Raw genomic sequence first — 72089 nt, 5'->3', positions numbered from 1 at the left:
GTTTCACTCACCAACTGAAAAACACGTTTATATCAAATGCACATAAACATTCACGGAACATTGAGGAGGGTGGCTAGGGCAGCAGGAGCAGCTTATTCAGGGAAGTGGTTTCACCTGAACCCTAATCCCAGCCTGATCCCACAGGGGCTCTGAAGTGTGAATGGCACCAGTTTTCCCACATCAAAGAAAAAGGCATGGACTATAGCCACCGCCACCCCCCCCCTTATCTCTCTGCCATTTCCTACAGGCCAGGGGGTAGAGAGAGTGGACCCTTCCAGCATTTCCCTGTGAGCCAGCTGCTGTCAGCCCAGGGCAGTTCTTTAGAGACCGGTGAGTCTGTCACTGCAGGTGGGCTGAGTGTGTCATCCAAGTAGATGGGATCTGAGCAGAGATCTACCCCTTTCCAATCCAGGACCTCTTTTTAATATTTCTGTTTTGTTCACACGCTCAACTAATCATTATTTTCTTTTATAATATTCAGTCAGAATTTTTGTTATTTTATTGAGGTCTATTGGTTGATAACATTTCAGGTATACGTTATTATATTTCAGCTTCTCTATAGACAGCATTGTATTCACCACCAGTAGTTTAGTTTTTGTCTATCACCATACGCATGTGCTTCTTTACCCCTATCCTCCTCCCCTGACTTCATTCCCATCTGGTGACCACCAATGTTTTCTCTTTACCTATGTGTTTGTTTGTTTATCTTCCACATATGAGTGGAATCATATGGTGTTTCTCTTTCTCTGTCTGGCTTATTTTGCTTAGCATACTACTCTTAAGGTCCACACATGTTGTCTTTTCCATGGCTGAGTAGTATTCCATTGTACATATATACAATATCTTCTTTCCATATCCGTTCACCCTTTGATGGACACTGGGGTTCCCAGTCTTGACTATTGTGAATAATGCTGCAATGAACATAGGGGTGCATATATATATTTGAGTTAGTGATCATGTTCTTTGGACAAGTACCCAGAAGTGGAAAAGCTGAATCCTATGGTATTTCTATTTTTAATTTTTTATTGCTTTTACTCCATACTGTTTTCCACAGTGGCTGCACCAGTTTTCATTCCAGCCAGCAGTATATGAGAGTTCCATTTTCTCCACATCTGCTCCAACATTTCTTATTTCCTGTCATTAATTACACCCATTCCAAAGGATGTGAGATGATATCTCAGTGTAATTTTGATTTGCATTTCCCTCATCATTAGTGATGTTGAACATCTTTTCATGTGTCTGTTGGCCATCTGCATATTCTCTTTGGAAAAACCTCTGTTCATATCTTCTGCCCATTTTTTGATTGGATTGTCCATTTTATTGTAGTTGAAGTCAGAGCTCTTTATATATTTTGGAAATTAACCCCTTGTTAGATATATGATTTGCAAATATTTTCTCGCAGTTGGTGGGTTGTCTTTTCATTTTGTTCATGGTTTCTTTTGCCATGCAGAATTTATCCAGTGTGAGACCTTCTTTATTATCTCTGCCTTTTGTAAAAATTTGATAAGTAAAAATGAAATCCATAAGATTGGGCTCACCTCTCCTCCACTAGGTTCTCCTCTGGCCTCCAGATGCTAGTCCTGACGCCTCAGTTCTGGAGTGAGATCCACATATAAGTGCCTTTTATTAGACAGGTTTCCTGTTCCCACATCACTCACATCCCGCCTCTCCTCTTTAATCCAATCAGATTTTTATCTACTTCTGGCATTAGTGAGATTTTCTCCCATCACAGAGAGCTTTGATGGGGAGGACTCATGTTGGGGGTGGGGAGCAGGAGAGCCTGATGCAGCAGCAGCCAATTGAGGGCCTGGTGCTCACACCATAGGAGGGTCAGGAGCTGGCTAGACACTCAGGTTTCAGGGGGCCCACTGGAGAGCTCATTAGGTTCTCAGGTTTTGGGTCTTCAGGCAGTTGCTCATGGCCAGGGAACACCATGTTGAGTTCAGGGAGGTGGTCCAGGGTTCACTGAGACTTCCAAGAGTTACTGCTGAGAGATGGCACCTACTCAACTAAGTGGTACCACTGTCATCACCTGTGCCCACTGCGGGGGCCCTGTTCTACCCACATCCACTGTAGGCACCACTGGCCCACCCAGCACTCCTTGGAATCTTCAGCCAGCCTCTGCTGGTGGAGCTGAGGGGACCACCAGGTGCCACCTGTTTGCCGTCTGTGTCCCTCCTCTGTGCTGAACCCCGATGAATCCACAGACCACCCAGAAAGGCAGGTGCCACTGTCTTCCTCACGACTGGATGGATGTCAGCTTCTTCCAGGCTCTTTAGCCCAGGGGCCTCAGTGATAGGGACCCCTCTGTGTGGGGCCTCCTTCCCACCCACCTGGGATCAGGTCCCAGCTGCAGGATTCATTCCATCCTTGAATCCTTTCAGCCAAGTGCAAAAGAATGAAAGTAGTTCATTATCGTACACCATACACAAAAATTAACTCAAAATGGATTAAAGACTTGAACGTAAGACCTGAAACCATAAAACTCTTGGAAGAAAACACAGGGAGTACACTCTGTTACATCAATCTTAGAAGTATCTTTTTGAATCCCATGTCTCCTTAGGCAAGGGAAACAAAAGAAATGAATTACACTAAGTTCTCACATAGGAATGATCATTATAAGAATGTCAGTATTGACCAAATTGAGCTCTATATTCAGTAAATTCCCAATAAAATCCCAATAGAGATGTTTATGTCAAAACATAATTCTAAAATGTATGTGGGAGACAGAAAGGGTTAATATAAAACAAAATACTCCTGCAGCACGACAGAGTAGGGGCAGAAGATACTGATGGAATTGGACCTACCTTATAAAGATTTAATTAAAAATCTGCAGTAATGATGACCTATCAGCACATGGATGGATGAATGAATCAGCAGAACAAAACACAGGACCCAGAAGCAGAGGCAATCAATAGGAAAATTTGCTTTATAACAGATTACTGGGCAGTGAGGAGGCCGAAGTATTCATTAATGAGCGAGTATTATTTTTATTCAAAGTGAAAAAGATAGAAAAAGATAGATCCCTTCTTCCTATCCTAGAGAAAAGCAATTACAAGTGGATTGATACTTCTGTGTGAAAAGCAAAACTCCACCATATTTTAAAAGACAACATAAGACATCTGTATGACTCGGGGCTGGGAATGATTTTGTTAAAGACCCCAAATTTACCCATCATAAAGTAAACCTTGTTAAATTCGATGTCATTACAAATAAAACCTGTTCAGCAAGTGACCCTTATGAGACAGAAAGGAAAATACAAACCACAAACTGGGAGAAGATACAGACATCATATATCACTGACCAGGCGTCAACATCAGAAGATGTAAGCCTCTTCTACATGCAAGTAAGAACACAAAATAACCAACAGAGAGATAAGCAAAGCAATCAAAAGGCATTCCACAAAAGAGGCAACAAAGAGTGAGGGACATGAGAAAATGGCTCAACTTTACTAATAACCATATAAAGGCAAAGAGAAGCAACAATGAAACCGTTTTCCCATCCAATCTTTAGCAAATATTTTAAAACTCTGACCTCATCGGGGTGAGCAGTGATGTGTAGCCGTGGGGGGACGCTCACCTATGCCTGATGGTGATGTAATTTGATCAAAACACTTGGAAATAGGCATAAGGAGGAACCTGTGCGCCCTCTATGTCCTAGCAATTCCACTCTTAAGTAATTCAACATTCTGGCGGATGTGAACTAGGGCACATGTTCCAGAATGTTCCAAACAGCATTGCTCCTCTTAGCAAAAACTGAGAAACAAAAGCCGTCCCTGATGGAATGGATCAACTGTGACATATTCAAGCACGCAAATACCATAAGGCAGTAAAAACTAAAGGAACTGCTGCTGAAACAAGTTCCACACTAAGCCTCAAGAATATGATGGTGAGTGAAAGCAGCAAGTCATGGGAGCATATATTTACTAGAACTCAAAACCAGGGAAAACTAAACATATCACTTAGGGGAACATCTGTTAGTGGGAAAAATAAGAAAGTTGAGGGGAATAATTAACACAAAATTCACTTCAGTCGGCAACTATTGAGGGTAGACAGGGCATGGAACTGGGGCTGGGCAGGCAGAGCCTGCGACGGTCCTTATGATGTCTATTTCTTCACCAAGGTCTGGACCAGAGATATTTGTGTTCTGATTATGGTTATTCCTGAAGTTTTCCATTATGTTGTCTGCACTCCTTTATATGAATAATATATTTCATGCACACCCCCCCAAATTACAGTCCTTAATTCATAGGATTCTTCTAAGGAGGAAGCAAAATTATAATTAAAAAAGATAGTTCCTGGCACATTGAAGTTTGCAAAGAACTTCAGAGATGATTGTGATGAGTACAAGGAACTCAGGGCAAAGAGAAAACCACGCTCAGCAATGAAATATTGACCTCACGCCTGAAAAACTTAACACCTGTTGTACATACTCGTAATCATCTGTCAATAGTCTTTGGGTTCCTCTTATGCAAGATACAGTGGTGACAAAAAAAATGATCATGACTCCTAACATCCTCAAGGAGCTTAGGATGTAGGAAGGAATCAATCATTTAGATTATGAAGAGAGTCATCCCGCTCCCTAAATTAGCCAGTTTGGAGAGGCTGGAAGAGCTTCCTCGCAGCCAGAAGCTCTGGGAATCCTAAATCAGCATCTCACCCTGAAATATCTACCACTCTGCAGGACACCAGGGGCAAAAAGCTAGATCAACACCAAAGGTGCGAAAAAATTTTTGTTTTGTTTTGTTTCACGTGTTTTCTGGTTCTGGTCATCAAAAGCCCTCTTGAGCCAATGGGAATGGAGCAATTCATTGGCCAATCGTATGGCTCCATTGCCTTTTTCTTCCCAGTTCCAGCCGCCATTCATTAAGAGCCAAGCAGGAAGACCTGGAGGGGTGAGTCAGCAGGTCTTGTCACTGTGTCTCCCTTTTTTGTTTCGTTTAAGTCTTCGTTTGCTTCCCTCTGTCCTGCCTTCTTTCTTGACCGAACCTTGTGTCCTTACTCCATGGCCCTGGCTTTGGACTCTTTAACACGTTAGATATCAGTTAAGACTTTTGCAACGATGATGTTCAATGTCCCTGTTCCTAGGAAGGCTCAGTTCAAGTACCAAGTGTGCTAATGCTTGCTTCCGCTAGATCCACAGCCAGGCTGCTTCTACTCTATTTACCCGGCTTTTTTCTGATCTAAAGCTGGTGGAGCAGATGCGCTGCACATGCTTGTAAATTCCTTATTAACTGAGTCTGAAACCTGTGAGAAGGATGGGGAGGGGGTGTCTCAAATACAAGGAGACACAGTAACACGCGTAAGGAATCATTAGATGGGAGAACTTGGAGCTTAGGGGGTGAATATGTTTTTATTAGATTCATAATAGCTGTTGGGATAATCATGAAGCAGAAACTGGAGAACACAGAGAGACACAGATGTGGTCCAGAGCCAACATCCCATGGACGGTTATGTCTGAACCTGTTTGGCTACCATGAGCTTGCTATCTGACTTCAGGCGGAAATATTTTTGGTACTCAATCAAGAGCACGATCCATCAAAAATTCACTTACTTTTTATAGAGAGAGAATATCTCTCCATATCAGTGAGTTGATCTTTATAACTTGTTATGGGTTGAATTGTGTCCCCCTAAGAAACACATGTGAAAGTCCTAACCCTCAGGATCTCAGAATGTGCCCTTATTTGGAAATAAGGTATTTGTGGACGTAGTTAGGTACAAGATCATGTTGGCGGAGGGTGAGCCCCTAATCCAAAGGACCAGCATCCTTATAAGAAGATGGCCATGTGAAGACAGAGACAGAGGGAGAGTGTCATGTGATGATGAAGGTAGGAAAAAAAATTTTTTTGACTCAATTTTAGACTTAGAGAACAGTATCTAGAATATTGCAAAAGTTATTATATATCTTTCACCCACATTTTCCAAAGGTTAAAATTTTACCTTACTTTGTCTCTCTACAGTTATTTAAGTATTTCTTTCCTGATCTGTTTCAAGATCATTTGTATCCATTGTACAAATTTAACAGTAATACTTTACCCTAAATACTTCAGAGTTTATTCTAAAAACAAAGTTCTTTGCATAATCACACCATATCAAAATCAGGAAATTAATAGTCACACAAGATCATTATCTAGAGTAAGGCTTTATGCTTACGTTTTATTAGGAGGGTTTTTTTTTTTTTTTTTGCATTTGTTTTCACAAGCGGATTGGGACACTTGAATTCTTATACAGAACTTGTTAGTTTCCAGCATCCTAGCTATGCCTCAAATATTTGGGGAGTTCCTTCACCCCTGGCCCCTCCCTTTTTCTTTCTGAAAGAGCTTCTGGAATAATAAACTAATTTTTATTTAAATTTTGACATGATTTGCTGATGAAGCTGTTTGAGCCTGAAGTCGTCTTTGGGGGAAGAATTTCTTTGACCTGTACAGATTAGCTTTCAACTCTTCACACAAAAAGAAATCGAAGATGAAAGTTGTCATTTTCTAAGAATTCGCATATTCAAACAAAATCCTCAATTTGTTTGGGATAGGATTTGTCACAGTCTATTTTTAATGTCTGAAGGATATTCAGGGATATCCTCTTTCATCCTTGAGATTTGTTGTTCATACCTTCTTTTTCCTCATCAGATTTGTTTGGAGGGATATCAAATTTCTCTGAGTCTTTTCAAACAATATACCTTGAGCCTCATATTTATTTCATTGATTATTCTCTGATTTCAGTCTGTTTTCTTTGGGTGTTGGCTATTCTTTAACTTAAAGTGTACCTAGCTCATGAATTTCAACCCTCCTTTTTTATATCTATAGAGTTGTACGTTTTCCTAAATCCTGCTTTAGCTGCATTCTGCTCGCTTTGATATGTAACATTAAATATTCAGTTAAAAAATTCTGTTTCCAATATTTTCTCTTTGTTCAAAGGTCACTAATTATCTATGTCTAATCTGATATTAGCACATGTTAATAGTTTTCTAGGGCTCCCATAACAAAGCACCATAAACTGGGCAGTTTAACAACAGAAATTTATTGTCTCACACTTCTGGAGGCTGGAAGTCGGAGGTTAAAGTTCCGGCAGGGTCAGTTGCTTCTGAGGGCTGTGAGGGAGAACCATTTCTCTCTCCTAACTTCTGCTAGCTTTCGGTGTTCTTTGGCTTATAAATGACGCTCTTCCTGTGTCTTCATATCGTCTTCCCCCTGTGCATGTCTGTGTCCAAATTTCTCCTTTTAATAAGAATGCCAAACACATCGGATTAGGGGCTCACCCGACTCCAGTATGATCTCATCTTAACTAATTACATTTGCAACAACCCTACTTCCAAATTAGTCCACATTCTGAGGCACTGGGCTTAGGACTTCAACATGTGAATTTTGAGGGGGACACCATTCAACCCATAACATACCTAATATTATTGCATTGGAGGCAGAAAAGGTTATTTCTGTGGATTTTTGTGATGGTGGTAGAGGAGTGTGCATGTGTGTTTATGGGGACATTTAAAATTTGACTTGTAGCAAATCTGAATGCAGTCAATCCTCTCACTTCGAGAGGGTCTCTGCCCAGGGCAGGAAGTATCATGTTAAGGTTTCAGCTTTTGGCAAGAGGCTGACCTCTGATCTTGGTAACACTGTCTCCACATCAAGAAAAGTGCAGCTAGCTGCTTGCTGCTTGTGGAAGAAATGCCAACGAGGTTCTTGCCCAGTGAAAGCCATTCTTGAGGTCAGTGGTTCTCAAACTTGGGCGGACAGTCTAAACCAGCTGGACGCTTTCACAGCTGGCTCTGCCCTGCCTTCAGAATTTAGTTGGTCTGAGGAGGGTGCTGAGAGTTTTCGTTTGTCACAAGTTGTCTTCTGGTGTTGATGTTGCTTAGAGGGCCTGTTCCTCTGGTGGCCTCAGCACTCAGATGTTCTTGTGACTCAAGATTTTACGAAAAGCAGGCTTTTGAACACTACGGGCAACAGCCCTCAGGGAAGAAGCCGTTGAAAGTCCTTGAGTGTCATCTCTTTGTAATTGTATTCTCATTCTGTGTACCACTTAACAATTTTTCCTCATTTTTAGATCTCTAATGCTATTAAGATTTATTTTAAATTTTTATACAAATCACCTGGTCTACTACTATGGGGGCAAATCTTGCCTTGTGGTCACCCGTGAATAAAGTGGTTTCGTTTGTTGTAATATTCTGTTGTATAATTTGAGCTTGTTGATTTTTATTACCAACACCTAATTGTGTTGCATTGGGCACAGAGAAGATGGTCTCTCTGCTGCTAGCTCTTTCTTTTTCTATTAAGATTTGCTTTACAGCCCAGGGCATAGTCAATTATTGTGAATGTTTTGTGAGTGCTTAAAAAGAATGATCCCTCATGGTTGTGTATAGGATTCTATAAATATCTATTAGATAATGTGCTAATTTTTATGTATCTAAATCAGCGATAACTACTTGCTTTATTTATGTTTTTAATATTTTAAGCTTGAGGATAGTTTTTGACTTACAGAAAAGTTGCAAGGACAGTACAGAGAGTTTGTGCATATCCTGTGTCTGGGTTTCCCTCTTGTTAACATCTTCCATTAATATGGTACATTTCTCACAATATTGATGGATTATTATTAACTAAACACCGTACTTACTTCTGACTTCCTTACTCTTCACCTAATGTTATTTTTCTGTGCCAGGATCTCAGCTAGGACACCACATTATGCTTAGTTGTCATGTCTCCTTAGTCACCTCTGCTCTGTGACACTTTTTTAGAATTTCCTTGTTGATGACCTCGACAGTTTTAAGAAGTACTAGTCAGGTGTGTTGTAGAAGGTCCTTCATGTTGGGTTTGTACAACACATTCAACTCACAGTTAAACTAGGGTTTGAGGGAGGAAAACCACAGAGGTAACGTTGCATGCTCATCATGTCACGCACTATTATGATAACTCACCACTGATGTTAACATTGATCACCTAGCTTGGGCGTTTGGCAGGCTTCTTGTCTGTAAAGTTACTCTCCCCTCCTCTTTTTTTTTTTTTTAAATATTTTATTTTTTTCCTTTTTCTCCCAAAGCCCCTGGGTACATAGTCGTGTATTTTTAGTTGTGGGTCCTTCCAGCTGTGGCATGTGGGACGCTGCCTCAGCATGGCTCAATGGGTGGTGCCATGTCCGCACCCAGGATTTGAACCGGCGAAACCCTGGGCTGCCAAAGCAGAGCGCGCAAACTTTAACCACTCGCCCACGGGGCTGGCCCCCTACATTGCATTGTTTAAAACAAAGTCCCTCTATGCAGTTCACACTCAGAGGGTGGGGTTTTATATTCCATCTCCTCAAAGGGGGAAAATTCATGTAAATGATTTGGAATTCTTCTCTCTGGGACATTTGTCTATTTTCCCCATTTGTTTACTCAGTTATTTACTTATATTGGTATCGACTCATGAACACTTACTTTTTACCTTGGTTATCATCTAGTACTAACGCAATTTATCTTCTTGCTCAGTTGTTCCGGCTTTAGCTATTAGGAGCTCTTTCAGTTGCCTCCTAGTGACCTATACCATCATTTTGTTTTTTGCGTTGCTTACTCTCAGGCACTACAAACATGCAGGCTCATCCTATACATTCCATGCCCCAGCCGCAGAATCAGTCATTTCCCCCAGAGACCCTTTCCTTTTATTAGACAATGGCCTTAGAAATCCAGCCTGGCCTCTGGGTTCGCCGATATCTACTGGGATGTCTGCTGTTGCTTCCAGGCCCTTGTATTAGTCAGCTCGGGCTGCCATGAGGAAATGCGGTAGACTGGGTGGCGTAAACAACAGAAATTTATTTTGTCACGCTTCTGGAGGTTAGAAGTTCCAGATCAAGGTCCAGCAGGGTGGGTTTCTGGTGAGAGATCTCTTCCAAGCTTGTGGACGGCAGTTGGACTTCTCACTGCATGTTCACGTGGCAGCGGGGGTGGGCTCTCTGGTGTCTCTTCTTATAAGGACACTAATCCTATTGCATGAGATCCCCACCCTTATGATTTTGTTTAACTTTAATTACCTCCAGGAAGGCCCTATCGTCAAATACAGTCACATTGGGGTTTGGGCTTAAACATATGATTTCTGGGTGGATACACACATTCAGTTCATAACAGCCATTTCAGTGGATAGAGAAAGCAAATGCATGTGTGTGTACTAACCCGTGTATGTGTGTAGAATTATTTCTATAAATATTGATCTGCATTATACTAAGTAAACTAAGTTCACACCAATGCCTCCAGCTCTAACCCAGTGTCACCTGGCTCGTTAGAGCCTCCCCTTTGCTTATCTATAACTTCCCACCCCAACAGTAGGAACCCAGGACCCACCCTCTGCCACCCATTCTCTTACTTGTTCAGTCCCAGCCGGCGTGGATGGCAGTTTCAGATTGTAAACTGTGCCTCCACGGCACAACTGGACCACGAGAGTCCAGTGCTTGTGTGCGCTTCCTTTTATCGTTGTCTTACAGTCTCCGCTCATGTCCAAACTTACTTAGACCAACGCTGTCTCCCTCCTATCCTTTCAGCGAGGTTATGTCACACACTTGTAACACGGTTAAATTTTGTCACAGTCTGCATTCCATACTGGGGGGGGGTCCCTGAAAATCCTATTTTTCTTTTTAGTTTGAATACATTAAGGTTCCCTCTATGCTGTAGTATTCTATAGGTTTTCACAGATGCCAGTGCCATGTGTCCACAACTCTAGTTTTATACGAAATAGTTTCACTGCCCTAAAAGAAACTCCCTGTGCTTCACCTATTCACCCCCACTCCTGAATCTGTGGCAACCACTGATGTGTTTACAGTCTCTGTGGTTTTGTCTTTTCCAGGATGTCATATAAATGGAATCAGACCCTGTACAACCTTCTCAGCCTAGTTCCTTTCACTTAGCAACACGCATTTAAGACTTATCCATGTTGTTGCGTAGATTTATAGTTTATTTCTTTTTATTGCAGATTAGTGTTTCATTGTATGGGTGTACTGTGGTTTTGGGTTTTTTCGTTTTGGCTTTTTTTATGCTTTTTGGTGAGGAAGATTGGCCCTGAGCTAACATCTGTTGCCAATCTTCCTTTTTTTTTTTTGCTCTCCAAAGCCCTCCCGCACATAGTTGTATATCCTGGTTGAAGGTCATTCTAATTATTCTACGTGGGACGCCGCCACAGTATGGCTCAATGAGTGGGGTGGAGGTCCTCGTGTACTGCAGTTTATTTATCCATCTATTGAAGGACATTTTGGTTTGGTGATTATGAATGAAGCTGCTACAAATATTCACGTGTAGTTTTGGTACAGATAAAAGTTTTTCAAATCAGCTGCTAAATACCTAGGGACATTGCTGGCTTGTATGTAAGACTATTAGCCAAACTATCTTCCAAAGTGGCTGTAACATTTTGCATTTCCACCAGCAGTGAAGGAGAGTTCTGTTACTTCATATTCTCAACATGAATTGATCACTCTTTTTAATTTTAGCCCTTGGCATCTCATCATGGTTTTAATTTTATTTTCCTAATGACAAATGTTAAGCATCCTTTCATATTCTTATTTACCACATGTATATCCTCTTTGGTGAGCTATCTGTTCAGATGTTTTACTCATTTTTTATTAGGTTATTTTCTTGTTGAATTTCAAGGGTTCTTTGTATATTCTAGATCCAGATCTTTTATCAGACACGTAATTTACAAGTATCTTTTCCCTAGTCTATAGTGGATCTTTTCATTCTCTTAACAAGCGTCCTTCTCCGAGCAGACGTCTTTCATTTTGATAAAGTCTGGTTTATCTTTTTTTAATGGATCATGCATTTTACATTGTACCTGAAAACTCTTCACCAAATCCAAGATCATGTAGATTTTCTCCTATGTTTTCTTCTAGAAGTTTTACAGTTTTGAATTTTCTGTTTAAGTTTATAATCCATTTGGACTTGATTACTGTGTAAGCTGTGATACCTGTGTCTAGGTTTTTTTTTTTCCTTGCCTATAGACTTCGAGTTGTCTCAGTGCCATTTGTTAAAAAAAAAAATATCCTTTCTGCACTGTGCTTTTGTCAAAAGTCAATTGACTATATTGATGTGGGCCTGCCTTCTCTGTTATTTACTGAGAGATGCAACGTCCCAATGCTTGTGAGTCTATATTTGCTTCTCTATTGAGGATATGTCAGGTGGACACAGATTAGGATTCTCATATCTTCTGAATAACTGTTCCAACTAGTATTAGGTAAAGATCCTCCTTACCTGTCATCGTGATTTTGCCTTAAAGTTGAACCCATCAGATACTGTAAATGTGTAAGCCTTCATTTGGACAAATTTGGCTTATCTGACAATTTTTTCAGCTGGTTTATATCGAGTATTTATCTGTAGATCTTCAGGAGTGCTTTCCTAGACACTCACTTAGGATACATTTTATTATATGTCTCTACTGGGCATCATTAGAGTTGGGTTCGAAGTAATTCTTTTGGGACTGATTTATTACTTATGCTGAATTTTACTTCAGGTATCATTGTTCTCATGACCATTTCAATGAGAAGATGAGAAAAGATGAGTCTGGTCTAAAGGACTTCCTGCCCTCACCCCGACCCCCAAAACTAGCAAGGTACTTATAAGAACTTAGTTACCTCAACTGATTGATTTTTGAATAACTTGATACCACCTTGAATTTTCCACAGGTTCCATTTATTCTTGTTGCTGCTAATTCTGTCTCTGACGATTGATTTCTCTGCCCTGGACAAATGGCGTCATCTTTCTTTTCTGATTTTGGCCTTCTGTGGTACCTGGGGGAGCTCAAAAAGGATGAGTTCAGAAAATTTAAGGATTTCCTCAAACAAGAGCCTCTGCAACTCGGACTCAAGCCAATTCCCTGGGCTGAAGTAAGGAAGGCAACCCGGGAAGGACTTGCTAACCTATTGGTCAAACATTATAAGGAACAAGAAGCATGGAATGTGACCTTCAGCATCTTCCACAAGATCCATAGAAACGATCTCTGTGAGAAGGCCAAGAAAGAGATTACAGGTGAGGGGGTCTGGGATTGTGGGATGGGACAAGGTTTCTTATAACGAGCATCATGTCCTAATTTTGATAAATGATCTCGATGCTTGTCTACAACAGGGCCAGAAGGTACTATGGGACAATGTTCATTTCTTCATCTCCGTATTCTTCCATGATCTTTGATTTTCAGGATCACATGGAAATTGTGTTAGGTTAATCTTGGCAGTGGTTAATCTTGGTAGTGATTCTCAGGAGTGATTTTTGCCCTCTAGGGGACGTTTGGCCATGTTTGTAGATATTTTTTGTTGTCTCCATTGGGCATGATGCAGGAGAGTACTACTTGCACCGAGTGCTTAGAGGCCAGGGATGCTAAACATCCTGGATGCCCAAGAGAGTCCCTCACCGCAAAGAATTATCCAGCCTACAATGTCAGTAGTGCTAAAATTGAGCAACCCTGTACTAGAAGAATATAGATAATGCTCCATCCAATATGGTAGCCACTAGCCACATGCAGCTATTAACATTTAAATTATTTTAAATCAAATAAAAAATTTAGTTCCTCAGTCACACTAGCCACTTTGCTGAATAGTTCCATGTAGCTAGTGGCTACCATATTGGATAGCACAGAACTTACCATTCCCTTCTCACAGAAAAGGACACTTGAAATTTACCACATTTTTCAGCAGGGGACAAAGGTATTAAAAATATACATTCAGTATGCTTCAATTCAGGATCTAAAAAATGTTTAAACAAGTGTGTTTAGTAGCCAGAGCCATATACACTAGACTCAAGTTTTTGGTGGTGGTTTTGTTGTTTGTAGTTAATGAAATTGTAAATAGCCTTTCTCTTCTAACAATTTTCAAGCTTGCTTCTTCCATGATGCCCTCCTAAAGTACCTCAGTTTGGAGCATTTAACCCGTTTTTTTTTCTTTTCTTCTTAGAAGTATTTCAGGGGATTTTTCATGTCCTCTTCCTTCTCTATTACAAATTTTTTCTACATTGAGGGTTGAGCATCAAACCACACCAGAAATGTGATCTTTTCTAATCCAAGTCACCAAACATTGTTGTTGGACATAGGACATGTTGAAAGAATCATTCAAATATATTTTGCAGGATTGGCTTTTAAATAGGACTTGGCTGGGTATTGCAGATGGGGTTGATAGATTTTGAAAGCTGGTAATGATCGGAATCCTAATGAAGCTTATTCATATGGCACTGATGAAATATGTCAGCCTCTCAGAAACCTGTTTAACAAAAGGCAAATCCACTACCTTGTTGCATCATTTGGGGCATTCTTAATGCTATATCAGAGCCTAATAGAGAATTAGGTTCATAAGACATGATGGTGCTCATAGGTAGGTGGGGATGATTTAGTTGATGGTAGCATCATTTTCAACTATAGGAGATATCATCGTCCCTTTCCAAATTGAACTGTAAACCCCACAACTTCCTCACATTCTAGATCCCTTCACAATGCATGTTTTGCTCCCTCATGCATGATTCTTACAGCCTGTGACCTTCACAATATCCCTATAGTACTAGGAAGCTCAGCCTTACCTTCATTTACAACTGAGACACCTGAAGCTCAGGGAGACTCTTTCCTTCCCCAGATCGCGTAACTAGGAGGAGTTGGTACCAGGCTTCAACACAGGTCATTGAACTTGAAGTTGAGGGTTCTTTTTATAAAATCTCTCAAGTGCTCTAATATACTGAGTTTTGTCACTGTTTTTTGCTTCTCAAAAGCAGTCTATATGGAGGAGAACGTTCCTTTCATGTGGCAACTCAATATAACAAAGGGTGTTGCTAAAGTAAGCTGTAAACAGGTCTGAAAATGGATCGTCCTTTGGAGATGTATGCCTTTATCTTCTTTCACTAAAGAGGGAGAAGGGGTTGTATGCCCATTTAATTCCCATTAGTGAACCATCAAACATGTAACCCAAATTTCCAGAACAGGTGAGAAGACCAAGAAACTAGAAAACACTGAGGGGTGGGCAAAGAGCTTTCTAAGCTTAAGAAGCTAATGGGATCCTAACCAACATCAGGTGGCATCGTTAGCAGCTGAGAACTTCAGGAGACTGAGAGATTGGGAGAATCCACTGTTCTCCCCGTGGGTTAATGTAGTGTTACCTACTGTTACACGTAGTGCTAGGTTATAGCCCTTACCTATGTTCTATCAAACCCAATGACAGTTATGCAGGGGTAGAGTGAAAACTTCCCTCCTACAACAGCCCCCAGATCCCTGTCCATCAGCCACTATTTACTTGCAGAAAACAAAGATCATAGCAGTTATTTAAAGAAAACATAATTTTATAAGGGGGTTTGGTGTTTCCAGAACTTCTAGAAGAGCTGAAGAATGGGGTCCAAGCTGGTGCTCTAGAAATGACTCCAGGAACTACACCACCTGGGACCTGCTACCCTTATTGCAATTAGGAAGGTGAATGATAGGAAGGCCACCAATGTAGCCATGATTCAGAGGTTGGGAAGCTCACTAGTGCAGCTGCTCCTTGAAAACCATGATGATAGCAATTGGAGATGGGAATGGAATTACAGAAAAGCCTCGCGTCTCCATGTTCACAGCAACCGGCAGCAAAACTGTTGGAGCAGCAGAACATGGACTCCATTCCTCTTCCACCTTCCAGTGTCAGGAGCACATGTAAATTGCAGGACTTAACCTGTACCTGCAATCTTAGCAGCAAGGGATTCTGAGAAGGGTGGTAGTTTTTATGTTTGTTTGTTTTTAGCATTCTGCTCTTAAGCATACTCTCTAGATCAAAGTTGGAACAAATACTGAGCACCATTCTAGCACGTCTATTGCATCCAGTTTCCCTTCTAGAGGTAACTGCCTGTGTCAGGTCTTTCAGATCAATTTCATACACAGAAAATCCCTTGAATGGATAAATGGGTACATACTAGAGACACTGTCTTGTTCTTTTTCCACATAAAGATGATTCCATACTTTCAATATCTGCATAATGTTCCATGGTTCCATAAATTATTTACCTGGCCTTCTGTTGACGGTCATACAGTTCTTTTCTAGTGTTGCTATAATAGCAGCAATGAATACCCATGTGTGCATGCGCATGTGTGCGTATCTAGAGCAGGGTTTGGCTGCGTTTTTCTGTAGAGGGCTGTAGAGTATACATTTTAGACTTTGTGGGCCATACAGTCTCTGTTACAACTACTCATCTCACCACTGTGGCAGGAAAGCAGCTGTAGACAACACTACATGAACAGTATGACTGTATTCCAATGAAATTTTATTTACAAAATAGGCTGTTGCCCAGCTTTGGTCTGTGGGCCACAGTTTGCAGATCCCTGAGAAGATACATTCTGAGAAGAACAATTGCAGGGTCAAAAAGTATATATATATGAGTGTTTAACTTGGATGTGTTGTATGTGTGTTTTTCTCCTCCTGTTCTCACTGACTCAGGACACACCAAGACATATCAAGCTCATATACAGGAGAAGTTCAACAATATGTGGTTCAGAGAATCTGTCACTAGGATTCATGACTACTTTGACCAGAAAACCACCCAGAAAGAACGTGAGTCTTTGGAACGTCTTTTTGCCCCTAAGGAAACTGGAAAACAGCCACGAACAGTGGTCTTTAAAGGAATACAAGGGATAGGGAAAACGACGTTTCTGATCAAGTTGATGTTGGCCTGGGCAGAGGGCAGCCTCTATCAGGAGAGATTCTTTTATGTTTTCTACTTCTGCTGCCGGGAAATGAAGCAGTTGACACAGACAAGCTTGGCAGCGCTGATTTCTAGAGACTGGCCCAACTCCCATGTTCCACTAACGGAGATCATGTCCCAGCCAGAGAGACTCTTGTTCGTCATTGATAGCTTTGAAGAACTGAAACACAACCTGGATGAACCTGAGTCAGATCTGTGCAGCGACTGGATGGAGCAGCGACCAGTACGGGTGCTCCTGAGTAGCTTGTTGAGGAAGAAAATGCTCCCCGAGTGCTCACTGCTCATTGCAGCTGCACCTGTGTACCCAGGGGAAATTGAGGATAGGTTGGTATGCCCAGAAATTAAAACATTCCTGGGATTCAGTGAGAGTGAGAGGAAGCAGTACTTCTGCTGTATATTTCAAGACAGAAATAGAGCCATGGAAGCCTTCAGTTTTGTAAGAGAAAATGAACAACTGTTTTGCATGTGCCAAATCCCCACCCTTTGCTGGATTGTGTGCACTTGTCTGAAGCACGAGATGGAAAGGGGGAAAGATCTGGCACTGACCTGCCGACGTACCACCTCTCTTTATACTTCTTTCATCTTTAACTTGTTCACAGCCAAGGGCACTAGTTGTCCAGATCAGCAAAGCCAAAGCCAGTTGAAGGGCTTGTGTTCCCTGGCTGCAGAGGGCATGTGGACCGACACGTTTGTATTTAGTGAAGAGGATCTTAGGAGAAATGGGTTAGTGGATTCTGACATTCCTACATTGCTGGACATGAAGGCTCTTCAGAAGTACAGAGAATGTGAGAACTCGTACCTGTTCATCCATGTGTGTGTCCAGGAGTTCTGTGCCGCCATGTTCTATTTTCTGAAGAGCCACATCGACCATCCAAACCCAGCTGTTGGATGTACAGAGACACTACTATTTACCTATTTAAAGAAAGTAAAAGTACATTGGATTTATTTGGGGTGTTTCATGTTTGGCCTTTTAAATGAAAAGGAGCAACAAAAGCTGGATGCGTTTTTTGGCTTCCACCTGTCCCAAGAGATACAGCAGAAATTTCGCCAGTGTGTGCAGCGCATAGGTGAGAGTGAACATCTTCAAGGAGAGGTAGATTTCTTGGCATTGTGTTACTGTTTGTTTGAGATGCAGAACGAAGCCTTTGTAAAGTGGGCAATGGCCCTCTTCCAAGACGTTACGTTTTCTATTGTTGACAATGCAGATTTGGTGACTTCTGCCTACTGCTTAAAACACTGTTCTCGCTTGAGGAAACTTTGGCTTTCCATCCAAAATGTCTTTAAAGAAGAGAATGCAAACAACCCCACGTGAGTCCATCCAATGACTTTCTTTCTATCACCATTTCGACATCTGTCTATATTCCCAAGTGGGTTTTGCTGATGGAGTTTTTAATATAGGATCATGGTTAGGATCTCACCTTTTCTGTCAAACAGACCTCAGCTCAAGTCCTGGCTTGACTCTGTATGAACTATTTGACCTTGTCCACGGGGTTTTCCCTTCCTTTGTTGAAGTTCCTTCATTGTAAAAGGGCAATAATGTTAACTACCACATTGTGAGGTATTGTGAAGATTGAATGTTGAGAGCTCATGTGAAGTTTTTCCTACACTTCACAAATATTAGCTGATAGGTACTTATAATTAATATTTGTATCATTTCCATAGGACCACATTCAGATTCTTTCTTGACTTCTCAGCTAAAAATTAACTTTTAAAATTAATTCTTACAAGTTTTAACTCACTTAATACTCATAAATATCAGATGAGGTAGATTCTATTATCATGTTGCAGGTGAGATGACTGAAGCAAAGAGAGCACATAAGCTGCCCAGGTTAAGAAGTGGTGAAGGCTCGGTTTGAGCCAAGGCAATCTTCCTCGAGAATGACAGCTATACTGTGCTGCCTCATCTTTTACCATAAAACTGCCTGCATATAAGGCAAGGTTTTGCAACCTTGGCACTATTGACAGTTTGGGTTGGATCATTCTTTGTCGTGTGGGGCTGTCGTTTGCATTGTAGGATGTTTAGTAGCATCCCTTGTCTCACCCACTAGATGCCAGGAGCACCCCTCCCCCAAGATATAGCAACCAAAAATTTCTCCAGATACTGCCCAATGTCGCCTGGGAGAAGGAGACAACATTGCCCCGGTTGAGCACTATGAATATAAGATAGCTCCCCTGACTGACCTCATTCTGTCTGACTAAACGTGAGTCTGAGTCAGCTGTTTCATGTTCAGGTAGATAATCTGTTATGCTTATGATATGAATGGCTTGGGTTGACTATTTACCCATGGAAAGCGTTTCCTTTCTCCTTACAGGTCAAATTACAGTTTCATCTGTTGGCATCATGTCTGCTCTGTGCTCACTACAAATGAGAACCTCACAGAACTCCAAGTGAGTGACAGCAGCCTCAACGAGTCAGCCTTTGTGACTTTGTGTAATCAGCTGAGGCATCCCAGCAGTCACCTTCAAAAGCTTTGGTAAATTGGAGATCCACCTGGATTGAGTCTGTCATGGTGATAAATTCATCTCACCTCTAGATTTCCGGCGAGGCCAACTGCACAGGCAAAGAATTGCAATCTAGGGGCCAGCCCAGTGGCACACCGGTTAGGTTCGCACATTGCACTTCAGTAACCTGTGGTTTGCCGGTTCGCATCCCGGTGTGGACCTACACACTGCTTGTCAAGCCATGCTGTGGCAGGCGTCCCACATATAAAGTAGAGGAAAATGGGCACGGATGTTAGCTCAGGGCCAGTCTTCCTCAAAAAAAAAAAGAATTGCAATCTAGAGCAGAGTTTCACATGCCATTTCTCTTGCTGTGTCACATTTTCCCATATTCATTGAAGTGAGTGTCTTAAGGTCACAGGGCTGTTAAAGGGCAAAGCTGGGTTCTGACCTCAGAGCTGATCAATTGCAGAGCTTCTGCTGGTGGCTATTGCACCTGCTGCTTCCTTAAATGTTTGAGGAGCATTCTGTCAACCAATAGTTGAGGGCCAATTTGGTGTCAGACTTTGTACTAAATCCCAAGAATAAAATTAGGTTGAGAGTTATGGTCCTGACCTCTAGGAACAGACGGTCGTGTGGCTTGGTTGGTTTCTGTTTCCCTGCCGTAAAATGTACAGATAGGGGCTGGCCCCGTGGCCGAGTGGTTAAGTCAGCGCGCTCCGCTGCAGGCGGCCCAGTGTTTCGTTGGTTCGAATCCTGGGTGCGGACATGGCACTGCTCATCAAACCACGCTGAGGCAGCGTCCCACATGCCACAACTAGAAGGACCCACAACGAAGAATGTACAACTGTGTACTGGGGGGCTTTAGGAAGAAAAAGGAAAAAAAATAAAATCTTAAAAAAAAATGATTCCTTTAAAAAAAAAAAATGTACAGATATTTCCCTGTGAGAGGTGAATATGAAAGAAATGAGAGAACATGAGATTCTGGTTATCTGGAAAGTCATCCTAGTCAAGGATTTTAGAATATCGTCTCACATGTTGTGGAGCTTAAGGATTCCAGAGAAAGGGAGGAATACACAAGAGCGATATTCATCTGGGAATTTTTGTGGCAGAGATAGCTAGGTGCCCTTACCACCACTAAAGTGTGTTCCCCCATTGTAGTGTGGTGTTGTCTCCAGCCAAGTGCTTCACATCCAAGGGTCCTTGGCATCTGAATATGGCTATGTGACTCCTTCTTAGCAATAAAATATCAGGAGAAGTGTAGCTTCTATACCAAAGCCCTTAAGGAAGAGACTGGGGTCTCTATGTGTGCATTCCTCATTTACTAGTTGAATGGTGAAGTCACAAGACAGACAGAACCTGTGTCTGTGGTTCCATAGAGGAGTGCTTCTCACACTTTAATGTCATTAAAATGGAAATACTGCTTCAGTGGGTCTGGGGTAGAACATAAGATTCTGCATTTCTAACAAGTTCTCAGGTGATGCTGATGTGGCTTGTCCAGGAACCACACTTTGAGAAGCAAGGGTGTAAAGCAGTAATTTCTTAATATTGTCTGCACACTAAAATTGCCCAAGGACCTTTAAAAAAGCTCTTCATGGGCCGGCTCCATGCCTAGTGGTTAAATTTGGCGTGCTCTGCTGCAACAGCCTGGGTTCACAGGTTCGGATCCCAGGCACAGACCTACACCACTTGTCAGCCATGCTGTGGTGGCAAGCCACATACAAAATAGAGGAAGATTGGCAAAGATGTTAGCTCAGGGACAATCTTCCTCACCCAAAACAAAAACGAAGTTCTTCAATCCCAGGTCAAGCCCTTAAATCAACTTATTAGAATATCTCCATGTTATTTCAATGTGCAGCTGAGATGAAGAACCACTGTCTAAAAGGAAACCCACTCCACCCCCAATACTTGCACTGAACCATTACATGAGAAAAAAATAAATTGTGTTAATCCACTTAAATTTGAAAGTTTGTAACGCTGGATAGTGTTACACCAGAGTGTCTCAGCCTTCACTATTGACATCCTGGGTCGGGTAATTCTTCATGGTGGGCACTGTCCTGTCCACTGTATTTAGTAGCATCCTGACCTCCACCCACTAGATGCCGGTAGCACATCCCCCAGTGTGACAACCAAAAATATTTCCAGACCTTGGGTGATTTTGCCCCCACGGTACAAATTGGAAGATTGAGAACCACTGAGCTACATAATTGGATCGTGAAATTAGGTTATCAGTTAATTGCAGGTCACAGGAGACATTCGAGACAGGCGCTCAGGCAGTGTTCTCAGGTTTTGTTGGATGAAACCTATCCAAACTTTTCATTATTTTTTCAGGATAAATAACGTTTCCTTCTCTGCTGAGAGTTGGTTTTTCTTTGAGGTGCTCACGCTTAGCCCGGATTTGAAATACCTGAACCTCAATGGCACAGCCCTCTCCCGTAAGGATGTGAAGTTGCTCTGTAACGCCTTGAGCAATCCAAAGTGCAACGTAGAGGAACTGCTGTAAGTGTCTGTGTTCACGAGGCTCACTGATCTGATTCCAGAGAGCACTGTACCATTTTTATCTGTCCACTTTAGTCCTCTCTTCTATTAGTCATATGCAAACTTAACCTCCTGTAAACTTGGGATTAGAATATGGGAGTTAAAGTTTCTAAATTGGTACAACCACTATGGAAAACGACTAGCCTATATTCAGCTTTCGTAGGTTCTGGCATTCTGTATAACCTAGGAATTCCACTTTTAGGTGTACATTTGACAGAGTTGCATGCATAATTTTGCTGAAATATAAGTATTAAGACATTCATGACAAATATCCATAATACCTGAAAAAATGGAAGTACTAAGAGAAACTTAGATAAGAGAACCGTGGTTATATTTTCAGTCCCTGAGAATGAATATTTACAATCATATGCAACAATTTGGATGAATCTCACAGACATTGTTGATGGAAATGAGCCGAGCTTAAGAATATAGCATGTGATTTTATTTATATAAGATGCAAAGGTGGGCAAGACTACAGTATCGGAGGTTAGGATAGCGGCAGGAGGTGATGGATATGTTCTGCTTCTTGACCTGGATACTGTAACACAGGGCATTCAATTCATAGCAGTTCATTGGCCAACACTTAGCATCTGCTCACTTTTCTGTAAGTATGTTACACTTCAAGAATTTTTCTTCAATCAGGTAAGGATTCCCTCTAATACTGATCCTCTATTTACTTTCTTTAATACCCACATATTCAGATTTCTCCACTCAACTCTTTATCTGCCCTTATCTGGGCTCCCATTAACCAAACACACAATCACCCAAACCCATTTCTTAATAATAGCTTCACCAAGATATAATCCACATACTAAACACACCCTTTTAGAGCATACAATTTAGTGGTCTTGGTACATATTCACCAGGATGTGCAACCATCATGACTATCGAACTTCAGAGCATTTTCGTCACCTCAAAAAGAAACTCCAGACCCTTTAGCACTCGCTACCCATTCATTTGTCACCCTGGCAACCACTAATATACTTTTAGTCTCAATGGGTTTACCTATACTGGACATCTCATATAAATTGAATCATACAATATGTGGTCTTTTGTTAGTGGCTTCTTTCACTAGTAAAATGTTTTCAGGGTTCATCCAAATTGTACCATGTATCAGTGCTTCATTTCTTTTTATGGTTGAGTAATATTCTAGTGTGCTGATATACTTATTTTGTTTATCCATTTGTCTGTTGATGAACACTTGGGCTGCTTCCATCTTTTGGCTATTGTGACTAGTGCTGCTATGAATGTTATTGTTTTAAACACCTGTTTTTCAATTCTTTGGGGTGTATACGTAGGAGTGGCATTGCTGAGTCATATAGTAATTCTATGTTTAACTTTTGGAGGAACCAACAAACTGTTTTCCACAGTGGCTGAACCACTTTACATTCCCCCCAGCCATGCGTGAGGGTTCTAATTTCTCCATGTCCTTGCCAATAGTTATTTTCCATTTTTTGGTTACAGTCATCCTAATGGGTTTAACGTGGCATCTCATTGTGGTTTTGATTTGCATTTGCTAAATGACTAATGATGTTCTGCATCTTTTCATGTGCTTGTTGGCCATTTTTATATCTTCTTTGGAAAAATGTGTATTCAACTCCTTTGCACATTTTTAATTGGTTTGTTGGTCCTTTTGTTGAATTGTAAATATATGTTGAGTTATAACACTCTGGGTACAAGTTATGATATACAAGATACATGATTAGAAAATATTTTCTCCCAGTCTGTGAATTGTATTTTCACTTTCTTAATGATGTCCTTTGAGACACAAAAGCTTTTAATTTTGATGAAGTGCAATTTATTTTTTTCTTGCCTCTAGTGTTTTTAGTGTAAAATCTAAGAAACCATTGTCTAACCCAAGGTCATGAAAATTTACACTTGTGTTTTCTTCTAAGAGTTTTAAATGTTTTAGCACTTATATTTAGGTCTATGATCCATTTTGAGTTAATTTTTATATGTGGTATGAAGTAAGCAAATCCTATTTTTTACTCTTTGAAAATATCTTTAAGCTAGAAACCACTTTAAAACCATGCATTGCCACAGAATCATCCTTAGAGAAATGTCAGGAGCCATGGACTAGGTGACTTCCAATTACATTTTCATTTCTTGACAACTATCATAATTGTTTCCATCTTTATTCTATTGTCTTTGGGCCTAGTTTATACTTCTTGTGGCAACCAGAGGGAAGGAGAGTGGCTAAAGTAATGGAAAACCATAATTACTGATAGCGCCAACCAACTCAAGCAAGCCATCAAATCATGAGCACTGTGGGACTCCAGTTGAAGGGTCCTCTGAGGAGGTGCTGCTTGAGCAGAGACCTGAATGATGAGGATCCATCTAACCAAAGGCCAGGCAAAGAGCATTCCACTCAGGGTGAACAAATGCAAAAACCCTAAGTAGGGTAAAGGAGTTCGGGGGAAGGAGTTTAGGGGAGCAGCAAATATGGATACATATCTTGAAGAATAACAGCCAATGTGGGTCAAGCAACTGAAAACAGCCAGTGTGGCTGGGACATAAGCGTTGAGGAAGAGGCCTTGTAGATCACATGATATATTTTGGGCTTTTCCTTAAGTGCAGTGAGAAGTCCTGGGGAAGTTTAAGGCACATACGGATAATAACTGAGTCTGTATGTGTCTCAAGTTTAAAGGATGGGTCATGGGGATCAATACAGAGGCAGGGGATCAATGAGGTTCTCAAGCAGAGCAAACAAGTGCTTCCTCACTATTATAGGATTAGCAAGAAGAATGAGTCAGGGAAATAGAAACCAATGGAATGTACCATTTTCTCTTTCCTACAGGCTGACAAATTGTTGCCTCTCAGCTGATGATTGTGAAGCCTTCACCTGGGTCTTAAACAGCAACAACAAGCTGAAGCTTCTTAACGTATCATACAACTACTTGGACAAAGGCGTGCCCCTGTTGTGTAAGGCCCTGCGCCACCCAGACTGCGCTCTGGAGGTCTTGGTGTAAGTGAACATTGGGAGCGTCCACCATGGAGGACCATGGCAGCAGTTTGAACTTCGGCCAAATCCATCCATTGATGGAAGCAACATAGCACAGATCTTAACGCGTAGGCTTCAGCATCAGAAGGACTTGAGTTCCACTTGTGGATTTACCACTTACACACTGTTATCTTGAAAAAGTTATTTAATGTCTCTCAGCTTCAGTTGGCTTCTCTGTAGACGGAGGTGGAAAATTCTGTCCTAGAAGTCTCATGAAAATTAAGTAAGATTATACAGAGCACATAATCAAGTTTCTAAAGATGTTAGACTGGATTAAAGTACCTACAACACACACAGATACTTCCTTACTACCTACTAACTTTTACTTGTTACTAGTTTGTAAAGTGAACTCCCAGCTGTCAGACAATAGCAGAGCAAGATGTCCTTGGGCGTGTTGACCTCATTTAATTCAGAGTGTGCTTCTCCTGCAGTAATAGGATGAATGAACAGACTAACCTAGAAGCAAAGTTTAGGTACATAGAAAAAGGACAGAGGAGTTAATGTGTTAGAGAGTCAACTGATTACCTATTAATACAGTTCTAATATCTTCAGTTCATAGTAGGACTTGTATAAAAAGGAGGTGGTGGGGGGCCGGCCCCATTGCCAAGTGGTTAAGTTTGCGCGCTCCACTTCGGCGGCCCAGGGTTTCACCGGTTCGGATCCTGGGTGCAGACGTGGCACTCCTCATCAGGCCATACTGAGGCGGCGTCCCACATGCCACAACTAGATGGACCCACAACTGAAATATGTCCTGGGGGTATTTGAGGAGAAAAAGCAGAAGAAAAAAAAAAAGAAGATTGGCAACAGTTGTTAGCTCAGGTGCCAATCTTTAAAAAAAAAAAAGGAGGTGGTGGGAAATATGCACTTATGTATATTTGGGGCTTTTTTATACACAAATATCCTTGGTTGGAGGAGATATAAAATTATAGGTTACCTATAATATAGGTTACCTTTGGGAAATAGAACTGGGAGATTGGGAGAAGCGAGTGGGAGGGAAACATTTCTCTGTTTATACTTCTGGATTTTTTGAGATTACAACTACATGAAAGTAAGGATATTCTGAGAATAAGTCAAGAAAATTAGAGGAAGTACACTTGCAGCCAAAATGGAGGAACAGGAACTGAATTTAACCTGCCACCTAAAACAACCAAAAATAACCAAGTAAATAAAACAATAGTTTAAGACAAATTAATTTTTACTTGTCAATGTTTGCCAGGGTCTTGTAAAATAAAAAATTATTTTAAAATAGCTAAATATCTAAATCATATGAAATATTATAGAGTAATTTTTCATTAAAGCATGTTTTTCATTATAATTTAATATCATACAGCCTCTAAGGTATGAAATAGCATTTTAAATTGAGGTTCACTTTACTATTGGAAAAAATTGCCAAATATATATATGGCTTAGTTGCTAAATATAATTTTTAACAATGAAAAAATAGGCTCGTAAGATGTCAGAATATAAAATTGTGAGATCCTCACTGGCTTGAGTTTTATACTAGGTATCAAAAACACAAATGCCTAGAGGTGGCATAGAATGGAGATCAACGGAAGATGCAAGCCGGGTGGGGTCTGTGTGAGAATGGAGATCAATGTGGCCCATCTACAGGAAGCAGTTCCTCCTTCCATCCTAGCACATCACATTACAGCATGGTGACATGGATCCAGTGTTGCCAGATATCCAAATTTTCAGCAGAAGTTAAAAATCTGGATTTTATATAAAACTTTATTGGTGTTTAAATGTTGGCAACTAACTTTTAAAAATATAAAGGTGATGGCAAATTTTAATGTCTGTAGACCATATGTAGTTCACCTTGGGACTCCTGCTTTGTATTTTGCTGTACCTTAGAGTTTTTCCCAAGTGCACATGCATCCCTTTAAAGCCATGACTTTTTTACTATTTTAAGGAATAGAACTTAAAAAGTTGAAGAGGATTTACACATAACGTAATCCAATACACTTCACCAATCCAGGAGGGAGCATTATCAGATGTAGAATTAGAACCAAAATTTTCTAAGTCCTTTTAGAGAATTAGCTGTGCCATTGTGTGCCGTCTTTTTCCTCCATTACTTTGTCGGTTTTATTTTCTAATCCCTCTATCGTGTGAGTAAGAAGAAATGGAGGGAGGTATTTTCAGATAAGCTGGAAATGGATGGCCTCAGCTGAGGATTTTGTGTATATAAGATTGTATGAATACGACCTTTAATGTGGAGCCAAAGCTCCCAGACACATCAGTTCCCTCTTCCCCCGTTTCTCCCATATATTTGTCCCCACAGCTTGGGTTACTGCTACCTCAGTGGACACTGCTGGAAAAGCCTCTCTGATGCTCTTCTGTGTAACAAGAGCTTGGTCCATCTAGACCTCAGCGCAAATGTCCTGAAATCTGAAGAACTGAAACTTCTCTGCGAGGCCTTGAAACAGCCAAGCTGCCAACTACAGTCGCTGTGGTAGGTGCCTTTGAGGTGTACTTTGAACACCGACCCTCCTTTTCAGGAGGCTTGGATGGCTGAGAAGGCACCTAGATTTGAGGAAAGTCTTGGCGTCGGTGCCTCAGGATGTAAAGGTTAAAAATTACTTGTTTCAGATTCTTGTAGGGATGTTGAGGTGAAAAAACTCTGTACCTTGACTCTTCTGTCACAGATTTAGTGTGTTGTAAATGGTCATTCAGCTGAGTATACAAAAGGACTCAGAAGAATTATGGCAGGGGGCTCAGGGATGGTTTTATGGTTAGATGTTTGGCATGTGTCCTACAAGATGTATAAGTTTCGTCAGGTGGAAAAGGAGAACTGAAATTCCAGGTAGAAAGGTTAAAGATGGGGATGTGAGAACTGCTAACAAATCTGGGAATTAACATGGATAAAACAAGGGATACTTGATAAAGGAATATGAACAGTAAGAGAGTAATAAGCAGATAATGAAAAGACAATTTCATATTAAAAAGTTGAGAAATAGTTGGGTAACCTTGTGATAGTGGTGGTGGTGTCTTGGAGTTACCAATTGGGATAGCATTTCATAATCAAATGTCTCTTTCCTGAGAAATCAAGAGACTTGTGGGATTAGACAGAAGCATTTTACCTAATCCATCATGAAATCTCAGAGTTTAGAACTGTGGATTCCTTGCTTGGAGGGTGTGTTAAATGATGTGACAAAAGTACCAGGCATGTTCTTGACCTTGTAATGGTGGGTTATGTTATCTGGCTCAATCCTTGAACTGAAAGCTACTAAAAATATCAGATGTAGTATATTTTAAAAATATTAAAATTATCTGGAAGCTGAGCCAGAAGTAGTCTATGTAGTAAACTAAATGTAGATCACTTGAGGCGGTCCAAAAATCCATTTGGGATATATTTATTTAAAACAACCTTAAACTAGCACTGCCTCTAGACACCCGGAAAAAGCAAGTGCACATCTTTTCTGGAGGTAGATAAAAGCATAACGTGATCTTTGGCCTCAGCTTATTCAGAAAATGATCTTGCAGGGTCCATGAACACCACACGGTTAAAATAAGCTAAAACACAACGAAATACAGCACTGTGAGCAAGAACAAAACAAAGACACCCGCCAGACTGCAGAAACTGGGAGTGACCAGACTCATCTATAAAACCATTATGCTCACTATTTTAAAGAAAAATAACATGTTTAAATATCTTAGGAAAAAGGAAGCCATAAAATAAAATCAGCAAATTGAGAAAGCAAATAAAATGGAGCATCTAGAAATTATAATACCAGAAATGTAACAGATGGGTTGAACAACAGATTAGACATAATTACAGGGCAAATTAGTAAAACAAAATATAGGTCCTAATTATCTAGAAGGCAGCATGAAGAGAGAAAAAGATGTGAAATAAAGAAGAGAGATTGAGACCTAGAGGATAGAGCAAGATGTTGTGGCACATTTAATGGGAATCCTAGAAAGAGAAAATATTTTAAGATGTAATGGCTAAAACTTTTCCTGATGAAAGGTTTGAATCTACAGATTCAATCCTCCAAATTTGGCCCCAGTAGGATAAATAATGGAGAACCTGCAGAACCCCACATATAAAGATAGTGATCTTACAACTTCTACACTGGGGCTGGGGGCTGGAAGAAGGCATAACATTTAAAGGAAGGACAGAAAGAGCTGGGTGAAGAGGAGCGATGAAAACAAGAAGGCAGTGCAATAAGATCTTCAGTATGCTGGGGAGAAATTGCCAACCGATAATTTTATAACCAACAAAAATCAGCAGGAATGAGGACAAAAATATATTTTCAAAAAAAATTTGTTTCCCACCATCAGATCATCACTCAAGGTAATTCTCAAGAATAGCCCTCATGCAGAAGTTAAATAATTCTAGGGGGAAAAGATGTAGAACAAAGAAGGTGGTAAATCTGTAGATGTATTTAAATAAAATATGAACTGCTTACAAAAATAATATTGTCTTTAGGATTTAAAGGAAAACTAAAATGTACAACGGCAGTCACATAAAATGTAAATTAGTGTTTTAAAGTCCAAAAAGAGGGTAAAAGTATGTATTAATTTGAGATATTTACAGGTTAAATACAAATATAGAAACTTCTACAAACTTAGAAGAAGAAAATCAGAAAGTGTTTCTAACTCCCAAATCAGCAGAGGAGAGAAGATGGAATGATGCAAATACCTCATCAAAAGAAAGCAAGAAAGGGAAGAAAAACAAAGGAGCAGATACAAGAAAATACAAAACACAGCAAGATGTGGATCTAAAATCAAATATATCAGTAACTGTTCAATATAAAAAGATCAAGTATTTCAGCTAAAAGATCAAAATTATCGTACCAGATTTTTTTAAACCTAATGTTTATAAGTGACATTGAAATATAAGGAGGTTGTGGTTGCACAATCTTGCAAATGGACTAAATGCCACTGAATTCTTCACTTTAAAATGATTGATTCTGTGTCATGCGAATTCACCTCAATAAAAAAAAAATGAGACAAATGGTAACAGTGAAAGGATGGAAAAAATATACCATACAAATTAACCAAAAGAAAGTTTATGTAGCTACATTAAGATGACAAAATAAACTTTGGGACAAAAAGTATTATTGATATGTGTATTATTTGCCTGATGCTAGTTTTTAAATTATCCTGTGTAATTGAACCGTAATTCTTATGAGGTCAATGTAATTATTTCCCATACATCACCCATGAATCAAAGAAGAAATCGTAATGGAAATTAGAAGATACGTTGAAATGAAATGAAATGAAAAAGAATATACTTCACCACAAACTGAGGAGATGAAGCTGAAGCATGTGTATATATTACAAAAGAACAGCTGAAGCATAATGAACTAAGTGCCCATCCTAAGAAATTTTTTCTTTCTTTTAAATGAACATTTGCATCTAATTTTCCTCTGCATCCCCATTTCTCTTCCTTTTTTTTTTTTTTGATGAGGAAGATTGGCCCTGAGCTAACATCTGTTGCCAATCTTCTTTTTTTTTTTTCTCCCCAAAGCCCCACTACATAGTTGTATATCCTAGTTGTAGATATTCTAGTTCCTCTGTGTGGGACACTGCCACAGCGTGGCTTGATGAGCAGTGTGCAGGTCCGCACCCAGGATCCAAACCGGCAAACTCTGGGCCACCAAAGCGGAGCATGCCAACAACCACTCAGGCATGGGGCCAGCCCCAAGGAATTTTTTTAAATGACAAAAGAAGCCCAGAAAAAGATAGAAGGAAATAAAAATGGGAGCAGAAATTAATGAAAGAAAACAAACACACTATATAAACTGTCAGGAGGTTAAAGTTTGGTTCTTTACAAAGACTGGCGAGCATCTTGTATCCTAGCTGTCCAAAAGAGGAATGCGAGCCACATGTGTAATAGTGCCTAGTAGCCACATGTTTAAAAACTGAAAATAAACAGGCAAAATGAATTTTAATGGTAAAACTTATTTAACTATATATCAAATATTATCACTTCAACATGTAATCAATACAAAATTATTAATGAGACATTTCACATTTTGTACTCTTTAAACTCTGGAGTGTGTTTTGCACTGTAGTACATCTTGATTGAGACAAGCTACGTTTCAAGTGCCCAGTGGTCACGTGGCACAGTCAGCTACTATACTGAACGGTACAAAAACGAAAAGAAACATTGCTACAGATGCGTTGAATAATTAAGAGAATTTTATGAGCAGCTTTACACAATAAACCAGAAAGTCTAGATTTTTTTTCAAAACTCAGTAAACGTCTAGAATAATGTCTTGCCAAACTGAAGAAGAAAGAAAAATGAATAGTTCTAAACCATTAAAGAAATTAAATCAATAGTCAAATCTTACCATAAAGAAAACTCAGAGCTTGGAAGTCTTCATCAGTGACTGCTACCAAACACTCAAGGGGGAAATAACGCCAGAGTTACACGAATTCTTTCAGGATTGGAAAGGTAAGACATACTCCTTGCCATCTTTTGAGCCCAGCATAATCTCGATACCAGAAACCAATAAGAATAACACAAGAAAGAAAAAGGACAAGCCAGTCGTTCGTGAAATGCATAACACCAAACAGCATGTTAGCAAATAGAATCCTGATATGTTAAAAATTAACATAATGACCACATTGGGTTTATCCCAAGAATATAAAGTTACTTCAGCATTAAAAAGATCAATGTAATTTACTACACTGATTAAAAATAAATATCACTATCATCTAAAATACAGAAAAAGCTGTGAATTAAAACACAATATCTGTTTATTATAATAACTTGAAAAATTAATAACTGGGAACTTCCTTGAACTGATAATGAATAGTTCAAAAAATCCAAAGCAAGCGTTTGTTTAATTATAAAGAGAGAAAAGCTTTGTCTTTGATGTCAAAAAAAGGTAAGAATGTTGGCTATAACTTCTAATCTGCCTTGTCCTGTAGATGGTGGCAAGAGCAATAAAGAGAGAAAAATATAATATAAAACCCACAATCCTTAAAATGTTAGAAAGGAAGAATCATCTAATTCTATGCAGATGATATGATAGTGTACATAAAATTTTTTTTTAATCTGTAGCTAAATTATCAGAATGAATGAATCCAATAACCTTCCTTTAAACAAACAGTATACAATTTCCTAGAGACCAACAAGAAGCATTAAACTAGTGGAATTAAATAAAATTACCATTTACACTAGCATCAAAAAGGAATTACCAAAATTAAAAGATTTTTTAAAAAATTACCCAGGAATAAGGCTAACACAATACATGAAAGACAGTTGTAGTGAATATCATCAAATGATAGTGTAATGTGGGAAAAAGGAAAGAGGTCCCATGTTCAAGGATTGAAATACTCAGTATTAAAAGTCATTTCTCCACAAACTGATTTTCATTTTAATGAAATCCCAATCAAAATGCAATGTTTTCTTGTGTTGTGTTGAACTTGAAAATTAGATTTAAAAATGTACATGAAGGGGCCAGCCTGGTGGCGCAGCAGTTAAGTCCACGTGCTTTGCTTTGGCGGCCGGGGGTTTGCTGGTTCAGATCGCAGACGTTGACCTATGCACTGCTCATCAAGTCACGCCGTGGCAGGCGTCCCATATATAAAGTAGAGGAAGATGGGCACAGATGTTAGCTCAGGGCTAATCTTCCTCAAAAAAAGTTAAAAAAATAAAAATAGAAATAAAATGTACATGGAATTTGCACAGGGCCTAGAATACCTAAGAAACACCCGAAGAACAAAAAGTGGGAGGCCAGGGGGCCGGCCCGGTGGTGCAGCAGTTAAGTTAGCACATTCCACTTCTCGGTGGCCCGGGGTTCACTGGTTCAGATCCTGGGTGCAGACATGGCACTGCCTGGCACACCACGCTGTGGTAGGCGTCCCACATATAAAGTAGAGGAAATGGGCACAAATGTTAGCTCAGGGCCAGTCTTCCTCAGCAAAAAGAGGAGGATTGGCAGTAGTGAGCTCAGGGCTAATCTTCCTAAGGAAAAAAAAAAATGGGAGACCTAGCTCTAAAGATAGAATGACATTATAAGGTTTTAAAAATTAAAAGCAGTGTGGAATTCAGAGGCATGAATAGACCAAAGACACAGAACACACGGCCCATGACAGACCCATCCACGTGTGTTCGGACTTTGCATTGTGGACAACTGTATCACAGATGGTGCAGGGGGAGGACAGACCTTCAGCAAATGATGCTGGGACGACTACCCATCCATAGGGATGATAAAAGTGTAGTGCCTTGGCATCTTTCTTTTCCTGATATCAAACAAAAATTTAGTAACCTTTGAGAGTAACTCCACTATTCTCTTGCAGTTTATTAAAATGTTGTATCACTGCCCGTGGCTGTCAAGACCTTGCCTCAGTCCTCACCAGCAACCAAAACCTGACAGGTCTGCAAATTGGGTACAACGATATAGAAGATGTTGGTGCGAAGCTGTTGTGCGAAGCTCTGACACATCCCCAATGTCGCTTAGAGAATCTTGGGTGGGTATTCTCAAAGTCGTGATTGTGTCTTTGTGGGTGGCAAAAGATGGAGGGGTGCATGGCCAGAAAGAGAAAGAAAAATGAAAACCCCGTCAGGGGCATGTAGCAATTAGCTGTGCTGCCATAATAAACTACTCCAAAACTTAGAGGCCTCAAGCGGTGAGCACTTACAATCACTAGCTGGCTCTGCTGGTCTGTGCCAGGCGTAGCCGACGTCGAATGGGCGTGCTCAGGAATCGGTGGTTCCCTGGGGCATTGTTTGGTCTAGGGGGGGCCTCACTATCAAGTCTGGAGATGCTTGGCTGTCTGTGAACTGAGGAAGGCAGGGATGGCTGGACTGCATATCTCTCGTGTCTAACTAGGTAGCCTGGCCTTGTGGATGTGGCATCTGTCACCAGTTTGCTTGGGCCGCCATAAAAAAGGACCACAGACTAGGGGGCTAACGCAACAGAAATTTATTTTCTCACAGTTCTGGAGGCTGGAGGTCCAAGATCAAGGTGTCAGCAGGGTTGGTTCCTTCTGAGGCCTCTCTCCTAGGCTTGTAGACGCCAGCTTCTCCCTGCGTCTTCATGTGGTCTTCCCTCTGTGTGTGTCTGTGTCCTGATTGCCTCTTCTTATGAAGACACCTGTCCTGTTGGATTAGGGCCTGACGTGACAACCTCATTTTAACTTAATTGCCTCTGTAAAGACCCTACTGCAAATACGGCCACGTTTTGAGTTACTAGGGGTTAGCACTTCAACTTAGGAATCTTTGGAGGGACGCGGTCAGCATCTCAGGGGTTAAAGAGCGCAAGAAATGTGCAAGGTGTCGGCTCAGAACTCATAGAACCTTCCTTCCATTGTTTCATATCAGCCAAAGCAAGACACATGGGCAGTCCAGATTCAGGGGCTGGGGAAATAGACCCCAACCCTTAGTGGAATGAGCCACAAAGCCATACTGCCATGGGAGTGTGTTCAGAGAGGAACGGACAATTGTGGCCGCTTTTCCAATCTAGCCCAGAGCAGTAGTCAGATGTCATAAACCCTGGGCTGTGAGACACTGTACTCGGAGGCTAGGGGGTGAGCCTTGGATAAATGTCCAGCTCATATGCCACCCACATGCCACCCTCTTCACCCTGAGGATGGGGCCACTTCTCACCGTGTATCTTCTGTTGCAGGCTGGGTGCGTGCAAGTTAACTAGTGCCTGCTGCAAGGATCTCTCTTCTGCTCTCACCAGCAGTAAAACTCTGAGAAGACTGAACCTCAGTGGAAACGCCTTGGACCACGGTGGGGTGGTGGTGCTGTGTGAGGCCCTGAGACGCCCGGAGTGCCCCCTGCAGGTTCTCGGGTGAGCTGGTGCTGGTTCTCCCTGTGGGGACAGTCCTCGGGGCTCACGAGGGACTGACAGGGACCCAAGGTGTGGAACTATGACAGTCTAATCTCATTGCATTTAAATGCAAATGATGTTCCCTGTCTCAGGGTTGTTGCAGGAGTGAAAGACGACGTAAGTCCCTTATTCAGCACAGTAACTGGTGAACCGCAAGTGCCCAGTAAATGTTGGCACTTGGTACTATTATAATACAAATCATAATTATAATACCTAAATATGTATAATTAGATAAATTATAATTATACTTAATATATTTTATTATATTTATATTTAAGTTCATTGTATATTAAAATAAAAATTTAGTATAATAAATTATAATTAGACAATTATAAATGTAATATGTATAATTCTATATTATCAATTATATATAATTATAATTATAAAATCTAGCAAAATATCTAAAAATATTATAATTTTTATAATTATATTTATAATTATAGACATATAATTTAATATATATTTTTAATTGTTGACTTAAATATTTATACAGTCATGCACCACATAAGGACATTTCAGTCAACAACGGATCACATCTATGACAGTGGTCCCATAAGATTAGTACCATAGAGCCTAGGTGTAGGCTACACCATCTGGTTTGTGTAAGTACACTCTATGATGTTCACACAATGACAAAATCACCTATTGCTGCATTTCTCAGAATGTCCCCATCGTTAAGCAACGCATGGCTGTAATTATATGTATAATTATGTCTGTAGTTATAAATATAATACAAATTATATACTATATATTATACCTATAATTATACCTAAAATTAAATTGTTATGTATTTTATTTATAATTATAAAGATATATTTATATAAGTCTATAATTGCAAATACTACAATTATAAATACCACAATTATAATACAAACTATATATATTATTTTATCAGATAAATATTATTTTACTAGACAACAACATAATAAATCCTTAGCATCTTTCTTTCTCGTGCATTTGCCCCTACCCTTTTCAAATGTACATGAGATCAGGTGCAGTCACAGGTAGTCATTAGGCCATTTCTTTCTAGAAGAGGGAAATACAAGATGTTGGGGTAAAACTGGTATAACTCCAGCACTAAGAATATTACCTTCTTTTCTGTCTTGTGAAGCTATAGGTCCATTTCTTTAAAGTCCATCCTTGTAAATCTACATCTAGAAATTTCAGGTGCCTGGCACGATTTCATTCTCATTGTAACTCGTGCCAAAGACTCGGAACACAGAGCGCCACAGGTGACATGCCACCTAGTGGGAAGACTGGGACCGTCCGTTATTTTCTGAGTCATGGAAGTCAGCGCTGGGGTTCCAGCTTTCCCAAGTTTAGTCCTGTAGTCTCAGGCAAGACATTTTCCTCTTCGATTATCCGCCTTCCACGGGAAAAATAGGGAAAATTACTTGACGTGGTCATTATGAAAATATAAATTAGATAATATGATAAAAATGATGGAACCAAGTAAGTGAGTTTCCATGTCCTCTGCACCCTCCTCCCACCGTGGACGGTCTCACAAACGTGTGTGTGAAGATGAACGGTTGCTTGAGGGGGCGTACCACACTCCAGCAGTCAGACGAAGCTGCTTGGGACAGTTGCAAAAGAACAGACACCAACAGAGACAAGAGACATTTATACCCACAGGAGAGCCAAGACACAATGATCCTTAACCCTCCTGTTTGTTTCAAAGCAACAACATAATGCCGCGTGCACGTGCAGGGGCTCCAGAAACAAACTGCTGGATCTGTATCCTGACTCCACCGCTTGGCTGTGTGACCTCAGGCCGATTCCTGAACTTGCTTAGCCTCCATGTCTTCCTCACAAATCAAGTCGATAATGGTATCTCATAGGTGGTTGTGAAATTTTAATGACATGTGCAAGTAAAACCCTGAGCAGAGGGCCTGCACCAGGCCCTTGGATAATGAAAGCTGTTAGTATTTTATCTTTTTAAAAATAAAAATAGCTTCAGTCTTTCTCCCTAGCTTCCTGTCTTCTTGTCCCAAATCCTAATGTTTAGGTGGAATCAGGGCTTTCTACCAGACAGGACATTTTTTCTGTCCAGTGATGAGTTGAAGCCAGCTGCTGCCAGCTGGTGAGAACCCTGTGTGTGTGCAACTCTTCCTCACTCTGTGTTTAGTGTCATCAAGTTGGCAGCTTGAATTCAGCCGTGGTTGGAGAATCTACACCACAGAAATGAGCAGCCCTACAAACCAGGGTTTTTGGGGGGTTTTTGTGAGCCAGCTGTTAAACATTTATCAGCACACCACTGCATATAGCAGATGTGTCTTTCCTCTTGGAGGCAAGACAGGGAAGGCTTGTCCTAGGTTTGTCCAGGGAAGAAATGATGGAGAAAGATGAGATGTGGAGAAGAAAGAGGCATAAATTAAAGAGAGCCCCTTTATATTTTACCAGGCTGAAAAAAGATGAATTTGATGAGGAAACCCAGAGACTTCTGATGGCTGAAGAAGAGAGAAATCCCCACTTGACAATTTTCAGTGGCTAATGGAACAGAGACAGGAGCAGAAGGGCAGAAATCAGATTGCGAGCAAGCTGGATTCATTCAGACTCAAGAGCACCTATGGAGGATAAGTATTGGAGCCCTTACTTATACCTACTCTGCACCCAGTAATCACAAGTTACTGACACTGATGGAGCCCTGAGTTTTCTGGTACCCCGTGCAGATGTGTTTCATACGTTGTGTGTTAATGGGGTTTTTATATTTGCTTTGCGGCTTTGGGCAAGCCACTGAAAGACCTGCAAGGTAAAATTTCTATCCTGTCTTACAATGACATTTTAAACAATAAAGTTTTTACATCTTAAAAAATTTTGTAAAATCTTGACATGTGATTTGCTACTGGTGAATGCCTGGAGCACGTAGATTGAAGAAACTGTGGTCCTTTCTCCACATTGGCTTAGAAAGATGCTGGCCTTATTGACAGCACTGGAAACACAAGTTTAATTCAGGCTTTCTCTTCCTTTGCCTCTTGATGGTTTTTTAAAAGTATGTTTGTAAGGGGCCAGCTCAGTGGCATAATGGTTAAGTTCGCATGCTCTGCTTCAGCTGCCCAGGGTTCACAGGTGCGGATCCCGGGGGCTGCCTAGCACTGCTCATCAAGCCATGCTGTGGCAGCATCCCACATACAAAGTAGAGGAAGATTGGCACAGATGTTAGCTCAGCGGCAATCTTCCTCAAGCAAAAAGAGGAAGATTGGGGGCCAGCACCACAGCCAAGTGGTTAGGTTCGCACATTCCACTTCAGTGACCTGGGGTTCGCTGGTTCAGATCCTGAGCACAGACCTGGACACCTCACAGTGGGCCATGCTGTGGTGGCAGCCCACATGGAAGAGCCAGAGTGACCTGCAACTAGATACACAGCTGCGTGCTGGGGCTTTGGGGAGGGGAAAAAATAAAAGAGTGGAAGATTGGCAACAGATCTTAGCTCAGGGCCAATATTCCTCAAAAAAAAAAAGAGGGAAAAGTACATTTTTAAAAGTCAGAAAAGTACAAATCCCTCATTCTCTCTACCTAAGAGAATAGATGAACGTGAAGCTCCTTTTGACCACCAGCCCTGGCTCCTCCCCTGTCCCTAAACCCCACAAGCAACCCTATCATGAGATTAACGGGTATCCTTCCAATACCACTCCTGTACTTCCATATACTAGCATGCACCCATCGACAATATGGCATTGAGGGTTATTTTAATTACATGAAAGAAACCACACCAAATGTATTATTCTGCAAGTTTTTTCATTCTGTTAGTCTATGCACGTTGATACACATAAGTATATATACATGTGTGTATATCAACATGGATAGGCTGAGTGAAAAATCTTGCAGAAAAATGTATTTAATGTGATATATACATCTATTTACATGTTGTATAGACATACACGTGTGTATTGTTTATATCTCAACGTGCATAGACTAAAAGTGAAAGTATGTATATACGATGAAGTACTTATATACGATGCCATTCTGTGTGTCAGGTTAAAACGATGCTTTATGATTCTATCTCATCGAGTCGTGCTTGTTCAGTGGAATAAACAGAAAAGGTAGAAGCAGCATAAAATTAGAGTGGTATATTTACAAGACTCTACAAGTTAGCGTCTGCAAAGCTGTAAAACAGCTCAGTCAACCTAAGTTGCAAGCCCAGGACTGTTCCCAAAAGAACACCCAGGAATTCTCTTTTGCCTCTTTCCAAGTTTTGGGTCATTTCTCTGACATTGCTACTATTAACTCACTGCCTGACCCATTGCATCTCCCATTCTTTGGCCTCGACTCTAGTTTTCCTCTTCCCATGGGGCCTTATGACTCCTAAGACACTCTGCTCTTTTTCTCCTCCCTCCAAATGATGATCTCCTGGGATTGGGAGCTGAAAGGAAGGTTTAAGGGTGGGAATATTTCACTCCTGAACTCCCATGCCATCAGTTGAGGAGTTAAGATTGGGAAAGTCAGCAACCCAAGTGTTCATCAACAAAGGAAGGGGTGAACAAAGCATGCTACATCCATACAATGAAATATCGTTGAGCCTTAAAAAGGAAATCGTGTCACGTGTTACAACATGGATGAACCTTGAAGACGTTATGCTAAGTGAAACAAGTCAGTTACAAAAGGACAAATATTGCATGATTCCATTTGTATGAGTAGTCAAATTCTTAGAGACAGTCAGCAGAAAGGTGGTTGCTAGGGGCTGGAGAGACAGGGGCAAATGGGGAGTTATTGTTTAATGGGGACAGAATTTCAATTTGGGATGATGGAAAAGTTCCAGAGATTGATGGTGGCAATGGTTGCACGATAGTGTGAGTGTACTTAATGCCACAGAACTGGACACTTCAAAATGGTTAAGTGGTGAATTTGTATTATGTCAATTTTAGCTCAATAAAAAGATCACGAGAAAAAGAAAAATACTGGGAAAGTCAGTTACTCTCTCATCTGTGAAATGAAGAAGAGGGAATTCATCCTTCCAGGGTTTCTGTGCAATAGAGGTGAAAGCATGTAAAATCAGCTTGAAGAACCAAAGAACATATCCCCCTAGCTGTCTTAATTATGTTATTGGGATGTCCGTTCTCACCCCCAAGGAGGCATGTTAGCAATTGCCCCTAACCAGTTCTCTTTTCCCTCAAAAGTCAGTAGAAAAGGATATGTTGATAAAGTATTGAGCTATATATGAAACATCTAACTTACAAATAGAGATTCTTGAGGTGACAGGATTGAAAAGCAACATTTACAGGTGCTTACCACATGCTGAGCATTTTACACACATTATTTTGTGTAACTTACAAAATCTCCGAGGTTGGTGCTATCAGACCCATTTTGCAATGAGAAAATTGGCTTGAAGAGTACAAGTCATTAGTACCTAGTTAAGAAGCAGTGGTGCCACAATCAAAACCCATTCTGAGTGGTTCCATTCCGGAGAAGCTGTTTGTTCTGGATTCAGCTCTGGGGTGTCCCTTTTTTCAACCACGGCTCCTCCATCACTCCTGTTTGTTTCTCAGGAGGGGGATTCCATCTTGATTTCTTCTAACCTGAACTATCCCTTATTCCTTGCTGCACCCTGGCCCTGGCCGCATCTACCCAAGCTTTTGAGATTGCACAGCAGCGGGTGAGGGGAGGAAGTGGAGTGTGAAAAATAAGGAGGGTGGTAGAATGAAAGGTGGAAGGAGAAGGGAGTACAGTTGGAGAGACAATCAAACCTGCTGTGAAGGTCCCAATAATCAAGGCCTGGAAGTTAGAGTACAGTTGGTCACAAGCTGATCGCGCCTTGTTGGGTCATGGGTTTGATAACCCAGCGTGAGCCTGGAGAAGCCCTCCAGCAGGCCAGACTCACGCAAATCCTCCCATCCCACCCCTCTCCTCCTGAATCACCACTCCCCTTCCGGCTGGGGCGGACTTATTGTCGGGTCCCCAAACCCCGCAAAGTCACTTTGGCATTCCTGTGAGGTGGCTTTAAAGTGACCTTTGAGTATCTTAAAAAATGTTGTTTTAAAATACTGTGATGTAATTGAGGGGATTCCATGACAAATTCAGGAATTCTAGAATAACAAAATTCCTAAAATATTATGAAAATGGTAATCGAGAATTTGTGGATCCGGCACTCACAAAAGAATATTCCTGTGTTATTTTTTAAAGAAACAATGAAGAAATTTTGCAATAGTCTTGGATTTGGGGTTAACAATGGATAGTTCGTCAAATTATCAGACATAACATGATCTCATTTTAATAACTAGTAACCCGAAGTGAGTAATCAATGACATGGCGATTAAGGCAGATCTAAACCTTTGATTTTTCTTTAAGTCGCTACCTTGACATGATTTTCTAAATTAGTTCATATACTTCTCCCCGCTCACACTATCCCAGCTTTCATCTACAAAGAACAAAGGAGGTGCAGAAGGAGGAAGAGAAGGAAATATCTATTTCAAGGACTCTGAATTTCACTTATGTTTAATAGGGAACATGGATGGAGAGAAGGCCTCGTGACATTCAACTTATTGGAAGATCCCATGGAGTCTTGTAAGGCATATTGGCCCTTAAAATAGAAGAGTTGGATTCAAAGGCCAATTATTTGACTTGCGACCCCTGTAATCTGTCGCAAAGTATTTTCTCTCAGTATCTTTGTTTTTAAATCAGTCAAGTAGGGATGTCCCTACCTACAGGGCTTTGATGAGGACTGAGACACACTATGAAAGTGTTTTAAAAAGCTATGAAATGCAAAATAAAATATCCAAATGTGCCCTAAGACTTCAGCACTAAATGTGCTTTTGCTTATTGAATAATAGTACAGGAAAGAATCTTGGTGTTAGGGCAAGGGAGAGAAAATTAAAATTTAGTAAGCTCCTATTCCTCGTACACACTCCCATGCATAACATCACTGATTTCACATTATATCCCATGTGGGATCCATGTTCCTCAATATTTTCAGGTTGATAAAATATATTTTAGATATATAACACAGTCACAGAGCATTCAAAGGTAGAAGAGAAAGCCTAAATTGGGTCTATTTGCATATTAGGAGTAGTTCTGGATGTCCATCTGGCATATTTAATCACAATATAATAATTATGGAAATATCACATCTCTCCCGTCTCTTAATCCATGAGAAATGAGGCTTTGGGCTTCCTCAAGGTATCTTTATATCCTTTGCTTTATTGAATCCTCTTAGCACTCCCAAGAATTAAAAACATTACACTATGAAAGACAAAGTACGTAAGCAGCATATTAAATACCCAAATTGTGAAAAAGCATTCCAGAGGTAACAGATTATTTGTCCCCATGAACAGTAACACCTGAGCAACACATAGGTCAGGCCCTCCTGGTGCTGGACTCCAAGAACATTCCGTGGCAAAGCCGAGCCATCTCATCAGTAGGATCACCACCACCATTTGTCTTCGAGGTCATTAAAATCCCACTTACACTTGATTCTCAGAAAGGACCCCTTCTCCTGTAATTCCTCCAACTCCCCTTTCACTATGTTGTACAAGTCTCTTTCAAGCCTACAAAAAAATAGAATAGAGAGAGAATGAGAAAAGGAGATGACAGAATGAGATGATAAAATAAAATAGGCACCCCATACAAAAGCTAACTTTGGTTTACGTTCATATTGATACATCTCCACCTCTAGCTTCACCCAGAGACATTGGGGAGGAGATTTGAAGGCACAAGAAGCCTTTACATAGAGGGAAGGTACAACCACAGAAGAGAGAGATGGGAAATCTTTAGGGAAGATCCCAAAATCGACATAAGACAGAGTAACACGGTCATTGTTGTCACTGTGTGCAAATTTGATTCCTTTCATTTGTACCATTATTCTTTGTTTAGTAGACTTCTGAAAGTCCCTTCTTTGAGTAGAGATGTGAGTCTGGGTACCCAGTCAGAAGTCCCCTCTACAACTTGAATCACACACATACACAGTGGGTAAGGGAGGGATGTCCACCTTTGGTGGTCAGCATCCCAGAACTTTTGTAAAAATGCATTACTTAAAGTTGGTAACATAAAATCCTGAGTGTATGAGTTTTGACCAGCTTCTCAAAGTAGGGAAGTTTCCCTGGTAGCCGACATGACTTTTGCTAAAATGTACCTAGTTTAATGTATTTCTCCAGGAAAAAAATGCTACTTCCCTTTCTGATCTCATCCCCAGAATACTGAATAAGGTGGAGAGTATTCTAATTAAATGCTCTTCTTTCAATGCCTTGAAGAGACAACACAAAGCTTGGTCCAAACTCAGGTCCTTTGCACATGCTATTCCAGCTTCCTGAGAACACTCCACTCTGCATCTCTATGTTCCCAACTCTGCGTTTCTGTTCATGTTCCCCTCCTGATACACAAATTCCTCCTTCCAGCTTCCTTAGGACTCAAGATCAACAACATCACCTCAGACACGCCTTCCCTTACACTCTGATCACCCTTGTTTTCTGCACCACAACCCAGAGCTTCCTTCAACTAGCACTGCTTTTGTATGTCTCAGATTTGTCACTCCCTGAGGATAATGAAGACCCCTGAGGACAAGGCTCACAACCTTTTGTTTCCCACTGTCTACTATGCCATGGTGCTTGGCCCACAGTCAGCACTGAAAAAGAAGATGTGGGGTGAAGGTCCATTGAGTGAAATATAGAGGAGGTACAAGAATGAGAAAAATGAGGGGACTCCCAAAATACCCAAATGTCTGTGGGACTACGCCATCTGCTATGGTAGTCAATAGCTACGTGGGCTATTTAGATATAAGTTTATTCAAACTAAGAAAGTTAATTCAGTTCCTCAGTCACACCAACAGCATTTCAAGTGCCCAGTTACCACATGCGGCTCGTGGCTACTCTATCGGACAAGGCAGATATAGACCATTTCTATCATTACTGAAAGTTCTGTTGGCCAGCACCGCCCTAGGAATTGAATGCAGGGTAAACTTGATGCTCACTTTAGAACATCAGCCAGTCCATCCCTATTTGAGCAGATGCCTCCCCATGTAAGAGTCAGCGGGGATTACCCGAGTTTTCGTAGTTTGCACGTTGATCTTCTCAAGGACTTCCACAGCGTGTTGACTCCATCGGGCCCAAAGTCATTTCCAAGAAGGTTCAGATTAACCAAGCTTTTACAGCTTCTGAGAACAGAGGAGAGAGGCTGGCAGCAAGCAGGCGTCAAGTTGCATTTCTCCAACCTAGGCGGGGGTGGGAAGGAAGGGTGAAAGATGGTCCTCAGAGATTGAGAAATTAGAGGAAAAAAATGTGATACAAGATCTAGGAAAAGTATCCTACTAAAACAGCCTGGCTGACAGTAAAGTGCTTAACACACGCCAGACCCCTTTCCCAATGCTTATGCATAACTCTTTTAATCCATATACCAATCCTGTAAAGGTAGGTCATATCTTAAACCCCATTTGACAGATGAGGAAACAGAAGTTTAGCCGGCTTGAGCATGAAATTAACAATTTTAGTATAAAGTGGACATGAGTTTATATATAAGGCCTTGAAAGAACTAAAATAGCATTACAACCCTTTAATTACACTTTTTCCATCTTATTTCTAAGGTCAGCAATACAAAATATGAACATATAGTTGGCTAGCTACTAGGAATACAAAGATGAAAGTGTCCCATCAGTTTAACACGGTGGAAATTTCCACCTAAGTCTATAAAGAAATGTGACATGCGGCTATACATGCAAAATTTTATGCATGAAGAGTAGAGGGAAGGAATATATTTCCCATGTTGGAAGAGGTTGTATGGGATCCAGAGAATGCTTCAAGCTAAATGTACCACTTGATGGACAGGAAGGGGCTGGTATGAGAAAAACATGGGCTTCAAGGTGTGTCCCAATGTGTCAGCTCTAATGCTACCAGCAGGACTTTTCCCACTGTATTATATATCATTGACCTTGATCCTATACCTTTAATAGTATTCCTTTCATCTTCTAGTCCAGTGTTTCTCAATCAGGCAGGATTTTTCCCCACAGGGGAGATCTGATGATGTCTGAAGATTGGGGAGGTGCTAATGGCATCTGGAGAGCGGAGGCCAGGGATGCAGCTCGACATCCTACAGTGCACAGGACAGCCCCCCATGACAGAGGATTACCTGGGCCAAAATGTCAGTAGTGCTGGGATTGACAAGCCCTGGTCTAAATAGTAAAGATGGAACACTGTGGACACAAATATAGGACAAGCAGGTACCTCCTTTAAAACTACAACACTGGAGAAGGAGACTGGATGAAAGTGAAATGAATGTTGGGAAGGGATCCATCATTAAAGACATTGCAATAACTGTTGCAAACGTTCTACTCCTTTCTGCCTCCAGGAGAAGCACCTAGAGAGTGAGGGCTTAAAACCAGACCATGATCCTTTTGAAAGCATAAATATGACCCTGATTTACTTGTATGAACCTAGTGGCTCCTCCTTTACCTATAGGATAGAGAACATTGCACCTGAAGATGCTTCTTGAAGGACAGAGACGTGGTGAAAAGAACTGGCTTCTGGCTTATCTCACTTAGCGTAACATCCTCAAAGTCTATCCAAGTTGTCACAAATGGCAAGACTGCCACAGAGAAGGACAGACACTGTATGACCTCACTTACATGTGGAATCTAAAAAAGCCAAACTCAGAGAAATAGAGAACAGAATGGTGGTTACCAGGGGCTGGGGGAGATGGGGAGATGTTGGTCAAAGGGGCACAAACTTCCAATTATAAGGTGAATAGTTCTGAGGCTCTAACACACAGCATGGTGACTATAGCTAACAATACTGTTTTAGATACTGGAAAGTTGCTAACAGAGTAAATCTTAAATGTTCTCACCCCAAAAAAAGAAATGATACTTATGTGATGGGATGGAGGTGTTAGCTAATGCTACGGTGGTGATCCTTTTGCAGTATATAAGTGGATCAAATGAACACGCTGCACACCTTAAACTCACACAGTGTTCTATGTCAATTACATCTCAATAAAGCTTGAACAAAAGAACTGACTTCTGAATCAGACTTGGCTTCAGCCCCGTCCCCATTTCCTTGCCTCAGTTTTCTCATCTATAAAATGAGTATAAAAGTACCGACCTCCTAGTGCCTCCCTGCTGGAGGATGAAGTGATGACTGTAACATGTTTCCCATTTCCAAGCACATAGTGGCGTTCAGACAATAGCCTTCCCTACAGAATTTTTTCCCCACATAGTCTTATCCCTCATGCCCAGACCCATCACTCTGTTCCCACCGTCTTGTTGAATTTCCCACCTCAGAGCCCTTGTCTACACTGTCACCCTCTGTCAAGGTCTTTCCTTCTCTCCCTCCCTTTTGGGAGCTTGGGGATGGGGTGAGGACTCACATTTTAAGGTTCATCTCAAAACCCAACCTCCCCAGTGAAGTCTGCCCCCAGCCCCTAAGTAGTTTGTGAGAACAATTAGAACCACTGCCTATGTGAAAAATGGCTATCATTTGACCCACATTTAACCAAAATCCTATTATTTCAGGCTGAACCATCTTAGCTTGCTGAGCAAACACATCACATTAGGGTTAAAATCCGTCTTCCCCAAACACAGGAAAGACTTTCAGGGCAGGGAACATGCCCCACCCCCCAGCACCTACCATCCAAAATATGCGGACTGAAGGAATATTTACAATACACCAAGGACGAGGGTAACAAGCGTAAAACACTTTCTCTAAACTTGGAGCTTATCACTAAGAAGAGATTTTTAAGAGAAGAACTCTGTCCTTTACCATCCTCACCTTCTTAATCCCATGTGACCACACATTATTCCCTCCCTACCCCAAGAGCAGAGAGACGGACTTTCCCAAAGGAAACAGCACCAACTCACCCAAGTGTGTTCAAGGCACAATTCGAATGTTTTAGAACCTTGCAGAGTCGTTTCACTCCATCATCCTGAACATCATTGTTACCAATATCCAAAATTTTCACATTATGGTTATGCTTGAGGACATTAGCAAGCTCGCCACAGCTCTCCGTTGTGAAAGAACAATCTGACAAACTGCAAAATAAAGACATACAAAAGGGGAAAAAATAATCCCTGAACCCTCAGGTTTTAGTCTATGTGCTGCAGTCCATCTCACTTTCTCCAAAAGGAAAAGAGAGATGCCAAACCCGTACTTCTCATCCGCAGCCCTAGAAGGAGGAGCGTACATGTTAGGAGGCCCGAGACACCCAGGGCATTCTATTAACCTGTGACAGAAAGGAAGCAGAAGGAAAAGCAAGGCAGCTGTCCCTCTCCCATGCCATCCACAGGCCTGTCCACGTGGAGGAAGGACTTCTCCATGAGATGTACTCCCAGAGCACCCAGATTCTACATAGCTATCACAGAATATGGTTTCCAGCCTCTGAGCTCAAATTTGAGCTGAAAAAAAACACCAAGAATCTCACTTAAGGGCAGATCTAAATTCCTAAGAATGAATTATTATACCAAAATAAGCTCAAGATGAGTAATCCATATAAATATTTGGAGAGAGAATGAAAAAACGAGTGTGTGGAGGGGGAGAGAGTGGGGAGACAGAGAGGTGATGGTGGAAATGTTCTATAGCTACACTGTCCACTACAAGAGCCACTAGCCACATGTGACTATCAAGCACTTCAAATGTATTTAATGTAACTGAAGAACTGAATTTTTCATTATATTTAATCTTAATTTAAATTTAGTCACATCGGGTTAGTGGGTGCCATATTGGACAACACAGTAATCTTTAATCATGTGAATTTATTCACCTGTATGACCAATTCAAAAATATTCTATTTTATTTAATTATTGGCTGGCTACATCTTAGGCCATTAAAATGTTTCCAACATTAATACAGTTAATAAAAAATTATATACAAAAGTTTCCAAATTTCTTAGCACCCTATGTCTGTGGTTATTTGGATAGCCTCCTACTGCCACCTATATTCCTTTTGGGAGTCATAAGCCTTTTTAAGACCGATACAGACTACATGTTTGAAAACATGCATAGACATAAATAACATACAAAATCATTTCTAGTACGACCGACAAACTAGGGAGACTCGAAGCTCATTTCTGACTTCTTTTCTGTATCAGGCGTGGAATCACACACTGTGCAGAGAAGAACCAGCATCACATGCCTGACCGCTGTCCTTAGAAACGCCTGCTGGCAAGGTTGGCCCTTGCCTGGCATCTGGGAGCTTGGATTTCAGGATAGCTCCCCCATTCCTTGATGAGAATAACTCCCTGTGCCTGAACTGTGCAAACAATGTGGGTTATGCTGAACACCTGCTTTCCTTGTAGAAATCTGGGATCTTGGTACATGCTAGGCAGAGGGTGTCCATGTCACCAGCACCCAGTAAAAACCTCGAGCACTGAGTCTGCAGTGAGCTTCCCTGGTGGACAGCATTTCACATGTGTTGTCACATCTCAGCAAGGGGAGAATTGAGTGTGCCCAGGGTGACCGCACTGGGAGAGCTTCCCAGGAGCTTGCACCTGGCCTCCTCCAGACTTTGCCCCCTGCACCTTCTTCCTTTGTTGGTTTTGCTTTGTCTCCTTTCACCAGAATAAATAGCCACAAATATGACTGTATGCTGAGTTCTTTGAGCCCTCCTAGTGAATCATCAGACCTGAGCAGTGGTCTTGGGGACCCCTGACATGCATTAGTAGTTGGTCCTTAACAGTCATCCCAGATCTTTCCCCCCACAGGCACCCACACACCCCACCTCCAACTAATCCAAAAGCTCCTGTATGGCAAGAATCACATCCACACCCAGGACTCAGATCCCTCCTGGAACTCAGGCATTCGCAGGTGGATTCATATGGCTCCCCTCCCACCCACTAAATGAGAGGAAGGGGAAGCAACTTACTCCAGGTTCCGCAGGTTGCAATCCGGATGACTCAGGGCCTTGCACAGAACCTTCACCCCCTCGTCTCCCAGGTTGTTCTTCCTCAGATTCAGGTGCGTCAAACTCTTGTTCCGGAGGAGAGCTTCTGACAAGTACCTGCAACTGGGTGCCCCAAGCTGGCAGAACCAAAGCCTGTGGGTCAAAAGCCACAAAGATAGATGCTCATGGAAGCAGCCCAAACAAAGGCCCTTCTCCGGATTCAGCCACAGTGTCTCCCTAGACCCCTATCTAGGACACGCCAAGCATCTGCTTACCTATCCTTTCTGTTGCAGATGTATAAAACAAGCACACTAAGAATGTGCTGGTCATTAGTGGTTGATTTAAAAAAAAATAATAAAGGAATGATATCAAAGTGTACAAAGTTTCAGTTATGCAAGAGAAATAAGTTCTGAAGATCTACTGCACAGCACCATGCCCACAGCTAACACTGTATCATGTACTTAAATGTTCTGAGAGGGTAGATCCTATGCTGTGTTACCACAAAAAAAATCATCATCATCATCGTTATTATTATAAAGAGGTCAGAAGGAAACTTTGGGAGGTGATAGGTGTTTATGGCCTTGGTGGTGGCGATGGCTTCATGGGTGCATATTTATTCCCAAACTCACCAAGATGTGTACATTAAATATGTCCAGATTTCCTTTTTTTTTTAAGATTTTATTTTTTTCCTTTTTCTCCCCAAAGCCCCCCGGTACATAGTTGTATATTCTTCGTTGTGGGTCCTTCTAATTGTGGCATGTGGGATGCTGCCTCAGCGTGGTTTGAAGAGCAGTGCCATGTCCGCGCCCAGGATTCAAACCAACGAAACACTGGGCCGCCTGCAGCGGAGCGCGCGTACTTAACCACTCGGCCACGGGGCCAGCCCCATGTCCAGCTTTCTACATGTCAAAAAAATGAAATTTATTGTGAGAATTCTTTTTAAAATTTTTAAGTAAAAATAGAAAATAAAGGAAAAACAGTTCAAATGGCCTGAAGCAGCTGGGGTGAACCCCAGGCTCTGGAGCCAGTCAGACATGGGTTCAAAGCCGCTCGCCATTACTAACTGGTCGGCAAGCTGCATTATTCCCTTCGGCCTTCATTTCTTCCATTCTGAAGTGGAGATTATGGTGGTCTGTCACCGGGGGGTTGAGATCCAGTGGGCCAGGCACATAAAGTGCTTGGGACAGTACTTGGTAAGTGTGCAATACAAGTTATAGGAGATGTATCATACAATACAGGGAGACATGCAGTGGATCTATAGGTATTATAGAATGGAGATATTATGTGATACATGCTATGTTCTTATTGCATAACAATATATCTTCTATATAATATATAAATTATATACACTATTATATATAATATATAGTTATATAATATATAAGATATAGTATTAATATTAATATATTAGATCATATATATTAATGTCACATCTATATTAATACTAATATATATCATATTAAATGTGATATACATTAAAGTATATGGTATAGGTATCATTAAAACATATCAGAATATATTCTAAATATAATATAATAATTGTACATGTATATTATTCGTTCATATTATATATGTATTTGTTTCCTATTCATATTCTGGCTCTTTGAGACTCAGTGCCCAGTGAGTACTAACCTTTTCTCCTTAGCGCAAATTCCGTGGTCTTTCACCATTATCACCCCCTCGGATTCAGCTCAAGACTCTGGCCTTCTCCACTCTTTTATACCCACCTGAACAATATTCAATCCCAGGAAAACCCCACTCTCCATCGACTCTACGCCTGCACCAGACCAAAACGTGGCTGGAGGAGAAAAGATCTACACAAGCACACTTGACGTCTACCCCTGCAAGTGAACTCATTCCTCCCCAGCAACTCTGGAGCCCTGTAGTCCCGTGGACACCTGCTCACGTAACCACTCTACTAGCTGACTAACGAGCATCTCATGCTCCCCGGTCCCAATCCAAACCCCGCTCTCCCCCTCTTCTTCATGTCAGCAAATGGTACCACCCTTCCCCAAGCTGCCCAAGCTCATCACCTGCAGGGGTTCTTGGGCCCTTTCCCTCCTAAACCACCTCTAACCCACTACCAAGTCCCCCTGGCTCTCCCTTCAAATACACCCTGACGTCCTGCCCCCTCACCCAGGCCGGCTCTCTCCAATCCTCCCACCTGGTCTACAGGCACTTGTTCTGCTCATACTTCTGCCCCCATTATAGTCCATCCTTCAAAAGCAGATCATTCAAAGGACGTCAGAGTATGTCACCGATCAGCCTCCAATCTTCAGGTGACTCTTCGCCTCACCCCAAACAAAACACAGACTCCTACACCACCCAGGCGTATCCCAGGCGTCTTCCTGCCTCTTCAGCTTCATTTGCTCTCATTATCCCTCTCACTCATATTACTCCAGCCATACTAGTTTTCTTGTTCCCATGACACCCCAAGCTCCTTCCAACCTCAGGGCCTGTTCTCCCCTGTTCCTCCTCTCAGTATGTGGCTTCCTCCCTGCCTTCCTTCAAGTCTCTGCTTCAGCGTCACCTCCTCCGATAGGTTGGTGAGAGGAGACCTTCCCGGGAATCGAACCCCACCACTCTTTGTCTACTCATCCCACTTTCATTTTCTCCATCTCAATGGTTGTTGATTTTTTTATTTTTGTATCTCACTCATAAAACTGTATCCTCCACACAGGCAGGAAGCTTGTCTGTCCTATCCACCACCCGACCCTGGGTGCCCAGCTCTGTGTCTGAAGATAGGAGCTCACATACCGGTTGACTAAAACAATCATAATTTCCCAGGGTCCTTGTTAAAATTGAATTCCTTGGCCCAACCCCCAGAGATTGATTCAATCTGGGGTGCAACTCAGAATCTGTGTTTAGAACAATGCCTAGCACACGGAGTACTTGCTCAATGAATGTTAGTTTTCAATGATATAAATGGGTCCCCAATGAAGGAGTCATTGTTCTCTTCGACGCCTACCCCCACAGTGAGTCGTTTCCAGAAACAGAACCAGGGGGAACTTACACCAATCTCTCTAAGGCACACTCGGGGTGGGACAGGGAAGAACACAGCAGCTTTACACCGTCATCTTGGAGCTGATTGAATCCCAGGCACAGTCGAGTCAACCTCTGGGTGCTGGGGAGAAGCAAGGCCAGATTCTGATAGCTGGAGGCTGACAGGTTGCATTTCTCCAGGCTGAGGAAGGTGCAGATGCAAAGTGAGCTTCAGCTATGCCCAGTTTCCTTTCTCTTTCTTTCTCAAACCCCACCCCTTGGGCCACACATCTGGGACCCAATCATCATGGAAAAAATAAATTGGATAAAGAACAAAAGCTTGAAGGGGAGAAAATGGTGGGTAAAGTTAAGGTTTCTCAATCTCAGCCCTGCTGACCTTTGGACCAGATCATCCTTTGTTGTGGGGGCCCTCCAGTGCACTGCAGGATATTGACCATACCTGGTCTTTACCCGCTAGAGGACAGTAGCACCCTCTCCTCCCAACTGTGAAAAACAACTATGTATGTCCAGACATTGCCAAATGTCCCCTGGGACATTTGCCCCCAGTTTGAAACTGCTGGGTTTAGGGGAAGCTGGCAGAAGCCTGAGGGGGTTGTACAAAAGAGACTGGCAGGTGAGATGTCCATAATCAAGATGAGGGCAAGGCTGGCAGGGACTGAGCCCTAAGGAGAAAGGTGTGAAGAATGAAGATGGCAAGAAGTGCGTCAACAGGATAGGTAAGTACAATAGGGGGATCCCCAAGGATCCCCAAAACATACTCCCACTGCCATCCCCACCCTGCCGCTCAAATAAGATGATATTTTGATGAAATGAGAAGACTTACGACAGCTCCTTCAGGGAACACTTTGACATCTCAAAGGGCTCCTGCAGAGTTTTCACCTCAATATCCGAGAGGTCGTTGTCCCCCAGGCTGAGGAAGCTCAGACTTGAGTTCTTGCTGAGTTCCAGAAAAAGTTGATGACAAACCCAAGAGCTGAGGCCACACGATTCCAACCTATTAAAGAGGTCCGAGGGTAGCAGTTACTCCTGGGAAGAGTGCTCTTTGTTTAGAGGCCCCCTTGCTCCATGAACAACAGCTGATTTCTCCCCATTCCTCCTCCCTTACAGAGGCAGGATGACCTTCAAGTCAGTGCTACTCAAAGTGTGGTCCACGGCCCAGCATCACCTCAGAGCCTGTTAGAATTGCTACTTATCAGGCTCCACAGCAGACCTGCCTGATCTCAGGGGGTGGGTTCCAGGAATCTGTTTGAACACACCTCCTTGGATGATTCTGATATACATTAAAATTTGAGAACCACTGCTCTACATACACTATTGTGCTTTTTCCCTCTGCTAATCTCTCTCCTATCCTTTCGCTGCAATGTTGCCTCCTGTCCTCCCAATGAATCACTGAACCTAGGCATGATCTTGGGGACAGATCTGGAAAACCAAAGACTCACCACAGATACTTGAGGTTGCAGGCTGAGTGCCTCAAGGTTCTAAAAATCATCGTGGACACAGTGACTCCCAGGTTGTTTGAGCTCAAGTTCAGATGGGTCAGCTTGTTGTTACCATAAAGGATGAGGACAAGCTCCTTCAGAATCCTCACAGGAGTTATTGACTTGCACCTAAGGAAGAGTGGAAATAAGAAAGCTAGCTTTGGGGGGAAAGAGTGCTTCCTCATCTTGCCTTTCTACCACACACACACGTATGCACACACATGTACACACACCCTCAAGGATGTACAAGGTACAAGAGGAATCCAAAAATGGATTTTAAGTTATGGTACTGAACCTTTGAAAAGGCAATCTAAAATATATTCCCAAAAGAGTCACTAAGCTCAGTTGGGTGTATGAAGTCAGGAATCAGTCTCCCCTCTCTTCACCAAATCTGCCATTAATAGGTCCTGGAGCTAGCTACTCTTCTAGGCAGCTGACCCACACACACACCAACCCAGGGGAGCCTGGTGAGAACAACTCTCACCTCTTGTTTTTCTTGAACTTATTTCTCCTTATCTTGAGGATGAAGTGATAGGAACAAAATGTAAAAAAATAAAAAGAAAGAAAGAAAAAGGATGAAAAAGAAGACTATTTAAGCCTGCCTCCCATGTCTTTGATCCAGTTCACTCAGTACACTGAAGTTTGAAGTCGTGATTGCTGAATCTTTTGCTCTTAACTCATTGAATCAGTGCATGTGCCTGGATTTTTAGACCTTGAGGTATGACAGAATCACAGAGGAAGAGTAGAATAGAATTAGTTGACCTAGACTCCAGAACATCCAACTAAAAGCCTTCTCAAATTCAACTCTAAGTATCACTCACTCTGTCTTCTATCCATTATTTCTTCCCTGGCTTGTCTTACAAAGTCCAACTCCATCTGTCAATTCTTCCTTATCTTCAAGCTAGATTTGGGACCCTGTAATTTCTACTTAGATGATCCCAGAGGACCAATAAATTTCAGTCCAAAACTATGCTTCAGCTCCCGTGAGTAGGCCTTTACTTAAATATTTTCTAGATAGAAGAGGCCCTAAAAAGGCAAACCATCCTCTCTCATACCCTTTACCTCTAGTGCAAGATCATTCATGACTTTTTAAAAAATTTCTAATACAAGCACATTTATTTTTGTGTGTGTGTGAGGAATATTTGACCTGAGCTAACATCTGTGCCAGTCTTTCTCTACTTTGTATGTGGGATGCCTCCACAGCATGGCTGATGAACGTAGTAGGTCTGCGCCCAGGATCCGGACCCATGAACCTGGGCCACTGAAGCAGAGTGTATGGAATTTTAACCACTCAGCCACGGGGCCACCCCGCAAGTGCATTTATTTTACTCTTGTGAGAACCTAGCACACTTTCTGGCACTCACTCTGGTAATCAGAAGAAAAAAATTGAGTTATTCTCCTATGGTATTCATCAAACCATGAGAGTCTCACACTTACGTCAGTTTCTGGAGTTTGCACCTTGGATTTCTCAGCTTGTAGCAGAGCTTCTTCATAGATGAAGTGTTAAGCTCGCTGTTACTCAGGTCCAACTCGCTCACATTTCCATTGCAAAACACGGAGCAAATATCCTGCCACTGACGTATCTTGGAATCGACAAGCCTCATCCTTCATGAGAGAGAGAGGAGGCTGATGAGAATAAATAAGCCTCAACCAACACCCAGAACGTGGTCTACAGGAGGCAGAAAGACCCCTCAAGAAAAGGTGTGAGGATTCACTGGAGTTCAAGATATGAGCATATGTAACCCAAAAAGCACAGTTCTCAAAATCCCAGATGTTTTATTCCCACAATCCTCAACAATACTTTTCAGAGGAAATCAACCACATAAGTGAGGTGAGGTGGAACACAGGTATAATCCTTAAAGTTCAGACTTTAAGTTAAGCAGATCTAAGATGAATTCAGAGTTCTGCCCCCTAGTAGTATCATTTAATCTCTGTGCTCCAATTTTCTACCTCTAAAATGTGCATAATAAAACTTACTCTCATAGGATTTTGTGATGATTAAAGAAGATTCATGCAAATACTTAGAACTTAGAATTATTAGAATTCTAAATTATTTGGAATTTCCCAAAGCAGCAGGCTTTCAATGTTAAAAAAAAGTAAAGGAGCATTAAAGTCACAAATTAACTGTTTTTATCTCAGATGAGATGTGGGAAGTAAATCAAAGACCACATTCCTAAAGTACCTGAAGGATGGATAATTCTACTCTGTGAGCCCAGAATGGTAGCATTGCTTAGAGTGGTTGTTTCCAACCTTAAGTGTACGTGTGTGTGTCTGTGTGTGTGTGTATGCCTGTGCATCCATATGTTTAACATCTCAGTTAATTCTGATATACAGACAGACAGAGTTACAAACCACTGAGGAAAAATGGTAAGAAGTCATGCTATAGAGAAGTAGGAAGTGACCTTAACTTCAGAAGATCTGTTATCAACTTTAGAGAAGGCATGAAATCTCCTTAAGCCTTAGGAGTGATCTTGCCTAAAGTGAGGAATCATGTTGACTGAGTATCAATCCTCACAATAAATGGGATTATCTTTGGTATTAAGGGCCCTTACTCATGTGACCCAACAGTAAACACTACCTAAATAAAGTCCCCCATTTAGGTTTTAGGGATTCCAAGACAGGACAAATGATAGCCAATATATATCGAAGAGTTATCACTCTAGACCCCCCAGACCAAGCATCTTACTAACGTTGCAATCTGGGTGAACACAGAGAAATTAGTCCTCTCAAAATTTCTATTTGTTCAACCAAAATTGAACTGGTGCTTCTTGTAGGTTTGAGGGTTAAATGAGAAAGGATTTGAGAACATATATAGCAGCAATTGCCTCATAAGAAAAGTTTAGAAAACATCCCTGGGACCTGAAATAATTAGCAGAACAGTCAGTTTTCCTTATGTCCTAGACCGGAAGTCAATAGTGTCAGTGATGGGACATGGTCATAGGATAAGAACCAAAGTAGTTTGAGTATTTCTGGGTTCTCCTTCTAGGAAACAAAATGACAAACTCATCAGAACAAGATTCAGATTTAGTTGACACCTTTGGCCTCACCCCTACCTCAACTTGTGCTCAAAGGAGGGACATCCAGCACTTTGTTTAAAGTCTGGAGCTCTGAAAGACAGAGCTGGGCATTGATCCAGGCTGGGCTACTTAATAGCTGCATTGACATAAGAAAATTATGTTCTTATCCTTCAGTTTTTGCATCTAGGAATGGTAATAACAGTTCCTCCTCTATTCAGTTAGATGCAAACAGGTGTCTTAGCACAATGCCTGGCACATAAGCCTCCAAGATGCAGTGCCTGAGATATAAGCAGATCCATTAAAGTAGCCAGAGAATCCTACAAGATACCAAAAGGAAAATACTCTCAGAGGATGGAGCTTATCTAGAATGTTTGGTCAACCATAACCATTGATAACCCAACAACAACAGGTCCCCAGTTTTTCATGGAAGAACTTAGACAGAGCCTATGAAGATGAGAAGGTCAGAAAGGAAATGGTTTTGCAATACTCACTCCAGATTTTCCAAATCAAAAGTCAATTCTGCATGAGGGATGGGACTGCTGACAGATAGCCTTAGCTTACTCAACCTTTGACAATGCTTTAGGCAAAATGAAGAAACTTGGAGTTGCAGATTCCCAAAAATATTGAGGTCAGCTTCAAGGAGGTGATTCAAAATCTGCCTTACAAAGTTTTCCTCCTGAGTCTCATACAAGCAGTGAAAAAACTGTAGGAATTCAAAATGGTTGGAGACAGTGTCAAACTTATCTAACTCTTCTGCCCATTTTAATAATTCATCCATTATCCTGGAAGACATCTTGCAATGCAAAGTATCTTCCAGTTCTCTTGCTAGGTCTCTTTTTAAAAGACCAAAGAAAAAAAGAGCCATCTGATTCCAATAGAAGTTTGTGTCAGCCAAGGCGTCATTCAGTAGCACTCTCATCTCTTGATGCCTTGTAGGACCACCAATTGATCCTTCCGTTCCCCTGAGCACATAGAACATGGCCCCAAAAAACACCTGGAAACTTTGGTGAGTGAAAGCAATGCAATCCTCACAGTCACTGGCCTTTCGAAGAATATTTAAGCTGAGGAGAGAATCAATGAGGGAGGCTTCCAAGCGCCGGTGTTCAATGGCCTCTTTTGCAAATGTGAAGTTCGAAAACCACATCCCCTCTGCAGCCAGAGAACAGAGGGCCCTCCATTGTTCTGGCCAGCTCTGATCCGACAAACTCACCTCTGCTGTTGCAAACAAGCTGGAGAAAAAATGGGCGTACAGACTGGTGGTGGTCTGGGTGCTCAGCTGGAAATAGGGATTTCTCGCCATCTGCCGCTTCAGGCTGGAACACACAGTCCAGCACACCAAGGGGGCAGAGCAGGAATGAAACAGAGTTTCATTTTTCCTTATCCAATGCAAGATTTTCTTGGCTATATTTTGGTCACCAAAGTACCTGAAAAAATATTCATTCCGGTCTCCCTCTGTGAACCCTGAGATAAGTACAAACCATGGATTCAATAACAACTTTTTAAGAGCCCCATTTCTATAGTCCCTGGTAGTGATCAGTAAGGTAGCCGTGGGAATCAATTCTTTCTTCAACAAGTGGAGTAGGATTCTGGCTACCGGGAGCTGCTGGTACCAGTCTGTACATGGCGGACTGTCGCTCAACTTGGAAGGCATGGCCATTTCCTCAAAACCATCAATGACAAACAGGAGCCTCTCAGGGTGACATATGAACTCTTCAATGGGGGCCTGGGAGTCAGGCCAGTCCTGAGAAAGCAGATCAGCAAAGGTGGTATCCGCCATCTCTTTCATTTTATGGCAGCTGATATAGAAAACATAGGAGAACCTGTGCTGAAAGAGAAAGCCCTCTGCCCAATGCAACATGACCTTCATTGCCAGGGTGGTCTTCCCAACGCCTGCCCTACCCTCCAAGACTATCGTCTGGGGCTGGGCTCCAGTCGTATTAGGATAAAGGAGGCTCTTCAGTTCTTCATGTTCCTTCTCTGTCACATTGCGGAGATATATGTGGTCCTCAGGCCAAGGGATATGGTCCCACATCACCAATATTTTAGCCTTCATTCTGTCTCTGTATCTTCTTCTGTGGACTGAAACACAGAAGTGATGCAAAACAGAACAAAACAATGGTCAGAATGAATTTTAATGTTATAAATTATTCAATAATGAAGTTCCTATATACAACCTTGAACAAGACAGACAAGCTCTACCTTCAAGGTTCTAGCTTTTGGGAGTCGGGGGAGTGGTGAGGAAAAGTTGCAAAAGTTAGCAAAAATTAAATAGTTTGATGATAACACACAAATAAAAAACATGGAATGACCCAAGAGAGATCAAGAATGTCCTTAGAAGAGGGGAAGGGATCAGTAGAGCCTTCTGCAGGAAAGTTGACACATTAACCATGAGAAGAAGACAATCCAAGATGTAGAAAGAGATGCTTTGGGGCAGGGTGAACAGCCAGTGCAAATGCCGTGAGAGAACCTTTTGGAGCATAGTGACCAAGCAAGCAAGGTGAATACTAGGGAGTGAACTTAACTGTGGGGAGGGGCTACATCATGGATTGCTTTGTTCTAAAGGCAAGGGGATGCTGAGCCATAGTTTACATTTTTAAAAGGTCACTGTCCTTTGGAGAATGGATTATGGTGCAAGAAAAGAGGCACAGAGACCAGGTTAGGAAGCTACTACTGTTATCTAAGTGGAAGCTGATATGTTTGGTCAAACATATCCATTGATGACACAACAACAACAATAGAACCTCAGTTCTGTGTAGAAGACCTTGGACAGAGCCTGTGAAGAGCTGGAACATAGTATTAGAAATAAAATAAATGGATTTAGGGTATATATTAAGAGTAGAGCCAATAGGATTACTAATGATTTATAACAAGGGTGTGAGAAATGCTAAGGAAAATAGAGTCATACACGCATTCTAGGTTTTTGCCTTAAATATCTGGGTGGCTGATGACACCATTTACCAGGAATATATATATATACAAAGTTCCTCGTGGAGAAAGCAGAAGAGTAGGAAGATCAAAGACCTACCTTCACATTTTCTTCAAGATCTAGAACTGATACTTAATCAAGTTTGAGCACAGAAATAAACGGCAAAAGTGGCAGCCAAGAGTGGCATGCGGTTGCTTCTACAGAACAGAATTCAAGGGTTGGGCAATGGATTGATGCTTTTCATTGTAAGTTTTGCATTTCTGTGATTCTTTTTGGATTATACACAAGTACATGTATTTCTTTGATAAAACTAAACTTGTTCCATAACTGCATGTATTACTTTGACAACATGAAGATCTCCATGGGACCACTGGTACAAAAAATACAGCTACTTATTAATGCAACATAATTATAAAGTCCAGGAGATACTGGTGTCTAAGAACTCAGAGTGGAATCAGAGAGAATGTCCAGTTTATGGTAACCTATTATTCAATAAGCAATATTGAACAAGTTGGAAGAACTTGTTGGGAAGCCTGTAATTTCTTGCATGCTATAAATTGAAGAAAATTTCAGAGGAGGTGGCAAATGCAGACCCAGTAAAATGAATACTCCATCAAGCAAGTTATCTGCAATCATCATAAAGTAGTGTGCAAACCTGTTTCTTCTTCTGGCATCTCTGGTTCTTCTTGGTTGGGATCTTGAAGTTCCTGCACCTGCGCAATCTCTGAAATAAACAGTGGTGAAGGGATATTGAGATACCCTGGGCTAAAAATGTGTTGGCAGTGATGGATACGCTCAGTTGAACCAACTATTTCTCTGACAAGCTTAGGATTGAAGAGACTCAAGGAATCATATCCTCAAGCCCCATCAACCCAATTACTTTGGAAACTTACTACCTTGCAAAGACCACAGCCCACATCAAGCACACTCCTGCCTCAGGGCCTTGATCCAGTCATCCTCCTCTCTTTGATGATCATCCACAGATACCCACTTGGCTCATTGCCTCACCCCCGAGTCTTTGCTCAAATCTTACTTCCTCAATGATGCCCGATGATCCTAATTCGTACTCTACCTTATCTACTACATCGCACACCCTAGGCTTTCCCCATCACCTTACTCTCCCTTTTCCATTACACTTGTCACCTTCTAACACACCATAAACGTACTTATTTATCATGTCCATTAATGTCTTCCTCCAGTAAAGGGAGAGGTGGATGGCTAGTCTCTGTCTGTTCATTGATTTATCCCAAGTGTTAGAACAATGCTGAGCACAGAGAAGCTGCTCTAACATTTTTGGAATAAAATACTATAGAAAGAAAAGCACCAATAACTGGGTTCTAACCCCAGCCCCTCAATGCATTTCACATAACCACTCTGAATGTCCCACTCCTCACGAGCTCAAAAGCCCCTTCCATGTCTCACTCACACAGCAGTAACTCCCATTCCACTGCCCAGTACTTAGCTGCCATGAGCCAGTACCCCATAAGGGATTGAATCTAAAGGGGATGTGGCTCTAACTTTATGATTTCATTGATTGTCAAGGTTTACAGGACTTGATCTGGGTAGCAGTACAGGTCCTGTGCTTCCTTCCATGTTCCATGTTCCTTTGAAGAATAATCCATCATTTTCCACCCATGGTAGCCATGGTCAAAGAATCCCAATTCTGTGCTCCACTTCCACATACTCTCAGCTGAATTCTGTTCCGGATTATCTAGCCCTCTTAGCATCAGGGAATCTGAATGGGAACCTTTTCCCAGGCATAACCCAGAGAAGCTAAGATTGTCTCTTGATGGTGGTTCCATTTATCCCTAAGTCAACTATGTGACACATTGCATTCCTCTGTTGCAAATAATCCCAATGACATAAGCCTTCCTGGCTATACCTTTGCTGTCAAGTATCAGGTGCCACCTTCTGTATCTTTACACATTAAATTTAAGACTCTAGATCTAGCTGGGGCCACCTGTCAAAAAAGCCAGGCTGTTCCAGATGAATAGCCTGGAATTTAGGTCCAATTCCTTAAAAAAAAAAATAATAATCCCAATTCTGACTTCCCTTTGGCCATCTATGGAAGCCTGTTGAACTACAGATTCTCCCATCCCACATTTGTTGGAATAGTGTTGGGTGCAGCGGAGGGTGTGTGGAGTAAGATGGCAAAGACCCTCACAGTTCTGACACTGCCTGTCTGGCATTTTCCTCAAGCCAGCATCTGGAAAACACCATGGTAGATGATGCTATTGGAAAAAAACTACCCCAAAAATGAATGAATTATTGAGAACCTACTCTGTTCCCAATGCCTTCTAAGCATTTCATCCTAGAAACTCAGAGGTAGGCACAGTTAGCCCAGTTTTTAAAAAGAGAAACTGGGGCCCACTGGTAAGCCATTTGCCTAGGGTTACAGTTGGTTAAGTGGACTTTGGTCCAGGCAGTCTGACACTAGAACCTGAGCTCTTAAACTCAGTCCCCAAAAGACAGCACACCTGGGCCTGTACACACGTGTATTCGCAAACTCACTCACAGATACATTCCATAGCACCGTTCAAGCACAGAGACACCCATTGTGCTGTGTTTCCCAGAAGATGGAGCTAATGGGGCTGGTATAAGTTATCCTGGAGGGCCACTGGACCTTTTCACCATCTCCCACATTGCTAGTGAGATGAATGAGGTCTAGGACTTCCTCCTGCTTAAGAGGTATCCTCTGCAAGCTCCATGACTTTAGAAGCCCAAGTGGGAACAAGCTAAGGACCAAGGAGAAGGAGGAGATCGTCCAATATGCCTGGTCTGGCTCTTCATGCATGGTGTCGACACTGCTGTTCAGGACCAGTGACGAGAAAGGAAGTTCTTCCTCAAACAGCATTCTCCTCTGTGAAAATATCTCCCTCTGGGATTGCCAGTCAGAAACAGGGTTTAAGGATTCTAGACCCCATTGCCTAGCTCTCTGCTCAACATCTGCTTACTCCAGACAAGAGCATATGAGGGCTTTAAAATGAAGGGGAAGGGGGAGGATGGAAAAGGAGAGGAGAGAGGAGGAGAGAAATCTAGTCCCCATCCCATCCTCCTGCCCACCAGAAGATGCACAAAGCCTGAATCTCCAAAGCCCAAAGCTCTGATGGCAATGACTGCATGTTGCCAACTCCCTTCACCCCTCCTTGGAACTCATGCCCTCATCTGGGGGCAAGAGAACCATATATGGTTGGCACAGAGCCTCTGGAGACCACTGCCTGGGTTCACACCCTAGCTCTGTCACCTTGGGCAACTTACTTGAGCTCTGTGCTTCAGTTTCCTTATCTGTGAAATAGGAACAACAGGATCTCCTTCTAATGAGTGTAGTGAAACATAAGGAGCAATGACAGAGAGCATTAAGATCAATGCCTGGCTTATAACAGGTACCAGCAAAGTTACAGTTATTCTCTACAGGTCTCAGAGGCAGCCAGTTCTGCCACAAAGTGACATACACATTCCTAAAATTCACTGCAGTAGATAAGGCTGCACAATAAAAACCACGTGGGTTTTTATTTTATAGAAAAATAGGATCAGTGACACACTAAAAAAATAGAAACAATAAAAACAGTACCACAGTTTTACACTTGCTAATAGGTTGTGAAACACATTACTACTGCAATAAAGACTACCGTACTACAATAAATAGATAAATACTACAGTGCTACAATGAATATGGCATGGTGCTTTACCTTGAAAAAGACCTGAAGTTTGCCTGTGGGTGTGGGAAGTTGCAGCTGGTGTGATTTTGTGAAATGGTAGAAGGAGAGTCATCTGAAACGGGACAGAAAGTTCTGGATGGGTGTGGCTCATACTTGGGTAGCTGGTGGATGTTAGAGATGTGTGCCTGTGTGTGCTTTGTATACTCCTACATGGCTCAGCTCAGCTGGATGCTGTTTTGTTGTTAGTTTTGTTTTTGGTTTTTTGCATTTACCTTGTGTTTCTCTTGAGAAAAAAATCATGCATAAGTAAACATGAACTTCCTGTTATGCTCCAATCGTTCCCTAATACAACAATTGCGCTGGAATACATTCACATTTTCAGAAGGAGCCTCATGACAGAACTGAATGAGCCTCTTTCAATTCCCTCTTCTTGCTTTTCATCACCATTCTTTCCCGGGTTGGAGCACCAAGACTTTATAATCCTTGTACCTTTAAACTTTAAACCCTTCATAGCCCAGCAGTGAGATTCTTTCTTAGGGATAGATTAGCAATTTAGAATGACCCCATAAAAACCCAGCAGCAACCTCCTTGCTTCCATGAGCACCAGGCAGAAATCCCTCTTATGGACCCACTCACCATTCTTCTCTGCTCTAATTTCCTCACATAATGAAGGCAGATTCATCTTCTCAAAGATTCTGAAGGTCACTTCCCATATCTGCCTCTCTGAAAAGTATTCATTCAACAGACATAGCAGATTAGTGGGATCGGTGGCTTTCAGATTTGCCCAGGGGATCTTCTGAAAGTTCTCGAGCAGCAGCTGTGGGGACTGGAGGCAAAGTTTGAATTCCTCCAGCTGATACTGATCCAGGCCCATCAGGTAAGACAGAAGCTTCTCATAGGAACCGTTGTCTACAGAGATGTTAGTAGAGGAGTTCATCTTGCCCAGCACACAAGATTTCCAGCTTCACCCAAAAACTCTTCTGTCCAGAAAACAAGTAGGACCTACTTGAAAGAAGAAAGAGTTGAAACCATAAGCCATGACTTTCCTCTCCTCCAAAACTGTTTAATCTATAATACTTACTCTGTTTATTTTCTCCTCATAGCACTGCCTGCTACCTGTGTTTGTACGCTTATTTTTCTCTCTCTCTTCCACAAGAATGTAAACTCCCTCTGAACAGAGACCTTGCCTGTTCTTGACTGTATCACCAGTGCCTGGTACACATGAGACACTCAGCTCTAAGGAGAAGGAATAAATTGTCCTCAGCACCTATTCTATACCATGAATTGTTACCCTCATTTCATTCTCTAAACAACCAGTAACACACGGGTATGTTTATTATCTCTATTTTACAAAATGACAAGAAAATGACGTCTTCAAATTGTTGTAAAGAAAAAAATACCCTGCCCACCTGGACTCTATGTCCAGGGAAAACGTCCTTTGAAAATGATGGCAAAACAAAGGTGTTCCCAATCAAAAGCTGAGCTGCCAGGGGCTGGAAGGTGGGGGAAGTGGGGAGATGCTGGTCACAGGGCATACACTTTCAGTTAGAAGATGGTAAGTTCTGGGATCTCACGTACAGCATGGTGACTATAGTTAACAATACTGTGTTGTATACTTGAAGTTTGCTAGGAGAGTAGATCTTTAGTGTTCCCACTATTAAAAAAAAATGGTAACTATGTGAGGTGATGGTTATGTTACCTAACTTGATTGTGGTAGCCATTTCACAATGTGTATATATATCAAATCATTATATTGTACAGCTTTTTAAAAAATCAAGTGGTACAACTTAAACACATACAATTTTTGTCAACCTGACCTCAATAAAGAAGGAAATTTTAATTTTTTTAAAAAGCTGAGAAAATTCATTGCCAGCAGACATATATACCACCAAAAACTACCCAAAAACTTTTTCAGATGAAAGTATGCCAGGACATAAAGAGCACAGAAGTGGTTGAAAAGTAGATAAATGTGAAAGAATCTGGACCCTTGACAACAACAACATTTTGTAGAATTTATAACACAGTAAAATATGAAAACAACACCACAAAGGATGAGAGGAAAGTACACAAAGTGCAACAGTTTCAAGGTTCTTACATTGATCCGATTACCTGATGTAATCTCAGGTAAACTACCAGTCAAAGACGGACATGGAACGCGCTAAGGGGACCACTGTAAGAATAATATGAGAATGTGTAACTAAAAAGTTAATGGAAGAAAAATGAAATAATAGAAAATGTTTAATTCATTCAAAAAGTGACAAGGAAGGAAGAGTAAAAGAACAGAAAACAGGTGTTGGAAAACAAATAGCAAGATAATGTACTAAAACCCAAATGTGTCAGCAATTCTATGAACATAAATGGGCTAAACACTAAAAAAGAGTATCTGTCAAACTGGATTAAAAATAAAAGGCACACCTCAAGTATCAGAACATAAAACATTGAAAGTAAAATTAAATTATCACTAAATATAGAGAACATTTTATAATAGAATCAATCCAGCAGGAAGGTATAGCAAGTCTAAATTTTTGTGTACAATAATAACAGAGTTTCAAAATATATAGAACTAAAATGATGATTAATTGGAGATTTAAACGTACATCTCAGTAACTAAGGGAATAAGCAAAAGAAAGTAAGGATATAGAATATTGTACCACAAGATTAACCAACTTGACCTAATTGACATATATATGTAGAACATTACACCCAATGACAATAAAAACATCCTAATTTTACAAAATGGTCAGAACACTTCAGTAGGCACCTCACAAAGATGTTATCCAAATGGTCTATAAGCTTGACACATCAGAAAATTTCAATTAAAACCACAATGAAATAATACTACACCCCGGAGTGGCTAAAATGATAAGGGCTGACGTCACCAAGTGTTGTCAAAGATGTGGAGCAACTGGAACTCCCATATACAAGTGAAGAGATTCAGCCACTTTGTAAACCTTTGCAGCGTGTCCTAAAGCTAAACATACATATTCCCTGTGATTCTGCTCCCAGCTACATATCGAAAAGAACATTCACCAAATCTTTATATGAAGTTCATATAATCTTTATATGCATAATATCTTTACATGAAGTTCAAAAATAGGAAAAAATTAATCTATCATGATAGAGTTTGGAATAGTGGTTAGCAGAGGGGGAGCCTGGGAGGGGGCACTCAGAGGCTTTCTACGGTACTGGAAATATTCTGTATCTTGAACAGAGAGATGGTACATGGGTGTGCACATAAAATTAATTAAGCCATTGTAAGGGCAAATACAGTTAAAAGTTTAAAATTTTTAAACCTCACTCATGTAAAAAGGGAAATAGACTTTCCTCTTTTTTAATTTCAGCTTTATTGAGGTATAATGAACAAAGAAAATTGTAAGATATTTAAAGTGTACATCGTGGTGATTTGATACACATTGTAAAAGGATTCCCCCATTTAGTTAATTAACATATCCATTACCTCACATACTAATTTTTCACAATATATCACCTCACATATTTTTTATGTGTGTGAAAACATTTAAGTTCTACTCTGTTAGCAAATTTCAATTATACAATACAGTGTTATCTACTAGAGTTGCCATGTTATACATTAGATCCTCAGACCCTACCAACTCCTCCCTCTTACCCCCAGCCCCTGGTAACATGGATGAACCTGGAGGACATTATACTCAGTGAAATAAATCAGACACAACAAGACAAATACTGCATGAGCTCACTTCTATGAGAAACTAAAATAATCGAACTCACAGAAGAGAGTCAAACGGTGGCTACCAGGGGCTGAGGGGAGGAGGAAATGGGGAGATGTTGGTGAAAGGGCGCAAACTTCGAGTTATGCAAGATCAATAAGTTCTGAAGATCTACTGCACAGCATAGTGCCTACAGCTAACAAGACTGCACTGTATGCTTAAAATACGCTATCAGGGTAGATCTTATGTTAAGTGTTCCTACCACAAATAATAATGATAATAAACAGCATAGAAGGAAACATTGGGCGGTGATGGATGCTTACGGCCTTGATGGTGATGGCTTCATGGGTGTAAACTTACCCCCAAACTCATCAAATTGTATACATTAAATATGTACAGCTTTTTATATGTCAAAAAACACCAATATGTGAGAGTGATCACAAATTCAGGTAACAATAAATGAAATATCAAAGAAAAAAAAACCTGCTTAGAAATATCTCTAGTTTAACTTTGTCAGTCTTACAAAGAAACCCAAAAAGATCTCACAGCTGATATAAATGAATGTTTATGACCAAAAAAATAAACAAAAATAAAACAGGGATCTGCTGCTATTCCCTTTGGAGCTTGCTCCAGCCAGGATGCTGGTCATCTCAAAATCCCAGGGAGCATTAAAGGCAACATAGAAGATAACAGGACACAAAGCTGTGCTTGAAGTCACTGGTTGGTGGACTTACCCCTCCCGTAATGAGATCCCCAGAACAGATATCCATTAAAACCCATCCCAGCAGCCCAAATTTACAAGACTAGTGCTGAAAGTGGTTGGGGAAAAGAGGGAGGAGAGAATACTAGGAAGGAGTTGGAAAATCATGGAGGAAAAACCTTTTGAGTTATTAACAGAAAGGAGAAAGACTAGGGGAAAAGTCTATGTGAGATTCAAATAGCATTAAGCCATCATCAAACACCTACTAGAAGCCAGGCAATGCACTACACTAGGAACTGGCGACTCAGCCTTGAACGAGCAGATCTCACAAGCTGGCAAACTAGCTATGAAGATGCATGTTGAGGAAGTCTCTGCCTTGTTCAGTTCTCCATTCCCAGGTATAATGTGAGGCAGACATGAGATGTTCAGGAAATGCATATCATTTGCTGTTCTAAGTATGGTTAATTCTCATTATTTCACAATAGTTATACTCTGTAGAGTCACCAGGAACCCTGAATTGGTGAATACTGATCCACTGCTTCTCTAGAAAATACAGGATCAGGTTCCTGGGAGCCTATGGTCACAAGATTTTTGTCAACCGATCAATACATAACCTTGGTTTATGTGTTCTCTGTTTAAAGACACCTTATTTAATGTGTATCGTTGTTTCACTAACATTGAACCCATGACCAACAGCACTATAATTTATGCCTGAAGGAAACCTGTCCACCTATTTCTCCATAAGGCACATCACAGCCTTCATGTATTTAGGAACACTAGACAGCGCTTCAGCACCACACTTGGGGTCATGTTAAACAGTGACGTCACCAAAAAACAAGCATAAGATTGCAAAAACCATGGCACCAGATAGACCTGCAAAAAGGGTGCTTTTATAGAGGATGAGAGCTGAGACAAGAAGGCAGAGCATTGCCTTGTCCATCCTCAGCTAGGACCGTCCGTCAGGTGACTCAAATTCTTCACCTCTCTACACATGCCCAACATGACCAGAGAAAGCACCACAAGTATTGATTTGGGGGGGTTACAAATAAATTTTAGTGAGTAGCTGAATTCACAAATACAGAATCTGTGAATAAAGAAGGCCAACTGTGATTAGGATTACGTGTATTGAGTACGGGAAGGGATCCTACAGGATGTCATGAGATTATGCCGCAAGGAGAACAAGCAAGTGAGACTAGGAAAGGGAATTATATGAAACTTCAAAAGTGCATCAGATTGAGCCACAGAGGGTGGACTATAAAGGTGCTTTTAAAAAAGAAAGAAAAGAAAATGCCAGCAGGCGTTCCCTTTCCCAGAGAAAGGGAAAGGTGTGGAGCAAAAGAGAAAGGAGACATCACTTACCAATCAGCCTTCTAATTTCATACGAGTTTCCAGATTCCCCCATTCACGGAACCTCAAAGAAGTAGTCAACTCTACCCCTTCCCCAGCCTGTGATTGGCACTCAGCTCCCTCAGTCTCCCAAGTCTGTCTCTGGGCAGTCTGATTTATGACTCTCTTCCCACCCTGTCTGTTTCAGCACAACTCCAGAGGCGTGGAGAAGCCACGAAGACCCAGCTGCTATGTGTAATCTCTGACCCCTTCTCCTTCAGGTGTAAATCATCACTAGCCAGGAGAGGGAAGGCAGAGATGGGTTTCTAATTAAAAACCCTACTATCCTGATATAAATCTTCTACTCCAGCAGAAGGCCATTGATATGAGTACCTCTCCTACCATCTGAGAGATCTCATAGAACAATGGAAGATGAGAGGAATAAAGAGTCGATGAGGCCTTAAAATCACAGCGCCAACCACATACAGTGACCATTTCTTCTCCCACCTCCAGGAAAACCACCCGTGAAACCATTCCATCCTAAACATAGAGGCTTTTCCACTAAGTCAGGAACAAGACAGGATAGGCTTAACGCCACTACTGTTTAACATCATGTTGGAGTTATCAGCCAATTAAATTAGCAATTTTAACGATTTTAAGTTTACATTAGCAATTATAAGTTGGCGATTAGGAAGCAATTAGAGAAAGGTGTCAGAATTGGAAAGGAACAGGTAAAGCTGTATGTGCAGATGACTTGGTTGCACATTGGAAAACCCAAAAGATTCCATGGAAAACTACTACCAACACGTGTGTATGTGTGTGGTTTTCCCGCATGCTCTGTCTCTGGGTTTCCCTTTGACAGGGCCTGTTGCTCCAGGACCCAGACTGGGATCCTCCTTTTGCTTAATAAAATTACCCTCCAAGTGTGGGGGAGATGACAGGTGAACAAGATCCAACGAATTGCTCCAAATGTTTGCAAAGGGAAAGCAGGGCATTTGGACTGACTGCAGTCTTAGCACTCCATGAATTTGGGAAGCTCTGCAAACCCATAATTTCCTAAAGTTGTTCTTCTGAACCTGGAGAGCGGAGAATTTCCTTCACAAATCAGAGGCACCTGTGGGAACAGCCTTGCAGTCCATTTCTTCCAACCTAGGATGCTAAATGCTTTCAAATCTCTGCAATGCAGAAGAATCATAAAGCATCAGCCCCAGCCAATGGGAAATGTTTTTGACAGGAAGGAGCCAGGAAACCCAATTCGCTTCAGGGGTGAGTGGGGTTTTTTCTCTTTTCTACCTTCTATTTTCCTCATCACCACACTTTCTTACAGTTACGACAGACACTTGAGTTCACCAGGTCCAACTGGCCCATATCAAATGTGAAAAGCAAAGGCTAAAAATTCACCTTTGAAAATGACAGGTTCTGTTTCATTGGTAAAATCCTTACCAATCTCTGAAACTCAGCCTTCCTGTCCCTGACGTGGAGCCCTAAATTCCCAATTTTTCTTCTGGCTCTGGGAGTCTGGGGGCCAAGAGCCTGGAAGAGCTAGCAAAAATTCCAAGACCTGAAAGAGATGCCCTAGAGTCTCCAGGTGTTCAGATATCTACAGTAGTCATTGGCAGATAAGGTGGAAAAATCAAGACATCTGTAGACGCGAAGGAGAAATAGTGAGGCATAGAGTAGAATAGGAAGCAGCTAGGGTTAAGAAATGCTGGCTTTGATGCCACCTCCCCCAAGTATTTCTTTTCAATAAAGATAATTATCAGCTCAGCTGTGTGGCTCAGCTTATGGATTTGGAAATCAGACATGGCTCCAACTGCTGGTTTCTGCCACTCACAGCTTTGGCGGAATTTACTTCACCTACATAAACCTTATTTTTCTCCTTTGTAAAATGGAGGAGAAAGAATCAGTGTGATAGAATTCTCATGAAAATTTAAGGTTATATAAACTCTAGAGTAGTCAAGATTCTACCACTGAACCAGACAAAGATTACAGCTTTTTACTTTTAAAAAGGTTTACCCATTAGAATGGTTATTATTTTTTTTGATGGAGAATAAGAAGTGTTGGAGAAGATGTGGAGAAATTGGAATTCCAGTGCATTGATGGTGGCAATGTACAATGGTGCTGCTGCTATGAAAAACGGGATAGGAGTCCCTCAAAACGTTAAACACAAAATTCCCATGTGATCCAGCAATTCCACTTCTACGTATATATCCAAAAGGATTGAAAGCAGGGACTCAAGTACTTGCACACCAATGTTCAAAGCAGCGTTATTCACAGCAGCCAAAAGATTGAAACAATCCAAATGTCCAATGACAGATGAATGGATAAACAAAATGTGTTCTGTGCATACAACGGCATATTATTCAGCCTTTAAAAGGAATGAAATTCTGATATATACTACAACATGGATGAACCTTGAAAACATTACACAAAGTGAAATTACAAAATTACAAAAGTGAAATTTGACACAAAAGGTCAAATATTGTACAATTCCACTTATACAAGGTACCTAGAATAGACAAATTCATAGCAACAAAAAGTAGAACAGAGGTTACCACGGACTAGGAGGAGAGGCAATGGGGAATGAGGAGGTGTTGTTCATGGATACAGAGTTTCTGTCTAGGACCATGGAAAAGTTATGGAAATGGATAGTGGTGGTGATTGCACAACGTTGTGAATATACTTAATTTCATTGAATTGCCCCTATAAATGGTTAAAATGGTAAATTTTATCTTAAATGTCTATAACAATTTTTAATTGAATAATTTAAAGTAAATTATGTAATTTATTATAAAACATTACATATATTTTTAATTTATTTATACATTAAATATAAATTAAAATAAATTTTAGAATTTAAATAATTTTTCCAGCTTTATAGAGATGATTGACAAATAAAACTTGTATATATTTAGTTTGTACAACATGATTTTTAGGTGTACAAAGTGAGAATTTAATATATTTAAATATATAAAGACTGTGGAGGGGATGGATGGGGGAAATAACATACTTTTGATTTCCAGGTGCTTTTTATAAATTTCCATCAAATCTTTAAAATAACCATAATCTAGAAATAATCCCTGAATAATTGTTAGCTATGATGTGCTTGGCCCTGTCTTAAATGTACTTGTGGATTGGTCTCTTTGAGAATCCTCACAACCCCATGAGAGGGGATGAGATGATCCCAGTATCAAAGATGAGAAATGAGGCACAGAGAGCTTCTGTAATTTGACCACAGCCACTTTGCTAATGACTGGCATAGAGAATAAAACTACAAAGTAGATTTGAGTCTAAACACTGAGCCCAAGTGCTGGATGGACCCTCAGGGTTTTCCACAAGACAGAATCTTTGAGGAAAGGAGGTAAAGAGAGTATCTGTCACACAGTGTGCTCCACCAAATATAGATTAAATAAATCTGTCATCTTGGGTAGTGTTTTCATTTTCTTATAATTTCATGTCTCCACATGTCCGTCGGTTCTCTCTTCTGATTGGTTGTCTTTATCACTGACACTAAGGTTCTCAGCCTTGAATGAAGATGAGTGATGTGGATCCGAAAGCCGGCCCTTCCTCTTGCTCTTCCTCCTCCCCCTCCTCCCCCTCTCCTTCCTTCATCTCATCCTTGACATCCTCTTACTCCTTCACCTCCGCTTTCAAAGATAGGGTCATGCTGTACATGGTCTATTTAAGCAAGGAAGAGCTACAAAGTTTCAAGCAGCTTTTAGGGGATGAGAACCCCAGACTTGGCTCTGTCCAGATTACCTGGGACCAGTTGAAGACAGCCAGATAGGGGGAGGTGGTTCATCTCTTGATGTAGTACTTCCCAGGATGACCATCTTTGGATGTGACCCACGATATCTTTGCCAAGATGAACCAAACCCAACTGTGTCTTTGGGTACAGATGGAGCTAAATGGTAAGGACCTTGTTTACAAAATGGGGATGGGCTTGGATACTAAAGAACTAAACTCTTTGCTGGCCACCTGAACAAGAAAGCAATCTTTAAAAAAAAAAAAAAAAAGCACGTGAATGCAATTTGAAAACTTTTCAAGTGTTATTTATTTACCAGTAGACTGGGACATCAACAGTTAAGAAGG

General features: G+C 41.2%; 2 protein-coding genes across 2 annotated transcripts; one reads left to right on the top strand and one right to left on the bottom strand.

Annotated features, from left to right (window-relative positions):
* Positions 1-12695: 12695 nt before the first annotated feature.
* On the top strand, positions 12696-36906 carry NLRP4 (NLR family pyrin domain containing 4). Its single transcript, XM_046682092.1, has 9 exons — positions 12696-12975; positions 16382-17954; positions 18959-19120; positions 21417-21584; positions 24421-24588; positions 26903-27073; positions 32878-33048; positions 34206-34376; positions 36816-36906. The coding sequence occupies exons 1-9, from the start codon at positions 12696-12698 to the stop codon at positions 36904-36906; spliced, it is 2955 nt and encodes a 984-aa protein (XP_046538048.1).
* A 6470-nt stretch (positions 36907-43376) lies between these two features.
* Positions 43377-63222, bottom strand: NLRP13 (NLR family pyrin domain containing 13). The gene is made up of 9 exons (XM_046682091.1): positions 62922-63222; positions 59282-59350; positions 56192-57779; positions 54121-54288; positions 52645-52812; positions 51216-51386; positions 48185-48355; positions 46186-46356; positions 43377-43551 (listed from the first exon to the last, which is right to left on the bottom strand). The coding sequence occupies exons 1-9, from the start codon at positions 63220-63222 to the stop codon at positions 43377-43379; spliced, it is 2982 nt and encodes a 993-aa protein (XP_046538047.1).
* Between the last annotated feature and the right edge of the window lie 8867 nt (positions 63223-72089).

The sequence above is a fragment of the Equus quagga genome, chromosome 13, assembly GCF_021613505.1.
Source record: "Equus quagga isolate Etosha38 chromosome 13, UCLA_HA_Equagga_1.0, whole genome shotgun sequence".
In the NCBI taxonomy this organism is placed as follows: domain Eukaryota; kingdom Metazoa; phylum Chordata; class Mammalia; order Perissodactyla; family Equidae; genus Equus; species Equus quagga.
The sequence above is the reverse complement of the archived record's forward strand: the minus strand, read 5'-3'. Positions and strand labels throughout refer to the sequence as shown.

Bases quoted from the DNA above. Each gene is read 5' to 3' on its own strand.
- NLRP4 (XM_046682092.1), top strand. From the start codon at position 12,696: ATGGCGTCATCTTTCTTTTCTGATTTTGGCCTTCTGTGGTACCTGGGG. The intron at 24,589-26,902 runs GTAAGTGAACAT...TTGTCCCCACAG, and splicing joins TGCGCTCTGGAGGTCTTGGT to CTTGGGTTACTGCTACCTCA. The intron at 34,377-36,815 runs GTGAGCTGGTGC...ATATTTTACCAG, and splicing joins TGCCCCCTGCAGGTTCTCGG to GCTGAAAAAAGATGAATTTG.
- NLRP13 (XM_046682091.1), bottom strand. From the start codon at position 63,222: ATGAACTCCTCTACTAACATCTCTGTAGACAACGGTTCCTATGAGAAG. The intron at 52,813-54,120 runs GTAAGTGTGAGA...ACTCTTCCTTAG, and splicing joins TGCAAACTCCAGAAACTGAC to GTGCAAGTCAATAACTCCTG. The intron at 51,387-52,644 runs GTGAGTCTTTGG...CACCTTCCTCAG, and splicing joins TGCAACCTCAAGTATCTGTG to CCTGGAGAAATGCAACCTGT.